Raw genomic sequence first — 72,089 nt, 5'->3', positions numbered from 1 at the left:
CATTGCACGGTTTCGTGCGAGACACCGGCTTATGAGCATCTACTCCTCCGCGTGCGTATGTTCCCCAAACTACCCAAACGCGCCAACGTGTTTTTTTTTTTTTTTTCGATTTCAATAAATGACAGCGGGCGCTTGGCGCATTCGTCATCGCACGTTCCCTGCGCGTTATGTTGGCGTGCTCCTACTTACATTACGATGCGCCGAAGACGCTTTGGGAACACGAGCTGCGAGGAGGTAGCGTTCATCGTCTGGAAGCGAAGGGCGTTTGCCTTTGCGCCTGCTTTTCTCCTTGCCACGCGAAAACCCAGCGCATGTGCACTTGGGACCAATCTCCGCATTAGGCTTCCGCCATTAAATTGCAAACGCTCCCCGTTGTCTGAGATGAACCCTCGCTTTAATCTTGGCTCTCTACCATTGATACAACACTGACATCACGGTGCCTTTTCCACGAGAGCGCTGCCATCTCGAATGTCGACACTTCTTGCATGCGTTAAAATTTTTTTTTTTTGTCCACGCAGCTGGAAGGAGTTTCCAAAAAAATGCGTTATTTTTCACACATTCTTGTTTCACCTCACCTATATTTTTCTCGCTTATTCCAGGTTAAAGTGTTTTATTCTTTTTCAGTCCCGCATACCAATACGGAACCCACGTGACTGAGAACGAACGGAAACGAAAAACGCCTATACTTCGTTCACCCTTAAAGGTGCATTAAAGACGTTTCTAGTCTGTTCTTGGTGCTAACTCATTGTACGGGATCTTAGCGTGCCAGAAATAAAAAATTATGCGCGTGCGACGTGGGCGTCGCACGAACTTCTATCACATTTTTAGTGCGGAAATAGACGTCACTCGAGCATAATTTTTTAATTTTAGGATGCTTGGAGCCCGTAAGATAAGTTATCACCAAGGGGGGGGGGGGGGGGGGGGGGGCAATAGTGTTAGCGCACAGGGCGCATTGGTCACTGGCTCAACTATTGGGCAGGAGATCGAACTCCCCACCCTCGGTGTTTACTCAACACAAGGCCTGCGCACATGCCAACAGGCCTTATGGGCATGTTCATGTCATCTTCTACAATAGAGCGCGGGGCAGTTTAATGTAAAAAATACTAACAATCGACGAAGCGACGTTAAGTGCCGACAAACAAGCAGAAAGGAGGGAACTCTCCCTCACTTCCTCCTTTCCATTCGAGAAAGGAGGATACCTTCCTTCTTCCTGTGGGGAGTAGCTCGGGGCCCCTCTGCTGTGGGGAGAGGAGGAGAGAAGAGAGCGAGAGGGAATGGAGAGAAGGAAACTGGGAACCGGTTTTCTGCCTGGCAGAAGACAATTCTGTAGGTCGGCCTTTAAGTGCCAGATCTATCCTCAGAGAATGCGAGCTTGACCCACTTCGGCTTTTGTGTGGAGCTGGGACCGTGCATGCTGCATTGTTCATGCAGGCCGGAGTGGAAACAAAAGAGCCCCTCCTACCCCTCACCGGAGAACACGAACTCCAGCCGAACGCTGACGCCGTGTTCGGTTATGTCGGCCGAGCGCTGAATCATTGTATTTGTTGTCCCCATACGTGTAGTTCTAAAGTTAACCGCTTGGGGCGTCACGGTCACTCCTCATCCCCAATACTCCGTGTGTGTGTGTGTAAGCGTTGTAAAAGTAGAAGGGGGAGGGAGGGGGGGCAATACGACTATACCGGGGGGGGGGGGGGGGGGGTTGTGGGGATATTTATACAGCGTGTATTTGGTCAGCCATTAAAGTTGCGACGAGTCACACGCTATAGATGAGCAATTTAGCCAGTGCAGTAATACCGCTAGCCTGGGGTCTTTAACGTGCACCACGTAGTAGTGATACACGACCACACGCCGGTACGATGCTCATCCAGATCGAAACGGGCAGGGGTGGGACTCAAACCCAGGATCCCTGGGCTCTGCAGCGCGAGCTTTCGCTCCACGCGCGTCGAGCTGGGTGTGCGCTTTAGCCCACTCGGCCACCTACGGAAACTCAGCTGAGTTTGAGACGTCGTACTGTCTATTTTCTGTCCCTTCTACGTTTTGATGTTTCTTCTCTACCCCAGTTTCAGGTTAATTCAACATGGTTAATATTCACCAGCTCGCCTGCACCCTTACGATTTTTTCTGTGAGAGGGGAGTTCCTCCTTTACGTACACTCTAAAACAAGGGTGTATTATTACACCCTTTGTCCCATATAATACACCCCAAAACTTCAGTTCGACGTACAGCGCACTGACGTCGATCTGACGGTATACTAACTTTCACGAGAGGCTTGATAGCCGTGTGGCACAACTTATTGAAATAGTTAATGTACGTTTTACTGACTACAAAAAAAAAATAATAATCGGGTTTTCTTGGTCCTACTGGAAAACCTCAGCGTTTCCTTTCTGTGCTCTTTGATACGTACTTCAACTATTTAATAAGTTATATCGGACCGCTATCAAGCCCATCGTAAAATTTGGGGCCGTCTGTTCGACTATAGTGCGCTGTACGTCGGACTAAAGTTTTGGGGTGCATTATAGGGGACAAAGGGGTGTAATGCTCGTGCCACACGCGGGCAACTCGAATGCTATTTACGACGAATGACATTCGTGTGATCAACGATCGGCTCGCGATCTGTCGCGCGTGGAACGCCCCACGCTCGGAGTGTCGCGCGCTGATTGGCCGATCGTTCAAATGCCATTCGTTGTAAATGCCATTCGAGTTGCCCGTGTGGCACAGGCATATTTAATACTGCTTTCCTCTTTTTTTTTTTTTTTCTTTTTAGGGTGTATTATTTCGTGGTGGCCGGACAGGGGCTGACAGGATGATGTCAGGTTCAAGTCTCGAACGAAGCGATTTGCAGCGCGCGTCCCTGGTTTTTAAAGTTTACTTCAGTGTTGCCCGACTGCACTGGGCTGTGGGTTTTGTCGTCAGTGGACTTAGCGGCAGCCTGCGTAGGCGCAATTCCGGACCCTGGTGGCAGCTAGATTGCCGTGTTTTATTTTTTCTTTTGCATCCTATGACGAATGCAATCTCTTGAGGTTTTTTAAGAAAACATTGTACTATTTTGGAGAACAAAGACAAACAAATGAAAGCTATTTTGGTGAGTCTATGCGCGACAGAGCAAATGCAACTGGAATGTTTGCTTCATTTTATGTTGATTCTTTTTACGGCACCATACACTCAGCCGTGTCAATCTACAGAAATCTTGACTGTCGAAAATATGTAACCACACAGGATAGCCGAACTGCATGGGTATTACTCGCTTACAACATAAAATTCAACGAGTCTCATCAATCGAACAAGATACTGTATACGTACCCGACGGTGCCGCGTTATCCGAACAGGATTTAAGAAAGGTCTCAAATAACACAGCATAGTCACTTCACGACGATCGGACGGAATCCGGCTTGTTTTGGGGCACGTTTTGGAGCTGCTTTTTTGCACAGCACCAAAGCAAATGAACGAACGCGCCTATTCCGTCCCCTAACCCCGGACCCGACCCCATCAGCTATTTTTCGCGAAGACCGGGAAAATAGCCGGGAAAGCTTTTCGGAGATTATCTCAACGGAAATAATCCTAGAAGAACGTCGAACGGCCCGCGTCGCGGGATGCTTGACGTTCGCTCTCTTCGTTTTCTGCGAAGGCCGAGCAGGCTACGAGCATGGTATCCCCTGGCGCTCACAGTGGAAGATAACACCAAGAGGTGTTAGTTTCCACTTACTCAGTTGCAAGTGTGTGAACGTTGTTTTAAGCGCCGTTCACACACTTGCGACCGAGTAAGACCGAGAGACACAACCGGTTTTTCAAGCTCAGTAGGACAGAGAGAGACAAGACCGGCAGGTTCAAGTCTCTCTCACTCTCTTTTCCGTGGTCACGGGCCGTTTTCTAAGGTTTCGACGCGACCACCAAATTTAATCAAAGTCGTTGGTCACTCCAGGCACACACTCAATATTAAAGGGATTGTCCGGTCAAATTTTGTATTCGAGAAAACAATTGAATATCATTGTTATTGCCTCGAGAAGCACCGTACGTGCAATATCCGAATTTTATATGCCCCTCTGCGTGAGTAATTGAATTTAGACTGCTCCAATCGCATTCTAGCGTAAACGCTGCTTTCGTAGGCAACATTGAAGCTCTGACGTCACAAAACACAAAGCGAGCATTTTTGTCTCGTTTGCCTGCGAGTGAACGCCAGAGCGTACTTCGTTTTTATTGTTGTGCGCGACTTGTTTCGTGGTTTGGTGAGATTTTTGTTGCGCGGTTGGGTGCCACAACCACCGGGCAGCACATGCGAGCCAAGACATGACGTTCCACATTTTTCCGCGAGACGTGCAGTGACGAGCAAAGTGGATCGCCGTCGTGCGTAGGGACTGGGTTCCCGTCCAGATCGAGATCCTGCTTATGCAGCAATCATCTCACAGAAGAAAGCTACGAGCTGAGCTCTCAGCGGACAGAAGGCTTGTAAGCTGAGGTGTGATGCTGTGCCAACGATATTAAACTACGTCCACCCACTCCTCGCCCAAATCGGATCAGTCAATTAACTCAATTTAGGTCTGTTCGATTCGCCTGAACTGGCTGAACTAGTTCGGCAGTGCAGGAACTGGTGCATTCGATTCAACCGGAAGTTGCACGACCACTGCGCTGGCGCGTTCGATTCATCCCAGTTCTGAACGAAGTTCAGACCCAGTTCCTCAAAATCTTGCACCGGCTCCGGACTCGGTTCAGCGTCCCTGCAGAAGCAGACGACAAGAGCAGACGGCGATAGCAGAACTCCTCGTCCGTCTCTGCTCGCGGTGCCATTTTTCGCAGCTATTGCTCAAATGTCTGCGATGTTTAACAATAACGCCGATACGGAGGTTGCATTTCCTCTCATTTATGATAATAACGTACCCGCGGTGGACGCGGAATTGAGATCATAACCGAGGGTAGGAATTTGCTTGATTATGATATTCTAAAAGCGTTTTAGGCACCTGCTCGCGTAGATTTGGCTCCCTGTGGTGAGTGTTGAAATATTGGCTCACGTAAATTGTTTCAGTTTGATGCTATGCGGGGATCCACAGTGTTGATATTCTTACAGACACGGGAAAGGTGTTGCCTTCTTGATGGTCTCCGCCTTCAGCTGCTCTTGGATGCATATTGACGACTCCGATACATTGCAGAGGTCTGGGATTTAGTGCGTTGGCACTTGCATGTCGCCGTAGCTGAGCATAATACTGCATGCCTTGTCCGCTGGTATCTGTGGACGCCCACTAACGGGCCTGGCAAAAACACCGAGAATCGGCATTTTTTTTGCCGATTCTCGCTTCAACTTGACGCCAAAGTTACGGTCGATAATTGTCTTGGCCAAGACGCTATCGTCAGGCCTTCGTCTTCGAGGTGACCGGTATACCGACCGCGCGCTGCCGCCAGTGACTCCCCCGACGCAAAATGATCCTGATGCCGCGAACCTATCGTCGAAATGCAAAGATTCCCTTTGAGGGGCATTTGCCGCTATCTTCTTGACTTCTAACCGACTATAGTTCAGAACTTCCTGGCCGAATCGAACAGACCTTGATTATGCAGCGAAACCGAAACCAACAGCTTGGCCATCTCGAAATGATACCAGAAGTTGTATTCAGCAAGCGTGCAGCCCGATATCTGTTTGACCCGCGTGTGAAAATGGAGCGTAGCTACGATTCACCGAACTCGTCCAAGTCAAGTGACGACATGCATTTGAACGGTTCGCCGTTTGCCTTCGATCCGCGGACGTCGCCTCTGAGGGAATGACCCGCAGCCTCATCACCGATCCAGTGGATCCGCCGAAATGTGTACCCAGATACCGCTTCGTGTACCTAAGTGCCGCTTCAGAGGCGAAAACTGCATCCTTTGCTTTGCAAGCGCCCCTAGTTCGATAGGCGTCCGTCGCTGTTGTGTTTGCGCGAAACGGCATACGTTTGCTCGAAGCTTATGGCTGTCTGCGAGTAATATCCTGCTAAAAGGCGTGCCTTTTTTTGCACGTGCTTGGGAACTGCATTAAAAGAACCATATTTGCGTAGGGTACTGCCTAGGAGACTATATAATTCGAAACAAAATACAAGACATCCATCGACCAACGCTTGTTATCCCGACCATCCGACAAACCTTTGCGTTTTGTGACGTCACGCAGCAGCTACGGATGTCAGCCATTGACACTGGCGAAATTCGGGGTGCAGTTTCGTACATAGGATCATGAAAGGTTTAATTAATAACGGGAGATCATATGCGGAGGGCAAGTTCGTCTGCTTCTTGCGCAGGGGGTAGCGGTGACGTCAGAACGCCGAGCCCTGATTGGCTGATCGCGCCCCCCTATCTGAGCGTCGTCTGCTCCTTTGCAACGTCGTCTGCTCGCAACGTCGTCTGCGTCTGTCTTACCTTTCCTGCGACTTTCGGAAGTCGCAGGAAACGATCTTCCGCCAAAAATATGCGTAAGCCATAACTTAAGAACAAATTTGTATTCACGAAACGAAATTTTCGCAAGTTTTGCGCAGGTTACGACGAAATCCTAGGACAGCTTTGAAGCTGTCGTACGCACTTCTTACAATCAGCATGGCCGACAGCGTCGCGGTCGCGACGACCCACGGACGTTTATTTTTCTATGTGCGCTTCTCACGCGTCCCGACTTCAAGCAGCAAGAAAAAAGTAAAAAGTACTTGAAACAGACCACGACGAACAAGAACGCGCTGGATCCACAAACACCCGGGAAAAGCTCCAACGGCCATGATTCCACCGAACGCGACCAAGCGAGCACGGCAGTTAGGCCTAGCAGGCACTCCCGGACTCGGCGACCGTCTGCCCACGACCGGCTGGCGTGCTGAATGGAATATGCCCGCGCGACCCTTGTGAACCCTTCCCGTATTATACTTTGATCGCTGACCTCACTTTTGGATTAAGAGGTCAATTTCTTCCTCTTGTTATCTCCTTGTTTCCCGAGGCAACGGCGACTCTCGCCGGTGAAAAAGCGGTGAATCTCCGACAGACGCAGGAAAGGTAAAGCAGCCATCGCTTTGACTAGCAGACGTAGAGCAGACGACGTCAACTGCGCCAACCCGCCGACGCTGTTAAAGAATGGGGGGTATCGCCGCACACGAAAGGAGGGACAAAGTATTTGGGAGGGAACTTGCACGCTCACCTCCCGGTTCTTAGTAAACAAACGTCGGCGCCTCGGGACACCTCGCCAGTGAGTCCTCTTTAATTCCCTCCTTGATGTGCGTCTGCTAGTTGTTAGACAAAAACAACGTACCGCTCGAGTTATTTCGTCTGCCCTCTGTGAAAGGCGAAGTCGAGCTCGCATGTAAAGACCTGCACTTCTGAAAGTCGCACGAAAGGTGAGACAGACGCAGACAATGTTGCGAGCAGACGACGTTGCAAAGGAGCAGACGACGCTGAGGTAGGGGGTCGCGATCAGCCAATCAGGGCTCGGCGTTCTGACGTCACCGCTACTTCCTTTCTCATGCGCAGAAGACGAAAATGAGCCCACTTGCGAGGCGTATACCAAAATAAAAATGACGTTTGTCTATATGAAGGCTCCCTCGACGTAACGAGCGCAAGAACTTAAGTACTTCCGGTTTCGACCGGACAATCCCTTTAAGAATAGAAAAAAATATGAAACCCATTTTTGGGGGCTTTTAAAGAGATGCAAATACGATGACTGAAAAAAAAGTTGCACAGAGAACCGGAAGCATTATGTGCGTTCACTGCATGGCGTCCTTTCGCATATCGTGGGCAAGGAGGATAGAAGGGTAGGAGAGGGCATGACGTCGGCCGCGTAGCCTCCACAAGCCATGTTCCCTTGACGCCTCGCCTCTTTCTCATTTTCCTCCTTACTCTCCTCACTTACCATGCCAACATGACCACATCACGTGACCGTAGCTAGCCTTCGTCTAGCTATGGGGTACTAGAATACACCACAGTCTAGCCTTCGATCTGATAAAACCTACCAGACGGAGCGCGCGCAAGCCTGCAAGGGGTCCTTCTACAATCAACCATCCATCTCACACGTGAGATGTCACGCGCACCAATCGCCAGAGAGATCTGCGGTCACGCTGGGCACAAAACCGTTTAAACTTGTTATGACCAGGCTTCACCAATATCGCAATGTGCCCCCTCCTAGTGCATGGCCGTCCCATAGGATCTCCACAAACGTTGATCTCCAAGTTCGCGCGCGAGACTACTGATCTCTATGACAATTGCTGAATCGCGCTTCCCCGCTTGTTCGCTACAGCGCGAGTGAAGCCACAGGACGGTCATCTTGCTCGTAGTCGATTTGCGGCTTTGCTAGCGTTGCAGAGGCTGGCGGCAGCGTGCTATAGACAAGTTTTCTACCCGTTCGTCGTCATTCGCCAAAGTTTTTTTTTTTTTTTTTTCTGAAACCTTGTGTAACCGTTAAGACTTGCCGTTGTGAACACGTGGAAAATTTTACGGAAGCGCAGTGCCGCAGGAAAAAGGCACAACTCGTCGAAAGAAAGTTTCGCCGGTGTCGCGGCGTGATCAAAGCTTCCTTGGCACGCCGAAGTACTGCGTCTCTGTAAACTTTTGTACTACTGATTTGATTGCCATAAGCGTCTATAAGAAAAAAAAAATGTGCCGCTGATGCCCCTCTTTTTTCCCTCTCCGTCGCCACTGGACACTGGATCAAGCTCGTTTCTGGACCGCGAGTGCCGCAAGTTACAGCAGAGTAAAAGTAAAACGCTGCTCCAGAGGTACATACGGCTTCACGCACATTGCACTCGCAGAACACATCCACACGGCGCCGAAACGAATCTTGATCGGTATCCAAGCGTGTGAAGGCAGAGGGACGTAGCGCTTCGGCGTGCCAAGGAAGCTTTGATCACGCCGCGAGACCTGCGAAACTTGCTTTCTACGAGTTGTGGCTTTTTCCTGGTGCACTGCGCTTTCGTAAATTGTTTTATGTGTTCTCAACGGCAAGTCTCAACCTTACATAGGGTCTTCAAAATCTTCATCAACGACGAATGACGACGAACGAGTAGAAAACGTGTCTTCGTTGGCGGCAGCGTGCTGATGAGCACGCTGCCGCCAGCCTTTGTAACGCTAGCAAAGCCACAAATAAACTGCGAGCAAGATGGCCGTCCGGTGGCTTCACTCGCGGGAGCGGAAAGCGAGGTCCAGCAATTGCCATTGAGATCAGTACGCGAGACAGTGTATAGACGATTGCAAGCAGGACACTTGGCGGCCGCCATGCCTCGCGCGGGCAAGTACGTGTAATTGCAAGCTTGCCAAAGGTGTGCTCACGTGCATTCTGCACATGCTTCCATGCATTGGGTGCCAGTCGGTCGCCATGGTTGCAATTGTCTATACTGTATAAACATTTGCAAAAGAGCTCGCTGGAGTCTAAATGCCGCCATTTTGCGACGAGAGCGACCCCTATCAGCCAGAAATTTCTGCCACACGCCTGAGCTCTGGAAACCAGGTCAGCGCGACTCCACACCTGCATTGTGCTTTCAGAATTCGCCGGCTTTTCTTGAAAGTTTTTACTTCATTTGTTTGTTCAGGATGCTTACCCTTTCTGTGTTATCTTCCACTTTGAGAACCACGCCATAATGCTGAAGTCGCATTACGGCCGAGAGGGGAGGAAGGGCCGAGAGTAACTTTGAGGTCGAATCAGGGCATAACGGCCGAGAACTGCATTAAGGCCGATAGTCTCTGAATGGGCTGGTCTGGCCGCCTCATCGGGGTTGCGTTGTGGTTGGCGACCGTAGTTGCCACCATATTGGATAGATGGCACCACGTATTTCTTTTATCTGTCAGTGCACATTGTATCTGTCGGTGGCAGAAAATTTGCGTTTTTGGTTTTATTGATTCATACTTTACGGTTAATTAAACGCGTAGTACTTTGACCGTTTCTACTAGCTTTTCTTTTTTTGCTACACTCCGTGTCAACATTATTTGGCAAAGGGAGAATATATGCCCCCGTGAGCCAGTTAGACAGACGGAACGAAGCACGGGACACTTCTCCAAGGGCAAGAATGCACTCCGACGGTGACTTGTCATGTTCTGACATTCTGACTGGCACTGCAGTAAGCTTTGCTGTTTGCCAAGGTATGCTGACTTTGCTCTCACGGCGGCCATCGTGTGTGGCATTTTTGTACGTTTTACTTTGAGCAACTCACAACTAAGTACACAACAGTTATTTTGCAAGCTCTTTCGTACAGCAGCGATGGGTAAATTATATTATGACAAAACCCAGTAGTCACAGCAAAGATACTACTTACATTCAAATGCCAAATACCTTCAGAAAAAAAAAAAATATATATATATATATATTATGGCAAAACAAACTTGGCGATTGCAGAGTTTGCTGCCTACTCGAGCAGCAATGGCTCTCTTCGGAGAGAGGCAAATCGTGTTGTGGAACCACAATGCTGACCAGGACATACGAACTACGAACCACGTAGAGGGTTGGCACCGCTCCCTGAGCGCGAGGTTTCAATGCCAGCCAAGAATGCCCCTAGGCAAACTCATGGTCAACTTCCAGAGGAACATCCACCATACGACACAAATTAAAAAAAAAAAAAAAAGTTATTTATTTATTATTGTCAACTTAAAGCGATTGTATAACGCACAATCGCGTAGCAGCACCATTTGATTTAAGACCAGTGCTATCCAGCGTTTATGTCATCCCGAGCAAGGCACTTCGTGAGTTCAGGGTCAACGCCAGGATGGAGCGCATGCTTTTATATTGACGAGCTGTATACTCAATTGCCAACAACGAGGTTCGCAGCTGTCCGCCCCAGCCCATTTATATCTGGATGAGCATCATACCGACGTGCGTTCGTGTAATCTTTACTCCGTGGTGCACATAAGGGGGAAAAAAAAAAAAAAAACAGGGTCGTACTGCGCTGGCTAAATTCCTCATTTAAAGCGTGAAATTGTGTTGTCACATCTCAAAGGGAGACCGATCTCATCTTGTATAAAAATTAACGTGAAATCTGCTTTACTTGTTTCTGAACTTTGCGATGTCCAACACAATATTACCGGAATGCGCACAAGAGGTCATTAGTGAAGTGGTTTATACCATGTAAAGTTTTTTTTTTTAATGCACGTTCTGGGCGGGTAATTTATTATAGTAATTATGGTATATATCCTCGACACATTTACCCCCTTCTAGGTCAGAATACGATCACTCCGCAAAGGATAAGTGCCAAACAGTAGCAGGCCAAGGTACGCGGCAAACAACAACGCGATCAGCACCCACAACTTGCAGAGGTCGGCATTTTAGGTCGCCCTCACTCACCCTCACCCTCACAGCCACATTCACCTAAGCCCCTCACTCACCCTCACAGCTAAACTCACCTTCAGCCCCTTACTCATCCTCACCCTCACAGTCACACTCACCTTCAGCCCTTCACTCACCCTCGCTGAACCTCACGGCCCTCACCGCCCTCATGGCCCTCACCGCCCTCACGCCCCTCACTCACTCATGGCCCTCACGCCACTCACCGCCCTCACGGCCCTCACGCCCACTCATAGCCCTCACGCCACTCACCGCCCTCACGGCCCTCACAGCCCTCACGCACCCATAGCCCTCACGCCACTCACCGCCCTCACGCCACTCACCGCCCTCACGCCACTCACCGCCCTCACGCTACTCACCGCCCTCACGCTACTCACCGCCCTCACGCTACTCACCGCCCTCACGCTACTCACCGCCCTCACGCCACTCACCGCCCTCACGCCACTCACCGCCCTCACCGCCCTTGCGGCCCTCACACCCCTCACGCCCCTCACGCACTCATGGCCCTCACGCCACTCAGGCCAGCTTCAGATTGGGCAATTTCGCCCAGAAACTTTACGTCGCACCACCAGCAACACGGGCCGCCCGCGATCACACGCAGGAACCAATTGCTGCAATTTGCCATCGTCATCATAAAATTTTATTTTTCTTGCACTATTTAGGCACAATTACGCGTTATAAACGTGTTTTTATGCATTTAAATCTCGTTAAGAATACTAATGCACCTTTCTGAAAGTTTATTTCCAAAAAAACGATCGATTTCAAACCAGAACCAAGTCTTTCGGTGCCATCATCACCGGCACGAGGTATCACGTGAAAATTTTGCGTCCCTGATTGGATGCAGCCGCTTCAAACGTATTCGAATTGCTCCGAGTTGCTTACTTATTTCGAGCCGGACCCGATCTCAGCAATTCGTGTCGATCTAGGGAAAGCTAGAGAACAACCCGCCATTAACACCAAAATTGATGAGAAAGATGCTCGATCTGAAGGGCGCCTCACGCACTCACCGCCCTCACCGCTTCACACCACTCACGCACTCATGGCCCTTACGCCACTCACCGCCCTCACGCCCCTCACGCACTCATGGCCCTCATACCCCTTACCGCCCTCACCGCCCTCACGGCCCTCACCGCCCTCACGGCCCTCACCACCCTCACAGCCCTCACCGCCCTCACGGCCCTCATGGCCCTCACCGCCCTCACGGCCCTCACCGCCCTCACAGCCCTCACGGCCCTCACCGCCCTCACTCACCCTCATGAATTTTCCTGGTTAAGAAACTCACTCACCCTCACCCCACCTGTGAAGATGAGGGTGAGTGAGGGCCCTCATGAGTGAGGTTTGCCGAGGTATGCCCAGCAGGAATGGGGGCGGCAGCCATGTCGAACCCACAGCACCAGTTCGCAGACAACATCAACGCCTTCCTCGGTGGACTGTCCTGGCTGCTGGGGCTAAACAGCTAGGCAAAAAAGAACTTAGCCGCCAGAGTCTTTTTTTTTTCTTCTCTTTTTTTTAACATGGCCCATGTGTTTTTAATATTTCCTAGCCTGCATGCATGTGTTTTCTTCAGCGTTTCGCTGTAAGAAGATTGAAAATAAAAATTCTAATATCAACCTCACTCATCGTTTTCGTAGCTGCCCGGTAGAATCAGAGACATAAATAATTTCGCTGAAGTTCTGAAAATTGAAAAGACGGGATAAATTTGGCACTGGGCTCTTAAAAAGCCGATTATTAGAATATAGGAATGTTATACCAAAAAGGCGCCCTAAATCCATAGCATTTATTTGGAAATACGTGTGCACGTGCCTGTGTGTGTACATAATCCAAATATGCAGATGATAGGAACAACTGATCAAATATAAAGTGATAAAGCGCAGAAAAGCAAATAAATAAGTGAAAAATTCGACTAGGCAAGACTGTCGTACCGAATGGTGCCGGCCGTGAAAAGTAAAACCAAGCCCGAAACAGCAGTATTTGCAGTCACCGACAGAACTCTTAAAAATGGCCATACGTCAACTTCCCCGCAAAATACTCGGAGCGCAAATCATTGCAATCTGCGAAGAGTCCTCGGCGAATGACGAGACTGAAAATATATTAAGCTTAAAAATGAAGTCTGAGTTGTGACACTGAAAATGACGTTTCATCCGCAGGGGTGGAACTCATGAAATGTATACTTGGAAGCAGCCACGGGAGCAGCTGAAACAGCTGTTTTGGAGCAGGTTGGGAGCAGCTAAAACTACATTCTGGAGCAGGCTAGGAGCAGCTCAGATCAGTTTTCATTGCACTTCAGCTTGTGTATTAGACAAGCACGGGAGCAATTTCGATTGTGCTTAGCAGCACAGATGAACATGACTGGTTGGGACCTAGGTAGATGGGATAGCAGTGTAATAGATGCGAAAAGATGAAACTTTGTGAGCCTTAATGAGAATAAAAAAGCAAGTACCATATTTTTCTGAAGATAGCGCTCTTGATATTTTCTGAGTCTTTCAGCTGCTCAAAACACAAACTAGCACTGGTTATCGCACAACCCACACGTGCTGGACATAGTAATTATATGTGCGAACCACGTGACGTGGGTAAGCAACGGACTTGCAGTTGCGCGGTAGAATAGGGCAACAAATTTCAAGTTTATCCTATTGTGCAACTCAATATCGAAGCAGCAGACTACGATTAACGGAGTTTTCGTACTGGAAGCGATAAGCAGGAGCAAGGCTAACAAACGCCGAGCAGATCTACCGCTCGCGTGAGAGCTGTTGGCCGGCAAGGTTTTGGATCAGACAAAGGTTCAAAGGGTTCAGAGGAGTTTATTGGCTTTACTTCCATACAGCCGAGAGCCTGAGGCAGCCAAAAGGCAGAAGCCCGTGCATCCAAGTGCTGGCTGCCTCCTCAGCTGTATGTTAACAACTATAGAATACATGTGAATGAAACTTATCGGTTTATTACACGTTTCAGTTCTATCAAATCCCGATTTACTTTGCGAGAATGCGGTTCCAACTTCTAACAATGAAGCACTAAAAGGAATATTTTGCTGATTTGTTTTCAACTGGCTGACATCCGGATCCTGGGCCCCAGAGCCTCAGGCAATCTGACGCTTAACGACTCGACGACACCTCGGCCGACTTGCTTAACCGCTTATGGTAGAAGAATAACAATCCAGTCGGCAGGTTGTGTAGCGCTTGGAATCCAACCCCCGAGTTTTTCGCGCGCTTCCGGCTTGGGGTACACGAGAAGAGTAAACAGAACAAAGGATTGCAAGGCCCACAAAGCTAAACGCGCTCATTGTTGCCAATCGAGTCGATAAAAACCAAAACCAAAACAAAATACAATTCATTTATATATTTATTTATTTATTTTTCGCGCACGTTTTGCGATTTGGCGCATAATGGCGCGAGGTGTTAGCTGTGGCGCGGTTTGCGCAGGATGGAGCAGACGAATGCGCCTGGCGCAAAATGGCGCAAATGGCGCAGCCATTCCACCCCTGATCCGTCATGCTCAGTGTACGTGGCGCTATCTATCTTATTTGGTGGCAACTAAAGTCAACTACAACGGGACCCGCGAGAAGGCGGCCGCACCAGTCCATTCCAAGACTATCGGCCTTAATGCGGCCCTTACGCCCTACTCGGCCTCAGAGCCACTCCCGGCCCTTCCGCCCCTCTCGGCCCTAATGCACTCTCTGCCGTAATGCAACTATCGGCTTTAGCGGGATGCTCCCGATAGCTGATGGGGGCAAGCGACACTCACGAGACTCCGATAACCCTCTGCCCTCATCCCTGTTACGTCACGCCGCGGTGGTGGCGCGTCGGACGCACTTCCGGTCCGGGGCTGTGGGCGGAAGTGCCTATGTGAGACGTGTATTCCTGCGTTGTTTTGAAAGGAACCAGACAAAACCCTGCCTTCTCGTCAAAATGCTGCGACTGGGACTGTACCGAAAGTGTCGAAAAAGATGTGAAGGTCAGTGTTCATGCGCTCGGTTCGTCCGAGAACGCGGGTATGTGCCATGAAAAGGGAAAACCAGATGCCGTCGGACCACGATTGCTTGGGCGGGAAGTATTTTGGGTTGAATTCACGGATACTTCTGGTCATCAAATTTATTTGTTTTGTTCCAAAATGAGCGCCGAAAAATCGCCAAGCTGTACGGACCACCTGCGGACTACGTTCAGTGCGTCTTCCAAGTACAAACGGCCCCCTGATCGTTCGAACTGTCGTCTGCTCTTTCAAACGTTTCTGCTTGTCGTCTGCTCTTTTAGAAGACACCGGCCCGTAGACCAAACGTAGACCTGGTACTTGCGATAAGAAGTAAGTGCAGGCCTCAAAAGACTTAAGTTTGAAGGTTGGTAAGCAGGCTGGGACGTAAACAGTAGATACAAGGAGATGTTGATCATTGTTATCAGTGGCCATCACCGACTTGTTATCCCTGATTCACTTGGTTACATTCTGCTTGCGATTTTCAGTATCGACGTCGAGATCTCAGCTACAGTTCACGCTTTTGCAGTCTGAGCGACGTCGCTACTGAAAATTGCGAGCGAAATCTCATCATGAAAATCAGGCTTTAGCGTACATTCTGCGGCGTCCACGCGGAATGAATCGCCGCATGTCAGATGATTCACGCACAGTTTTGCGAAGTTTTGCGGTGTAACGAGCCTCGGTAATTTCGCTGACGCCACTCAAGTATACACCAACTCATGTTTACAAACAAACCGGAGCGCCCCTAGCGGACGCCACCGGCGCCGCGCATGCGCGGTGGATGGTGGGCAAGAAGCCCGCCGTCGCCCATAAACAAACCATTGAATTGCGTTGTTGTCGGCGTCGGTGGGAGTCCCCGTGCTCATTTTGGCGTTGGAATTGTTGATGCTACGTCCTTTTAACAATGTCTGACTACTTGAGCGGCTTCAGCAAAACTAACGAGGCAAAACTTTGCTTGAATAATGTGACGTGCGCCGATTCATTTCACGTGGACGCCGCAGAATGGGCGCTAAAGCCTGACTCCCACGATGAGATTCTGCTCGCTGTTCTCAGACGCGACGTTGCTCGGACTGCAAAAGCGTGGACCGTAGCTAAGATGGTGGACGTCGATACTGAAAACCGCAAGTAGAATCGGGCATTACAAGTCGGTGATGCCACTAGTAACAATAAAGATAAACATCTTCTTGTATCTGTTTACACTTAGCCTACTTACCCCAACCAACCTTCAAAAGTGTTTGGAGGCCTGCACTTAGTTCTTACTGCAATTACCGGGTCAACATTTGGTTTCCGGGCCGCTGTCGTTTGAACGAGCTGACGACAAAAAGCAGCCAGCCAAGTTTGAAAGAGCAGACGACAGTTCGAACGCATGCGTAATGGGGTACGGGCAAGAAGCACTGCCGTCCCGCGTCAACAAACCACTCGAATGTCACGTTGTCGGCGTCTGTGTGAGTCTGCCTACTCTTTTTCGGGTTGGAATTGTCGATTCTACGTCCTCATCGCAATGTCTTACCACTCTAATCGCTTAAGCGAAATTATCAAGGCTCGTTACGCCGCTAAACTTTCCCTAAATAATTTGACGTGCGGCGATTCATTCGTATGAACGCCGCAGAATGGACGCCAAAACCATGATGAGATTCTTCCAGCTATTTTCGGTAGCGACGTCGCTCGTGTTACAAAATTGTAGAAGGTAGCGGCGATGATCGACGTCGATACTGAAAATTGGAAGCGGGAACAGACCAAGCGTAACAAGTCGGTGATGACCACCGGTACCAATGATCAACACCTTGTATCTACTTTTTACACCGAGCCTACTTAAGTCTTTTGAGGTCTGCAATTACTTCGTATTGCAATCACCGGGTCAAAGTTTGGTCTACGGGCCGCTTTTGTTTGAACGAGCAGACGACAAAAAGCAGACGTTTGAAAGAGCAGACGAAAGTTCGAACGATCAGGCGGCCGTGTGAATTTGAAGACGCACTGAACCCGTGGGTGGTTCGGACAACTTGGCGGTTTCCTCTCGTTTATGTTGGAACAAAGCAAATACATCTGGCGACCACAAAGTGTTGCCCGCGCACGCAATCGTAATTCGACAGCGTCTGGTTTGCCCTTTTCACGGCTACTATCCACGTTCTCGGACGAACGGAGGGGGCAAAAACACATGAAAACTGATCTTCAAACCTATCCAGACTCTCTTGGTACAACCCCCGTCGCAGCATTTTTACGAGAAAGCAGGTTTTTCGTCTCGTTTCTTCCAAGGGAACACAGGAATGCATGTCTGGCACGGCGACTTCTGCCCACCACCACAGACCGGAAGTGCGTCCGGCGCGCCACCACCGCGGCGTGACGTAGGAGAGTTGAGTCTGTGCACTCTCGTCCCCAGTCACCTAATAGACATATCCGGTATGGGCGACGAAAAAATAATCCAACGTTTCAACCTGCAAATAGTAAAAAAATAAAGGGGAGGCAAAACGAGAAAGTGTGACGGTTACGCTTATATCCTAAATGCCTTCTATTGGCGTGGCAAAGGCGAAAAAATGTTTTCGCCCATACTGGAAGTGACGTCAATTCAAGATGGCGGCGCACTTGCAGAAAAGGTCTATAGTCAGACATCGTTAGGAGGACGTAGAATCAACGATTCCAACGCGAGAAAGAGCGCGGGGACTCACATCGACGCCGACAACATCGCATTTCAATGGTTTGTTTATGGGCGACGGCGAGCTTCTTGCCCACACTACCATCGCGCATGCGCGGCGCCGGTGGCGTCCGCTAGGGGCGCTTCGGGCGCTCCGGTTTGTTTGTAAACACGAGTTGGTGTATAGCGCATATAGCGCATATCGGGACTGGGCAGTTCATTAAAGATTTTAATGCATTAGTAGCTCCATGGCAGGAAAAAGCTAACGCTGTCCGTATGCGCACAAAACAGTGGAAAGGGAAACGCACCGCGTAGAGAAGGACAAAGGCGCGTGAGAGGCGCCGTCACGGGGCGGAAACCGATGAACATAGGTGAACAGGGAAAGCAACGTGAGGCAGCGGATGCCGCTGCTAAGCATGCAGGGCGGCCGAACGACTGAGGAGCGGAAGCAGCGCCAAGCTCGGCTGGCCGAAATGCGGCGCAAGGAGCGGCGAGCCGACGCGGGTCTGTGCTCGACAGAGGCTGGCTGGTGCGAAGCTGGCTCGGCGAGCCCGCTTCGCCGGACAAAGTTAAAGGAAGACCCATTGGTGGATCATTAGGGAATGCGTTAACGCCCCATACGACCCCCTTTGGGAAACGCCAACACTGACCCCGTAACGAAGCCAGAAAGGGGCAGCCGAAAATAGAGAAAGCAAGAGAAAGCCAAAAGAGAAAAGTGAAGGGGTCAGCGTTACCGTTACCCTAAGGGAGACGTGGGTGGCGTTTCCCAAGGGTCATGCTAACGCATTCCCTAAGGACCCACCGGTGGATCTTTAATTTTCAAACAATGCTAAAATTGCGTTTTTTTGTTTTTTGTTTTGTTTAATTGGTGTCGTACGCTAAAGACAGGGAAAAAAGAAAAACAAACCTGCTTCCATATTTCTGACGTCTTTAATTTCTTTTAGGACACAGGCTTGGCACGAAAGGCCACTTAATTCAGCATGCTTGTAATTGTCATCGAAGGTGATTATAGTGGTTTAAATAATATATTAAAAATGACTTCACTTTAAAAGGCTTCCCGTGTTCATATTTCGGTGGGCGCAGCAACGTGAAGTTTGAAATGGAACTGCAATATGCAATTTGCGACGTAGTAAAAAAAAAAAAAAGTAGTTTTGACGTTTTTCATGTAATATGACTAGAGAAAATTCAACGGATTTATCAATATCATTAGTCTATTAAAGGGTGGCGATCAGTCGGGTTACTTTTTTAATCAACCCCCAGTTCCAATCAACATTCAAAGTTTTATGAAAGCTATGGATTCTGCGAAATAGTAAAAATATGCAGCACCAGCGGTTCTACAAACCACAACACTTACAAGTAATTCCTTCCAAAAGTAAACAGATTGCTCCATGATGCTTTTTAACCTGAGACTGGAGAAGAAGGTGTGAAAAAAAAATGATTGCTCCTTCTGACCCAGACTAGGGTTAAAAAGCAGCATGCTAAACTCACACCAGCTCGACTGCGCACCAAGTTCTTTTTTTGCAGTGGCCACAGTCAAAATATAATACCGTTCTTCTCTTACAAACCCCCAGGGTAGGTTAGGTTAGGTTACACAGTCACACAGTCCCCCAATATATATACACAGCCGCGTATATTGGGGGACGCATAAATGTTGTTATCGTTCGTCGGCAATCATGGACCGTGTGTTTATTTTACTCAGGTATGCCTCTCTTTCCAGGTCACCGTTACTTGGGCCCCGGAATCCATTGGGCAATGGCGAGCCCGTGGAAGAGGACGACTTGATTGCCCGGAACCACGACAAGCGGTACTCGGAGGCATCGTCTGACCAAGACATTTTTGCTGCTGACAGGGACGCTGTGTACGACTTTGTTGGTGACTGGGCTTTGCGAGGTTCTTTGCACTCGCTGGCGCTGCAGGACTTGGCGCCTTTGGAGGAAGATACTTGGCCACACCTTCTATGGACGGGGAAAGATGTCCGGACGGAAACGTGAGCACAATGAATGTGCCGGAGAGCGGATTTACGATTTACGGAACTCAAGCAGCCAAACGTGAACACAAGGAATGTGGCGGAGAGTTACCAGGATTCAAGCGGATTTGCGGAACTCAAGCAGCCAACTTCATCAATGACGCCTTGTTCCTGGGACAGCGACAACGTGGAGACAGCTCAACTGGCGAGGAACCGGAGCAGTCGCCAACCTTGCGCGACGGCCAGGGAGGAACCGGCGTTGGAAGGGATACTCAAAATGACGGAATCCTCGTACAGCGAATTTTGCGCGTCCCCCGAGACCAGGGAGTGGTTCGCCTGCATCGTGACACTCTGACAGTAAACTACTTACCACCTGGGGCCAAGCAATCGTAAACACGGAAATTACGAACGCACGCAATCGCAAGTACGACGACTACTTTACTTCGATGAGTCGTCTACCCGTCGAGTTTCCACTTGTACATGCCTCCTGCTATATTTGCCCAGCTGTCCAATAAAACCAAGGCAATCAAATGCCGTGGAAGACTGGCACCAGCGTGGTCCAACCCGACAATTCAAACATGATTTATGGCGTGAGCGCAGTTGGCCTGAACCTTTACCTGGATACGGGCATGTGCGTACCTGGCACGGCCCTCTTGGTCAATTCCATGGTTGCTTCCAACCCCCACAGAATTTAATACTACCAACCACAGGCAAATGATTGAAAAGTCTGGGGCGTTGTTTTCAATTCAGGCGGCACTATGACCAAGAGCGACTCGATCCCTTGCTCCATGGGTGTCCCACGGCACAACAACTGCTATGACTTTATTCACGGCAATCTGTACGCTCCTCGTACTACCAAGTACTTCAACACGTACCCGTGCAAGAGCCACGTGGGGACACCAATCATTAACCGGGTGATTCCACGTCAGTTCGTGCAATGATGGTCCGGTCATATTTTTGATATTTTCGTTAAAAATATATACGAAAGCCATGTTCTTGGGAGAAACATTCAGCTATATATGAACGCCGTAACATTTGATTTCGCTGAGGTATAAAATAGAAAAGCTCAAGGCGTGGAAACTGAGAAGCTTTCGCGATTCTACTTTGCACAGTTGTCATTTTCTCATCGAAGCCTTCACGTCACCATAACTTTTTAATACCTTTCACAGAAGGTATAAAACACATACACAAAAAATTTGGAATATCAATAAAATATTTCTATGCAAACAAAATGATCAAACATGGCATAAAAACGCGTTTTAGATATATATTCAAGTTGTTTTTTTTTTTTTTTTTTTGCAAATAAAGCATCTTTCATAATACTTCACAAAACACATCAAAATGCGCGTCTTTAAATATTATTTACGAATATATAAAGATAATATGCCCACCCTTAATTGTCTTCTTGTTATTCGCGCGGAAATACAGCTGATTTCTCAAAATGTGGCAAGATTGGGCGTCGATATTTTAAAAACTCTATTTTTTTTTTTAACTCCCCTTGGAACTTTGCAGTGACTTGAACTAACTTGTGATGGCAAAACATTGAGTAACGTATGAGCTCCAGGCGGGGAAGGCTACGACAAACTTTCACTAGGAGCGAGCCGACGTCTTCGTCATAGCGGCTTTGCCGCACAGCACCAAACATTTTGAGTGTTAGTTATGGCTAGGGATGCCGCGAACTTTCTACGACCGAAGGTTCGATGATCGATTCAAGCGGTTCGAAAGATTTCAAATTTTCGAACTTTCCATATCGAGAAATTCGATAGAAGTCGAATTTTCGAACTTAATAAACTAAGAAGTTCGACGCTTTTCGAAATTTCGAACTTATTACGCTGCAAAATTCGATGCTTGTCGAACTTTCGACCTTTATAGTGTAAAACAATTGAATGATTTTCGAACTTTCGAAGTTCTTGCACTAAAAAGGTCGAAGCTTTTCGAACTTTCGACCTTCCTACGCTAAGAAATTCAATAACTTTCAAACTTTCGAACTTCCTACGCTAAGAAATCGATAATGTTCGAACTTTCGAACTTATTAATTTACAGAATCGAAAATTGTCGAACTTTCGATTCCTGAAAAGTCTAAAGTTCGACAAACTTCGACCTTTTAGCGTAAAAGTTCGAAGTTCGTCGAACTTCGAAAGACCAGCGGGCGGTTTCATTTGGATTCAAAAAGTGAGATACATTCGTAATTGTTTTTCTCGCATTTTTACATGCGATGCCGCATTCCTTGCGAAAGACAATGCCGTTTATTTCAATCATCTGGTATGCTTGTTTTTAAAGAAATAGATTCCCGAAGGAGTGAGGAAGGACGACGGGTTTTTGATAATTGTCGTTTCTGCCATATTTGAAGCGCGCTATACCCGAAGTTATTTATGGTAGAGATGTCAAACTTTTTAAGAATGATCTATGTACAGCCTAGGTAAGTGCCGTCTTAAGATATGATTATTGTTGTTCAAGACCGAGTTTCGAATAAATATCCAAACATGTATCTATACGGGCAATTATGCCCTAAACTTGTTCTTTTCGTCTAAATTGTTTGAGGTATCACATTTAAATTAACATCGCAGACAGTACATATCATTACTATCTACAGAATACAAAATGTATTTATTATTTTTTTCACGCTGAGGAATAAATTAACTCATGGGGGAAGATTTCTAAAATTGTTCAAATTCAGCACGTCATAAAAAAAAAAATATATATATATATATATATATATATATATATATATATATATATATATATATATATTTTATTTCACGTTTCTGGGACGTGTTTCTTTTAGCCTGTACATATTTTGGAAGGAGAAACTTGTTTCGTTGTTCTGGGCCTCTGAATATGCAAGAATAAAACACTTCCGGCAAATTATCGATAGTTTTTTTTTTCTTTCTTTTTTTTTTTAGTTTGCCGAAGACTGTTCGTGGAATTGGAAGCGATTCTTGAAATGCGCCGCCGCTCCGTCTGATACAAAAATTATTTCAGAAAAGACTGGGTAATGTTCATCAACATACTCTTTTAAGGCCTATATGGCTAGAAGAGCGTGAGCTGTGTCATATGTCGTGTCATCGCTAACAACGGCAAAGCTTTGCGTGCCTTGCGTGGACTAACCGCACATGTGAAAAGACAAACGAGTTTTTTTTCAATGAAAACTCTGCACTTCGGTTGGGAAGATTACTGTCCAATTTTCCGCAAAATCGAAGTGGAACATCACTGCCTTGGTTGGAAAGGTGATTCTTGTGTCACGTATCAAGCTTCGTTGAAGGTCACAGATGTAAGACCGACACGCGGGCTTGACGTCACGGAGCTGCGGCGGCGCTGCGATCGCGCCGGAGCCGGGGGATGTGGGCAAAAGCGCGCACGTTTCGCATGGGAGTCATAGCATTTCAGCATGCCGCGAAGCTGTGTAGCCGTTAAATGCACCGAAATGTACAAGAAAAGCAGCGGAGTGAGTTTCCACAAGTTCCCGGCAGACTCTGAAAGGCATAGAAGGCGGTTAATATCCGTGGATCGAAAAGAATGCTCGCCTCGCGCAAACGACCGTTTGTGCGGCAAACACTTTCTTGTAGACACGTGCGGCTTCCATTTCAATCTCCGTCCCGAGGCTTGCTTATGTGCAGGGAAACCGTTGTCTGATCGAGACCACCCGGATTTTGTTCCCATAGTGTTCGCGCACAAAGCACCGGCCAAGCGCTCGTCGGAGGCTCGCTACGCCCGTGCTACCAAGCAGAAGGGGATCGGCGACAGAACGGCGGTGTTTGTGGGCGTTACCGAAAAAAAGTAACGAAATACGTTACTCGTTACTTGCAGATAAAAGGTACGCGTTACTGAGCTATGTTACCTAAAAATAAAAGGAACGCGTTACAGCTAGCGATAAAAAGTAACGCACTTTACTTGTGCGTTACTTTTTTACAATTATGATTTAACACATTTTACGGTTTTGACGATACAGGTCATATATCAAGAAACATTATGTTCTTGCAGAAACTGAACGTAATTACTTTATCTCTTTTTACGGTTTCACCTAAATACTTACGAGAAAAAACGCAAAGAAAATAAAACACGGAAAAAATTGAAGTGTAATTTCTTTAAGACTTGGGAAGTTGTAACGACTAACGTAACTACGTTACATGAAATAGTAACATAAGTACGTTACCCGTTACTGTGTCGAAAACGTAACGAGTAGGTTCCTACGTTACTGAAAAAAGTAACGCGTTACCAACAACGCCGTTACTTGCAACCTGTTACCGCCAAGACTGCAGAACGGACAAAGCGTTACTGCTTGTCATGCCTTGTGGTCATGAGGGTAGGAAAAATATCGTACCTTGACTCGAAGACGCTGTGTGTATTTAATCAATTAATGAATACACACACTTCCGCAGACCCACAGCCTGCTGATCCCGCCGGCAGTGCGGAAACCGACTCGAAGTAATCGTAGACCTCGAGAGACTTGTACGCCTGCACCGTGTCGGCCGTGAACTGGCTTGGCGAGAAAACTAAATAAACGACGACGTGAGCCGTCGACTTCCGTGGCAGCAACTTTACATCGGAAGTCCAGCAGGCCTTGTTTACGGCGTACGGATGCTCGCAGGCAACGCCGTCCACGCACAGTTTGTTTCGATACCGCTGCCGTTCAGGCTCGGGCCACGAGCTCAAATAGTCGGGCGTAGCATACGACATACGTTGTGAGGAAATACGACGCACAAATAAAGATACAAGCGTCTCTAGAGCGTCAACAACGAGGGCACGCCATAGAACGCAATGGCGAAAACACGGAGAGCCGGGCTGCTTTTGCCCACATAGCTACCGCGGATGCGCGGCTTTCCGGCCGTGTTGGTAAACAGAGCCGCTCCGCGTGTCGGTCTATACGTTTCGCTCCATGACTCCAGTTCCCGCAGGAAGGCGGAAGTGTCCATAACCTTTTTGACGAGTTCACCGGCGTCCCATAACGCGAAACAGATCTCTTCGTAGAGATGGAGCGACTGCAGCGAGATGGTCTGCATTCTTGGGCACTTTTCGGAACGGCGCAGGAAGCAATCGTCCTGTGGACAGGGGCAGATCCAAGAAGGGGGGGGGATGCCCCCCCCCCAAACAAAGTCGACCCCCCCTTCCCGAAATAATACAGAACACCGGCCTGTCAGGTGGTAGAAGGCTCGGTACTCAAGGACGAGGGTTCAAAATAGGGTAGGTCGCACCCTAGCAGGCACACTTGTACTCTGAACTTGGAAAACCACTCCGTCGCTTCAACTGAGACTGATGTCCGCGGCGTCGGTCTCAAAGCACGGCTTGGAGCCAATAAGTCGGCGCAGCGGCGCACATCTAGGGGCCGTCGGCGCAGTGTGGTTCTGCGGCGGCTAAAACAGAAGGCGCAACAGGAGTCCTGTTTATCTTACTTTATATCCCCCCCCCACACACACAGACACACACACACACAAAATATTCTTCCCCTCCCCCCCCCCCCTCCCCCCCAAAAAAAACAAAAAAACAAACGGAGTTCTGGATTCCCTCAGTGTCTGTGGAGCGCTGCAGAGGTTTACATGCGCTTGAGGTAGTGGTGCAAAACTATCGATAGTACTATCGATAGTCGCCAGAAATCTGACTATCGATAGTAAAAAAACTATCGATAGTCGACTATCGAAAAACTATCGATGGTACTATTGATAGTCGACTATCGAAAAACTATCGATAGTCGACTCCCTCAACAAAAATAGAACTACTATAGGCATATTCCTCGATATAAAAAAAGCTTTCGATTCTGTTAATCACGACATTCTTTTACAAAAACTTGAGCGTTACGGTTTTCGAGGGCCAGCTGGCAAATTTTTTCGTAGCTACTTAACAAACCGCACACAATTTGTACAAATTTCCCATAATCAATCTACAACCGCGATAGTGAAGACTGGTGTACCACAGGGGTCGGTGTTAGGACCGATACTTTTCTCTCTTTTCATCAATGATTACGCAGCTTGCCTCAGACATTCCGAAGCAGTTTTATACGCCGATGGTACAGCCTTACTAGTATCACATCATTCTCTTGAAGAGGCCGAATTACTAGCAAATAACAACTTGAAAAATACGATAACTTGGTTTAATTGCAACAAGCTGGTGCTAAATATTAAAAAAAACTAAGTTCATTGTTTTCGCGTCTGATCGGAAACAACAATCATTTACATGTAACCTGCATCTAGGAGGTTTACACATCGATCAAGTTAACACTTATAAATACCTAGGAATCACCCTAGATTCAACACTACACTGGGCTCCCCACATTGACGAGCTATGTAAAAAATTAACCTTCGGATGCTTTTCATTAGTGAAAGCACGGAAACATTTTAGCAAACAAACATTACGCATGATTTACTTCGGTGTGTTTCATACTCATTTAACCTACTGTGTTGAATCATGGGGTTTCACTTACGCGTCATATCTAGCGAGAGTTACCATTCTGCAAAGAAGGGCAATCAGGATAATAGCAGCAGCACCTATACATGCATCAGCTAAGCATCTTTTAAGTGAATTAAACATACTCCCCATCAACTTAGCTCGCGACCATAAGACTGCCACTTTAGTCCAAAGAATTTTAACCCAGAATACTGCATATCACTCTTCTATATTCAATTTTCCAAAACGTGAAACCCGACAACTACATTATAATAACCTTAATTTGCCGATAACTTACAATGCTTACGGGCGCCGCTTAATATCGTTCATTGGTGCGAAGATATGGAATAACATTTCATGTAATATAAAACTAGCAACAAGTTTTGTACTCTCATTAAAACGATTTATTTCATCTGAAGTGTACAACTCACCCTGTTAACTCCGTACTAGTAGTTATATTATTTGTGCAGCTATGTATAGATTGTGTGAATGCCTATAGGATTGTTTTAAATGTGAATGTTTTTTTTAATGGATCCATTACTAGCCATGTAGGCTATGGATCCAGATGACTAATCAGACATTTCTTTGTACATCTTTACGTGAATAAACATTGATGATTGATTGATGATCGTAAACCTATCCATAGGTTTGTCGACGGTTGACTATCGATAGTTTTGCGACACTAGCAGTTTGCGTCGCTCCCCCTTCTTTTTCTCGCTTTATCTTTTCAAATGGGACACCAGCTGGACCAAGCACGTACCTTCCCAACTTTGATTCAGCTTTCAGTGATGACGAAGACGGGAGTTTGGGCGAAGAGAGGAGAAAGGGAGGCGAGCAGCGATGCGGGACTGTGTTCGCTCCAGTGGAGCAAAACTATCGATAGTCGACTATCGATAGTCGACTATCGAAAGACTATCGATAGTACTATCGATAGCACTGTTGAAGTCGACTATCGAAAAACTATCGATAGTACTATCGACAGTCGACTATTGTAGTTCTTCCGACACTATCGATGGTTTTGAAAAAAAAAACTATCGATAGTCAATTTATCGATAGTTTTGCATCACTAGCTTGAGGTCGTCTTCAGTAAATGTCTTCTTTGAAGCATTTGTTTTTGCCGTTAAAAGCAACTGAAAACTGACGCAATATATGCATGCATGCGCACACCTCGTGCTCGGAACTCTTTTTTACCCATTTTGGTCGTAGGGAATAAAATTTGGAGATGCCTAATTCTCGATGGGGATGGTCCTTCCTTAACAGCTGGCAGCCGCTCTATTAAGCTTAAAGGACCGGTGCAACGATATTCAATTGGAATGTTTTTCACTCTACACGAGCTTACTGGCACACCTGGGACTCAAGGATACCCACACGCAACGCCACTGGCCAAGGAACTCCTTTGTTGCGGTGTAATTTCAAGGACAAAAGCGATCATTTTCATTCAATCTCTCCTTTGCAAAATTTGATGACGTAACGTGGGGATCGCAGTACACCCAAGTGACGATATTTGAATGCGGTTCATAGATTGGACCCGAGCATTGCGCGGGCACTCGACTTGGGCTCGTGATAATTGCTTGCTCGAGAAGCATTCGGGTAGTGACCCGTGTCCAATCGCTGCAACGACGACAACAGCCGAGCCATAACAATGTCTGCAACTCAGCGCGTGTCCTGCGCTTTGCCAACCCCAGCGCGTGGCTATGATCAACACTGGCGGCATATAATCGGCTCCAGATCACGTGGCCGCTTGTTCTGGCTGCGAGTTGAGGGGGTGAACGCTGCTCGTTTTTCTTAAATTTTTTTCTGGGACTTCTATTGCGTGGGGTGAAGAACGAACGCGTGTTTCATAGGTCCTTAACGTTAGGGATCCGTTTTAAGCGGTATTTGCGCAAAGTAAAAAAATTGTTGCATCGCTTCTTTAATAGAGCTTATCTCTATTAAGCTTTGGTCGAAGGACGACGACGAAGAGTTTGGAAACACGGCTCCATTTCTTCACTCCTTGAATCAAACAACAGGATCCAGAAAACTGCGCAGGTATCTGGCCGTTCGTCTCTATCTTACCCGATCAGAGCACTACAAATCTGCGACGACGCCTGAAAAAAAGGCCCTGAATTGGTCCCTTAGGGAACAAACACCATGATCCATGAGGCCGGCAGTGCAGCGCAGTCATCAGATGCATCCAGCATGTCTGATGACTCTAGCATCATTATGAGCGACCCTGACGACAACGCAGGCTTTACTCTGGTGAAATCGAAAAGGACCAGGAAGAGAAAGCATGTCTCGAAGGAATCTGCATCCAGTGACGACACCATCATCACAACGCCAAGCCCCGGCCTCACCGTCGTCGTCAAACCTGTAGATCCGAGCCAAATCATCACGAAGGTCAATCCTCTAAAGCTATCTAAGAAGTTAAACGACATTGCGCCTGACGGAGTGCATGATCCTCATCAGACCGAACTACCGACTTAATCTTCTGGCGATCGACACGAGAAACACCGAGTCCAAAAAGACTCTGCTCAAAATGACAACCCTCTGCGGAATGAAAATCACTGTATATGAGGCAAATCAAAGATCTTCAGCTATTGGAATCATCCGTGGAGTTTCTCAGGAGATCATAGAAGCGGACCTCCAGGAAGGGATACGCGCGACTGTCCCTGTCACCCAAGTGAGAAGGCTAGGGAAATCAGATATCGTCAAGCTCGCCTTTGCCACAGAAACTGCTCCAGAGTACGTCACTCTAGGCCACACCAGATTCATAATCCTACCATACACAGACAAACCTCGACAATGTCCAAAATGCAGTCGCTTTGGCCATGTTGCAAGTGTATGCAACAAGGTGGAGCGGTGTAGTCGCTGTGGCGGCAACCACCAACGCAGTGCCTGTGAAGCAAAAGAACCTCAGTGCATCAACTGCAAAAAAGAACCACGAATCGACATCACGCCAATGCACCTTCTACAAGACAGAAAATAAGATATCAGCCTACTGCAGCGAAAACAACGTCAACTACACAGCTGCCCGGTCTGTGGTGAAGCCATCTGGCCCCTGACATCAAGATCCTGAGCAGAGAAGTCATCACCGCCAAAGTAGCAAAATCGAGAAAACATCGCAAGTTGTAGTGGTACCCCCAGCGAGAGATGCAGACTTCCCACCTCTGCCAAGCCATTCAACTGACGGGACAAATCCTGCTCAAACGTCACCTGGATCTTCAAACGGCCAACACCAAGAAAGCGTCAGCCAACCGAAGAAGCTCCAGTGGGCTCCAAAGCAGCTCCGCAACGAGTGTAAGGCCCCACCGCTTTTAAGATCGAGTGAAACACCAAACTCGCAGAGCCTGGGAAATGCGCTACACACGATAGCAACGCTGATTCGTAATCTTCTTGTTTCCCTTGATTCTCCACTGGCACAAGCTACAATCACAATCATAGACATCGCTCTTCCTCTGATCAGCTCCTGGTGCAGGTAGAGAAGGTCCGTAACAACTCATTCATTTTTCAGTGGAATGCTCGAGGCCTCCGGAACCGTCTTTCAGACTTTCGTCAATTAACCTTCAAATATCAATTCCCCGTAATAGCAATATCGGAATCACGTGTTACTCGAACATTACGCTTGTTCGGTTATGAAGTATTCCTCTCAAGTCGTGAAAGAAGTCCCAGCAGGCTTTTACTGGCGATACGTAAAGACCTCACATATGTGGTACACGATGTAAATCCCCATCCCACCAATGAATACGTGGCAGCAACAATTAGCAAGGACACAACGGTTCTAACAGTAATAGCTGCATATATTGAACCAAGAGCCAGATTCGACAAAGACATTCTAGACGAGCTGATTAAGGCAACCCCGTCTCCACATATTTAGACTGGGGATTTTAACGCCCACCATCCTTTATGGGGAGGGGTAAAAACCACAGTACGAGGAAAAAATATTATAAACATTGCTCACCAACACAACCTAACTATATTGAATGACGGAAGTCCAACATTTATTAAAGGCGCAACATTTAGCAGCTGCTTAATTAGATATCACGCTGGCATCGTCTTCCATTTTGCCCCTACCTCGCTGGTTTGTAGACATCGAAACTCACGGCAGTGATCACTTTCCGACTTACACATTGATACCCGGACTAAATAACAGTCGCCGTAAAAAACTTGTTCAGCGAAAAAGTTGAAATAGCATGCCAGGAGATAACCACAATTGAAGAATTTTCTAATATTATTGAGAAAACAACATCGGATGCTACAAAATCTTTAAGGATTGCAGATCAGCCGAATAGCTGTAGATGAGGAGTACGAACGACTTCGAGCCATCCGTCGACGAGCCGAACGAAGGGCAAGAAAAACTAAAAATAGAGAAGATATAAGAAAGTCCAGACAAGCGCAAAGAAAGGTGCAACGCCATCTCGATAAGCTTTCAATGAAACGATGGAGATCGAACAGTGCTAGACTGGATCCCAGGAAGCCTGTAACGCAAATATGGCATATGACGCGAAGTTTAGGTTCCAGGCCGCAGCAAACTTACCCATTTCGTTCAATCGCACTACATCGGCAAGTTACACAAAAGGAAGTAGCAAAAGATTATTGCTTTCAGATTACTCGCGACTCCTCAATATCATACTTGGCTATCCCTATAGCTAGTCATAACACTGCATCAGTGCAAAACGATGTCATCGACGCTCCATTTACTTTATTAGAACTGAAAGAGGCACTCTCTTCAACAAAAAAGAACTCATCCGCTGGTCCAGATGGTGTCCGCTATTCTGCATTAGCACATCTTGGTAGCGCGGCTAGAACATTCTTACTCGATGTCCATCACGCTTCGTGGGAATCTGGTAGAATACCAAAAGAGTGGAAGACTTCACAAGTGATTCCCATACTTAAGCCAGCCAAGACCCCTTTGGAGATTAGCTCATATCGACCCATCGCTTTATCGAGCTGTGTCGGGAAAGTCATGGAAAAAATGATACTGTCACGACTTGAATGGGACCTCGAGAACAGAAAGATACTTCCTACATGCATGTCAGGATTCCGCCGAGGAAGGAACAGTGTTGACAATGTTTTAGACCTAGTATCCACCGTTGAACAAGCAAACGCGAGCGAATTGAAAACAACCGCCGTCTTTATTGATATAAAAGCTGCCTTTGATTCTGTGGATCATAACGCCATCCTGATATGAGAAGGATCGGCCTCAGTACAAGACTATGTACGTGGGTCTCCGGTTACCTGAAAGGTAGACACATCTTTATTTCCACTGAAGATGGAGACACCGATCTCTATAAAGTTACAAAAGGAGTACCCCAGGGAGGTGTCCTGAGTCCCACTCTTTTCAACATATCTCTAATTCATCATGTCAAACTGCTTCCGAAAAATGTGCATATATACATCTTTTTACGCCGATGATATTTGCTTCTGGGTCTCTAGCAGATCGTTATATATAAACAGAGCACGTATACAAAAAGCAATCAATATAACTGTAAAATACCTCCATTCACATGGAATGCAAATCTCCCCAGCCAGATCCGCTGCTATCGCCTTCACGAGAAAGGATACAAGGAGATATCCCATTCTAATAGAGGGGACACCAATTGAATACGTCAAAGAACATACATTTTTAGGAGTGACTCTACATCGATCTTTGTCATGGTCCCCACACATCAGGCGCATAAAGCAAAAGCTGAAGTCCTTCACACAAATTATTAAAATGATAAGTGGAACGAGATGGGGATGTTCAGTAAGAGCACTTTTGACCCTTTACAACGCTCTTTTTGTCGGACTATTACGCTACAGTATTTCAGTCATGCATGGTATCTCCAAGTCGTCAATGAAAGACCTGGAAAGTGTTCAAGCACAGGCTCTAAAAGTTTGCCTAGGACTACCAAAATGCACATCAAACATTGGAACTCTTGTTGAAGCTAGAGCAATTTCGCCCGGTATCCTCAGAACCCAAGAAACTATTCGAGTTCACCTACGACACCAAGCGCGCAGCCAAGCACATCATCTGGCGAATATTACGGAGGTTAAACCCTCTGCTCGCTTTTCGAAGGTCATCTCGCAACTCCATGGGTATATTTCAAATACTTTTGAATTAGCTAAAACTCCGCAGCAAGCACCGTGGACGTGCAGTTCTATCGACATTAAATTGAACATCCCCGGTGTTACGCAAAAAGCAGCAACCCCAACACCTGTTATGATGCAGCTAACACTTGAGTATATACATCATGCCTATCTCTCATCGCGACACATATATACGGACGGGTCAATTAACTTTATATCATCATCCATTGGAGCCTATATTCCGTCAACTAGCACGACAATCAAAACGAAACTGAGCCATATTACATCCTCGACAGCAGCTGAACTTGCGGCTATCCGGGCAGCTGCTGCCTACATCAGCACCCAAAACCCCCAAAACTGGACAATATTTGTAGACTCTTAAGTCCGCTCTGAGCGCAATCATGCATAAAAGAAAGAATAACGTAAATGCTCAACTGATTTATTACATAATGCAGAAGTTCCATGATGTGAGGTGTCAGGGACATGAAATTGTCTTACAGTGGGTACCGGGGCATAGTGGCATACCCGGAAACATTTGTACTGACAAAGCTGCTAGGGACGCCTACGAAGCTAATAATACCTGTGCAATTCCTCTGTCAAGGACAGATGCAAATGATATAGTCCGAAAAATTGGGAGAGAAATATCATCCAGACTATGGACAGATCCATGCTACTATTATGCGCACTTGAAACATATTGACCCGGAATTAAAGTTCCGAATGCCGGGAAATATAAAACGACGAACAGAAACTGTGCTGCATCGAATACGCTTGAATGTGGCTTTTACTAGAAAATATCTTCATATGATCGGCCAAGTAGATTCACCGCATTGTACAGCATGCTCAACACACGACATTAAACATGTACTCTGCCATTGTTCACTATATAGTTCCCAAAGGAAAATACTTAAACAATCCTTGAAGATACATGATCAGGACATTGGGCTCAGCCATATATTAGGACCCTGGACTTCAGTAGCGAAAGAATCCAAAGCAACCAACGCTTTACTCCGGTTCTTAAAGGACACCCGCCTGGACCAAGAGCTGTGAACTGATATCACTCTTTTTAATTTACGTGTGGCTATTTATTTTTCGCCAATCTTTGAGTGCGTACATATGTGTTTTAGTATGTGTGTGGGATGTGTGTGGGGGAGGGGGGATACGAGTGTATACGTGATCTCACTCTTTCTTTACTTCTCTATTCTGTCTGCTGTCTCTCTGCTCTCTTCCTTTTCACGCAAAGTAGCAAACCAGCACTCACAAGCAGGTTGACCTCTTTGCTTTCCTGTAAATAAACATACCTCTAAGCTTTGGTCGGTCTTGTCGTTGATCATGGCTTTGACGACGTCCTTTTTGTTGGGGCTTTGAACAGAGAATGCGAGGTCGTCGCGTGTGCAGTACTCAAGTGCAACCCTCACGTCTTCGGCATTCGCCTTTTCCCCCATGTAGGGATCAGGGATTGCCCATACACCACCTTTACGCTTCAGTTTTCTTGTTTGATCAATCATGTTGGGAGTCGCTTCCGGCACCAGACGCAATATTTCTTTTTTTGAGATGCTTGGTGGCACAAGCGTGTACGTACAATCGCTTGCGTTCATGGTGGGAACTGCATGCCTTCAGCGCTTCGCGGAACGCGTCGAACCACTCCGTGCATTGCTCAAAACTGTCTTCGCCGGTTTTCACGTCGTAAACGCTTGACAGCTTTCTTCTAATCGAAGAACTCACTTGAGCTTGTTTTTTCTTCAAATACGCCTCGCTCTTTTTTTTTTTTTTCTTTTTTTTAATGGTTTTACCGACGGATTAGCAGCACACAACTCTTGACTCACTTCAGCCAGAATTTCATCAGAGTCCCGGAAAGAAGAGTTTGATGTACTCAGGTTGTGAGAAGAAATCTCATTCTGGAGGTATTCGTAGCAATGCTGGCATAAAAGGTGTGAGAATTCCTGTGGTCTCCCTTCCCCGACAGCAGGGATGGGCAGTATTTCAAATACAAGTATTTGAAATACGCATTTTAAATACTTTGTGTATTTTGCATTTGTATTTAATTACAAATTGGGTAATGTATTTGACGTGTGTATTTAAATACTAAAACGTGGGTATTTCAAATACAATTTTGTGGGCGAAAATACACCCCTCAAATTTATTGTTACTGTCCAGAGCAGGAAGAAAACTACGTTCTGCACCGAATACAGTGTCTCTCAATCAAGCACAAGCGTTTAGTAACTTTGTGATTACGGTGCTACTCCAGGGCAAAAATAGTGACGAAATCGACGTTCACGGGCAGACCGGCTAAATAAGTGCCTGTGACAACTTGTGATGCTTTCCAGCCTGATTTCCATCCATATTTTTGCCTGGTACATTCTAAATGCGCGGGTCGTCCAGATTTTCATAACTGGTGCGAGTTGCAGCAATAAAAAAATTCTCTCGCTAGTGCTGCGCGTCTTGGTCGTCTCGGTTCTTTGTTGGTCTATACCAGGGGTGGCCAAGCTGCGGCTCGCGAGCCGCATGCGGCTCTTCGCGTAGTAAAGTGCAGCTCGCGGCTCCCGCCCCTACTCCCTACTCTCCCCTCCCATCCCCCCCCCCCCCCCCCCCCCACACACACACACACTCCCCTGCCTCCCTCCCGGTCACACGAGCACTTCCCCAAAAAGAGAAATGGAACGCGTTCGAAATCGACAGGCAGGTTCCTATTTGGTTGTCTTGTGCTACTGCTACCTTACGTACAGTTGGACTGCTTTTGACTCGGATTGAAAGTAGTTCAAGCTCTGTTTACTGCTCTGGACCAAAGTTTACCCCCCTTCCCTTCCCCTCCCTCCCCTCCCTCTCCCCCCCCCCCCCCCCCCCCCCTTTTTCCCTCTTGTGCCTCTTGGAAGTTTCGTGGTTTTGTTTGCAGCTCTTAGGCCTGGTCAGCCTGGCCTTCCCTGGTGTATGCCAAAATGTAATCGACAAAAAAAGGTACTTGAAGCTCTGTACTTTTTGCACCTATTACGTCCAAGCTGATTACATTTTTTTGTGATTATATTTCTATTACGTTACTAGAGCCTCGCACACTTTCTCCCGAGTGTACGATGAAAAATTAAATATGAGATACCCAGAAACCCGTTGCAGGTGCCCTGAAGTCGCTGACGCAAATTTTGAGGATGGAAAAGTATTTGGAGGAGATCAAATACATTTGGTTGTACTTGTATCTTGTACTTAAACGATTTTATGGAAATGTCATTAGATTTGTAATTAAATGCATTTTTGACGAAGTATTTTGTATTTGTATTTCGATAGATATTTGCATGTATTTTGCCCATCCCTGCCCGATGGATGCGATAACGGCCGAGGGTCGGAACACTCGGCCTCCTTCGCCATGAGCTCCGACCTGTCCGTGCAGCGTAGGAGAGCCGCCTGGCTTGGGGGGCTCTCCTCCTCACTCTCTCCCGGCGGGACCCTTTTCCGTCTCCCCGCTCGCATGCGGATCACTGCTGACAGGCGAGGAGGTTTCGCCTCTTGTTTTCCCACTTTCGGGAAAGGGACTCGTCCGGCGACCGCGAAAGAGATAGGACGTGTGTCGGCGATTTCTCTGATGGTTCCCCTGTCTTGGCTCTCCGGAACCCCGCGTCCGGCAGGTAAGGACCTTTTCTTACCTTGCCCTGGCGGGGGGCATTTTGGACGGGGACATGGTAGTTCATTTTAAGAGTGCTCTAATAAATGCTCTTGGTCTTTGTCCTTACTCTGGTACGTGTGTCTTCTCTTCCGCTAGATTCGAGAGGGTGAAGCAGGGTAGTCGATCATTGGCAGCGACGGAGGTAATTAATCGAACCGACCCGCGGTAATGTGGCCCTAAACGTCGTCTACATTGCCGCGGAGATGTGGTGGGGACCGCGCTACTAGGTTGGACGGCTCTTTTGAGATCGCCGCCGCTGTTGAGACAACCCTTTGGTTACTCTATCGGTATCTGTGTTGGTAGCAATATCCCACAAAAGTCAGATTCGTTCAGTGTCCGTGGAGTCAGTAGCTTCTCCAACCGCACTCCCTACCGGTACGAGGCGCTTATCGCGAAACTTCCTTCTCGTGTCTCCGTAGATAGTCCACACAGAACAATCGCACGGCGCTGAATTGCGTGTGTGTGTGTGTGTGTGTGTGTGTGTGTGTGTGTGTGTGTGTGTGTGTGTGTGTGTGTGTGTGTGTGTGTGTGTGTGTGTGTGTGTGTGTGTGTGTGTGTGTGTGTGTGTGTGTGTGTGTGTTTTGGGGAAGGGGTTATGGCAGTAAAATGGGAGAGGGAAGTTAGCGGTTCTGTCTCGGTCGGTTCCCCATAGCGTGGTATAACTCATCTAGGGAGCGCACATGAAGGCACCCTAAACTCATCTGTTTAGGTCCTTGGGAGGGGTGATCGTTCCCGTTGCTGTCATTAAACTCGGAGGGATTTAGTTTGTCTAGCCTGGTTCGGTCAAGTCTCTGCGGTCACATGTCTTTATCTTTTTTTTAGTTCTGTGTGGACATGCATTTATTGTCGTTCTTGTGAATAAGCTCAGCTGCGTTTGAGATTTCATTTCGCACTGTCCGTTATTTTAGAGCGCAGCTCTTAGGCGCCCATTTCCGGCTTAAGCGGCGTCGGGTTCGCCGTCGGCGTAACCGCGCGGTGCATTATGGGTAAATTTCCCCGCTAAATTTAGCGCAAAACTTTCCCCGCTAAATCTAGCAGAAAAATTTCCCCGCTAAATTTAGCGGAAAAATTTCACCGCTATATCTAGCGGAAGAATTTCTCTGGGGGTCACGTGGACCCCCCTCCCCCGAGGTCACGTGACCTCGGAGGGGGGGGGGGGTCACGTGACGCCGCCGCCCCCCCCCCCCCTCGAGAACACGTGACCCTCAGTACCCTTCCTTCCTTCCTCCTCCTTAAGAGCTGCGCTCTAATTCGTCGCTGTCATCGCGCGACGCAGCAGAGGCTGGTTGCACTATCTCTCCACGGGGCGCGGTGCCGCCGGGGCCGAGATGCGCTCCGATAGTAAACCGAAACTTCAAAACCCGGCGAATTTATGCCGTTTTTCAGAAAGCCGTAAAATTCTTCGCGTGCCTTCTATCATTCTGCAATTTGTTGATTTAGTGTTTTTCAATGGACCTTTTTCCAGTAAGCTTCTGCGCATGCGTACACTACCGCTGTCGCCATTTTCGCAGGACACCGGGACGCGGTGCCTTGCGAAAATGGCGATTGTAACATTGTCAGCATCTATCTTCTCGCGTATTTAGTCTATTTTGGCGCCTTGTTTTTTAGTATGGTCGTGTGGGGTATAAACAGCACTGAAAACCGATACAACGGCACGATGCCAATGTGTTTTGACGGGCGGAGGCATGTAGGGCTGCTCTTCTATTATAGTTCGTTTACAACTCCCCAGACGGCGCTCCTTACCCAAAAGAGGTCCATGATGCTGAGCAATTTTCTAATTGAAACCATGCCCTTAAACACAACATTAAAAGTTAATTACGCAAAAATAGTTAACAATCTAATTATCCTGGACTTTAATAATTTTCCTAAATAGGCCCCTCGCCCAGGACCAAAACGAAACAAGATTATTTTTTTTTTATGCGATGAGTAGTTTTCGCAGGAGCGATTTGGCCTGAGTTCTCTGAAACACCCTGTGTGTGTGTGTGTTTCGCTAAATACCGACGACAACATACACACATTTTTTTTTTTTGCTGATACATTTTTTTTTTTTTTTACTTTTGTATCGTTGGCTAGCCCTACTCATTAGCTCTCCAACAATGTACGGCAACCCCCCCCCCCCCCTAGGACCAAAATTGGCGCCAATAAAGTTTTTCCAAAACTAGTCAAAAACACCTCGGTTCACTTTTTCTTCAATACGTGGCGCCACATGAATCCTGATTTTACAAATATTTAAAGACCCACTTCTCAAAAACTATTTGTCCCTTTTTTTTTTTTTAATAGTTTCATTAGACTTGTGTCTAGCGCAGCTTTCCAAAGATACGTGTCTGGACCCCGAAGTCCAAAGTCGCAAATTTTTCGAGACAGACGGCGCCACATTCAACCTGATTCAAAACCTTTTAAAGCCAAGTACCTCAACTCCTATGCGTCCTAGGTTAACAAGACTGGTATCGTTGCACTCGCCTCGACATAACCCAAAAACTGAAAGAAAAAAAAAAAAAAAAACATTTGGCGCGCGCTTGAGCCAGTCAGATAGCGACCGCGGCTGGCTGGAAGACTTTCAACGCGGGGGAAAGCAAGCCGATTGGTGACTGTGATCCGTGTTTTCTGTGCGTGTACGACGCCGTGAAACTATTCTTCATTGTTTGAGCGAAACCCGCCACAGAAAGACGTACTTCGCAGTGTGTTCCGAATGCGCGAGAGCGATAACCCCCCAACATGTTTTGTGCATTGTGTGTGCAGGCCACCACTACGGAATACATTTCCCCCTCGTAAACACTATCGCACAAGCTGCCTGCAGTGCTATCACCATGCTAAGTTTTGTTTGCACAAAAACGCGCAAAATAAAAAGAAAGTAAATAAAACTCTTGTGAAGCTGTGCGCTCGAGTTCGTGCCCCTCAGATATGCTTCATACAACTGGAGTGTAAACTTATGCGGAGAGCAAGTCGTCTGCTTCTTTCGAAGGAGTTGCGGCGACGTCAGAACGACGCCGAGCTCCGATTGGCTCTGATTGAAGGATAGTGGGCCTTGAGCTGCCTTGAGGTCTACCCACTATTCTTCAATCACAACCAATCAGAGCTCGGCGCTCTGATGTCACCACAACCCCTGCAAAAAAAAAGCAGACGAACTTGCGCTCCACATATATAACCATCGCCGTTGTCCATCCACTGAAGACTGTTGTCTCCGAGCATATGGGAGACTCCAGCGAAATCGACGCCGCATAGTGACAATGCCGAGAAGCTCAAGAGAGGAGGTCGTTCCGACTCTGTCGTCTGCTATCGCTGCTTGGTTCTCGTAGGCAGCATAGCAACATTGTTTCTAGTAATGTTTATGCTTCCGCCGCGTCATTCATACGAACTGACCAGAAGGTTTCTACTGTCGAAAAATTGCTTTGCTTTTATATGTAACCGCGATTTTATGCTGCAGTGCAAGAAATTTATGGTGGTCCGCGTGCTGAACGACGAAAACGACCTCATTTTGTCTTGCCTTTTTCGTTGCGATTCAATCACGAAGGCAAGACAGCAACGATCGTACGAAGCAGACGAATAAAACATTTTCGCGTTCTCTCAACAAACGTGAGATTCCCCGAGAAGCCGACGACAAATGGCCGTGCGACTGCCTCGTTTTTATTGACGGCGGTAGCGACAATGTCAACCTGGGAGAGCACAGTACGTGTGCCTTTGATAGGCCGGCCAGCAGGAACTCGACATCATCGGTGTCCGCTGTGCTACCTAGGTTATGGTGTACTAGAATACCTACGTCGCGTTTGCTACGCTCGATGTCAGAGTGTCAGAAAAATTTAGGAGCCATAGCTAGATTTAACGAAATTATATCTTTATTTATATTTAGACATGTAGCTAGACCTGGCCGCCTTTGAAATTGGTTTCTAGGCAGTAATTTTTAAACTTGAGACTGGTGGGACATCCGAATGGGTACAGCCATTGGTACAGCACAATTTTGTCCAATATTTTCTAAACTTCTTTTTCACGGCCTTGAGTATGGTCAACAACATCAATGACTACAAGATGGCTGCTGAGGTTAGGCTCCGTTCCATTAGGGTCATAGCAGAGAGGGTAAAAAGAGAAAAAAAAATGCCCTCCCCTTCTCACCCGCATGTCGTCTGCTCCGCCGAGTGGGCAGTACCTACGCCGAGTGGGCAGTACCTAGCATCCGGCTGGCGTACAAACTCTGTTTAAATCGCGTCATTTTGGAAACTTCAAGCGCAGATGCGCAGATTTTGGTATGCCAGTTATCGTGTAATACTATGCTAGATAAAAAGACTAACAGGGTCCAATTACGCCGTTACCTGCGTGCAAATAAAAAAAAAGATAGGGAAAACTGTGTCAGATTGGTCGGTCTCTCCGGCGACAAGTAAATCCGGTTGCTGCACCTTTTTTACTATACAAAGTTTGCACTGGTGTAGGCCTTTAGCGACCATGAGTGGAAGTCTGAAATAATAAATAAAAACGTGCTCTCCTGCCGCAATACACGCGGTAGTTGAGGGTAGTACTGCCGGCTGACTCAACTGCTATTTAAGTAACGGAAAAAAAGATATGTCAGTTGATCATTTACCGAAGTAGAACAACAGAGAGCTCTAGGCTGATATTGGAGTAGCCACAACTATTCTAAGAACGCGAACAACTACACAACGGCAGCCACGAGCGAGAGTTCGAAGTTCCGTACAGCCCGCCGATACGGCCTAAAGATGGAGAATAGCAACCTCCCGTTTTGTCGTCTGCTATACTTTATTTCACCTTATGATGTACCGCAGGAAAAGCTACAAGCGCGAGCGCCTTGCTCGAAGGCAGTTTCGGCGGAAAAGGTATGAGCAGTTTCGGCGGCACAGGCTATGAGCTCGCGCTTCTAGCCTGTGTGCTCGCGCCGGCCGATACAGCCCAAAGATGGAGAATGGCAACCTCCCGTTTACCCCGCCGAACCGCCGAACCCGCTGAATTTCCTGGATGTATGGAGAGGGCGCTGCTGTCGAACAAAATGGTGCCGCCCAGAGAGCGCTAAATGAAGAACGAAGTGGAAGCTCCTCCCGCCCCTTTCCACTTTAGCAGAGCGATCGCCGTAGAGGAGGCGACCTCCTCTCCACCGCTCGCTCTGCTGGTGTGGAAAGGGGTGGAAGGAGCTTCCACTTTTTGACAACTGTAGTACAAACCACCTGAACAGACAGAGTCGTGTATGATACAAATATTGAATCAAATTACAAGTTATTTTTGTCGGGAGATCATCACCATCGCCACCGCCGCCGGGTGACCCTCGACTCTGTTCAATCAATCTTATCTCGACCACGACAATTTTAAGTGCTAACCAAAAGTTCAGAAAATTTGCGCAAGCTTACCGGAAGGATCCGGCAGTGCAGCGACGCCTGAAGCATTAGTTTTCATATTTGGAAAGAGAAATTACTTTTGGTGCAATGTAGGTGCCAATTCTTTATACAGGGTGTCTAGCAAATTATTTAGAAATTCCCCGACTCTTCCAGGTTTTCCCTGACAATTTCAGATGAAATTCCCTGACCACTGTAGAGGAGGTTAAATATATGACCATTATAAAACAGGGCATTGAGCACTGTGATCATTTCGCACAGGCTTAATCCAACTTGCATATACGGGTTCGTCCAGTCTGAATTAAACAAGCAAGTCAAAAGTCAAGCGCATGCTTGACTTTTGACATGCAAATGCTGGCTCTGTACAGCCACCGCCTTGAAGAGCTCTGGAGAAGCTGAGCTATACGCTCCATCTGCTGGGTAGTTGAGGGTTTGGAAAAGTTGGGAAGAGCTTTGTGCACCAAAAATATTGGAGACCATGGATACCGCAGCTACTTTAAAGCCTCAGTGTATGAGGTGTATCGCTTCCCGTTTGGCAAAACTAAAACAGTACACTAAGCCCTCCCCAATTTAAGTTCAATAGCAAAATTCAGAAAATGAAATGTGACATGAAGCTCGTATTTTCATTTTCCTGTAAAAAAACAATGCAAAGTATGGGGCATGTGAATGCATTGAGACGATTCAAGAGCCACTTTGTGTGTGCAGGCTTGGGCAGAGCTTTCTTTCACCCAGCCTTTGCCAAGACGTGACTTTTAGTAGTCAGTCATCAGTAAACAGCTGGAGAGCTTGTCGCAGAATCCCTGCCGATACAAAAGCCATGGCAAGACGACGTCCGAGGAAAACTTGAGAGGAAAAGGACAAAATATAAAACAAAAATAAATGAAAAAAAAAATAAATACCAAAACTTATAGATGACGAAAGGAACAATATTACTTGGAGTGACCATGTGAATGAGAAGACTAAAAAAAGCCTTCTTAAATTTTACCCAGTAACATGATCTGCACAGGGCAATGAACATGACGTTTCACCCCCCTCCCCCCGTCTCACAAAGGAAAAGGTAATTTTGAGTCAAATATTATTGACTCATACTTGACTCGCCTCCTCATTGTTGATGGAAGTGAGTGGGACGTGCAGTTTGTCTGAAAACAACCATATACTCCACACCTTTTGTGTTTTCAGAAGGGTAATCCCCAAATGTCAATCCTGCTCCCTTGAAGAAGTTACGGGTGTTGTGGTGAAAACCTGAGAGTACAATTCACCCGAACGAGCACACACAGCTTCGCTCTTCGTCCAGCAAACACTGCTCACAGCATGCCTGGATTGCCTAAATGCCCTAGCTACCCAAGCAAGGCCAATGATGATGATGACTGGGGACTGTGGCTCTTTAACTAGTGACACCGCAAGGTGGAAATAGCCGCTAGCTATTCTTTTCAATATCAGCCCCCCCCAGTGAATGCAAGGGATCAAGGAGCACAAAGCGTGTCGACAATCTCAGAGGAACGAGGCGTCCTCTCTTCGGGTAGCAACAACTCACCGTAGTGAGCACGAGAGGGGTGCCATATAACCACTGCATCGCTAAGCTTTTCTTAGCTTGCGTAGTAAAGATGAACGGAAAAAAAATATTGGCTGTGTTTCGCTCGAGTCCACTCGAAACAGGTCTGTTGCACACATTACACTGCACTGAATGAATTGGACATGAACTGGGGCTTGAACTGCCTTCGAACCCTTCGAACTAAAACTCCTGCGGTGTGAAGCTAACACGGTGAACAGAATGCTTGCGGCGCATAAAATACTGGCATAGCCGCAAATGACGTCACATGTAAGCTACGTATTAATGAGCTATCTACAGTGAAAAGCTCTTTCTGCTTACGACGTTGAACTGCTTGGCAGAGCACAGTTGCATCAGATATAAAAAGGAATGTGCAACTGAGAGCCACTGAGCCGAACAGCAGCACATTATGTTCTACTACTCGAAGCCTCCCCCATGTTGCGATGCATGCTGTGACACCATGTATTCACATGTGTTCGCACCTTCCCAACACAAGGCCATTCTCTGTTACTGCCTCAAAAACAGGGCGTTTATTTTTAGCTGCCCAAGCCCAGAAACAATGCGCCAATCGCAAATTATCACCAAGGTTGGGCACTTGTATAACTCCTCAACTTTTCAGCAGCAGCTTTTACGACTCTTACCAAACGCGGGTTCGCAGGAACTCACGTCACACTTCGTTCTAGTAAAAAAAGTGCGCAGTAGTGAGCGCAGCTAGTAAACGATATTCGTCGATGTAGTAGACGCTGGCACTAATGCTGGTATCAGTGTCAACGTGCAGCAAACACTTGTGGAGATTCTAACTTGCCAGCAGCGACCGAATTATGTTTGCATTGCACGTAAGCCCGGTATTGCCAGTCGCACATCGCCCCAAAAGTGTTCGACAGCTTGCTGGAAGTGTCGCTCCTGGCTTTTTTGCCGCCTCCCCTCTCGGTCCGCCGCGCACTGTTGACAGAAGCCGTGGGGATGCCAAGATGTCTACCGTTTGCTCGCGCGGAGGCCCCGGGAAGCCGAACTCTACGCCGACCGTCTAACGCCGCTGAGCAGCGTTTAGTTTTTCGGCCCGGCTGCACGCAAGCGTAGCTTCGTGGCCCCAACAACGCGTAGCACACACTCGAAGCGACTCAAATCGGGGGCACGCGCTGACCGCCCAAGGCGGCCGACATTGGCGCGAGCGGCCGAGCTACTCACAAATAATGTCTTTTTGGGAAATCGGGGATCCAGCTGCGTGAAGTGAGAGTGCGACTCTTGGAAAAGGTTTCGCCGCGCTCTTTCTGAGCCAGTGTTTCGAGTCTCGGGGCACGGCAAAGGTCCGCAAAGCTGCATCGGACTTTTCGCCGGCACGGACGGCGACGCGAGATAGCCGTTTGCGCATGCGTGGTTGCCCGTGTCAAGTCCCATGGAACGAACTGCTCACTTCCCGCGATGGCGAACGGTGCGGAGGATGAAGGCAAATTATTAAAAGGATCCAAGATATCTGTAATGGTCGAAGAAGCGCTCATCGACGTCATTATAGTTTCTTTTAGCTACGGCGGCAAAATCTTCCAAGGAGCACTCCTCGATGTCAGCAAAAAGTGAGTAAAGCGGCTGGCATAAAATGCACTCGGAGGGTCTTTCCTCGTCGGAGATGAGCCAGATAGGCCTAGTTTTTCGCTGCCTGTTGCCTGCGATTTCGTCGCGGTGGTCCAGCCTAGCAAGCTGAAAATAGCCGAAAGTACTTCTCGGCATCGTTCCGAACCTGCAGATACCAAATATGTGCATATTTGCCCGATAAATAAGAATTTAGACTTTTTGGGCTTGTGCATGCACAATGCAGGCAGCGTTCCCTGCACTGCAATGGGGTTTGGAAAATATATCTCCCTCGTTGACGGTGTGGAACTTTTCGTCACTAGCGTACTGAACGTTGTTTGTGCCGGTCCGAAACCCAGGGCCCTCAGAGGGCGATGCAAATACGAGCTTTCTTGGTTTTTCTTCTCGTCCTTGGTAATTTCACCTCTCATGGTATGTAGGCCAAAGTGTTTCTTGCAGGCCGCTTATTCCCCTTGCATTTTAGAATTGACATGATTAGGGATACATTTTGAATGAAAATAAAGAACGGGTCATGTTGTGGTTATAGTTTGAGGGTGTTAAGAGCGATTTTTTAATAATTGCTGCATCAAGGTAGTAAAAAAAATTGAAATGTAGGCAGTTCTATTTTATTTCTAAATTATTAAAAAAAGAAAAAGCCTAGCCTACGTGATACAGAATCCCAGGTGTGCAGATCCTGTACATGCAGGCGTATGCCCTGCATGCAGCACGACCACACAATTCAGTCTCTGCCCTTATAGTTGTTGATGCCATACCTCCTTACACAGTGTAATTCGGTGTTGACAACAGAATGTCTGTGATTTGCCCAGCAAAGGATGTCTTGCATGCACTATGCGAAGCTATCCAACGAATTCCTTGCACAAATGTACACGTCTTGACCAAAACCCTTTGGTCCATGCGGGTCCTTAAGGTACATACTCGAAGACTCTAATAAAAAAAGGCTGGTCCACTTCATGAGGGTTTTTGATTGTGAGTTACGTTATGCGCAAACCATGCACCCATTCATTTCGTGGGTGTGGTTCCACGACAAGCTACAACTCCTGTGATCCAATAAAAGCGTCTGAGCGAGGTACCGCACATTCCACAGAAGCCTATGTATGACTGCTCGAAGTGCATGGGCTGGAGGATTCTGCTCTCTGCTGCAAAATCAACCAACCCCTGCTAAAGTACTGTCTGTTTGTATAGCAACATTGCATGGTTTTAAGAAAGCATTTGTGTATCTGTGATACACAGAGGGGTAAACGGAACTGAAACCCATGTAAAAGGAAACATGTCTGTGTCCTTCAAAAGCAGTGAAGTGAGCTGTGTTTGGGAAAGCTCGTGCCACACAAACCAGCACAGCCATAAAGCTGGAAGAAGAGAGTATGTGTTTAGTAAGGTACGTTGTTGGGCTAGTTGGTTCATCTTAGTAAAACATATAAAATAGCGCAACAGAAAACAAGGACAAGAAGTAAACAGGACAGGCGCTAGCCCGTCCTGTTTACTTCTTGTCCTTGTTTTCTGTTGCGCTATTTTATATGTTTTACAGAGTATGTGTTTGCAATATGCCGAAAACTCAACTCGCTGAACAGCCAGTGAGACAAATGCAGGGGTGACATCATTTCAGTTTAGACTTGGAATTACGTAAAGTTTGCATTTGGTGAAGGGGATCATGCTGGTTATGTTACAAGAATAAACGAAAACCAACAAAAAAGGATGAAGACGGGAAGAGCCTTCTTTCTGGGAAAAGTAAGAGAAAGGTGGATTATGTGTGTTTGGTTGCTGTTTAAAGCAAAAACATGTCAGAACGACTTATTGCTGTGGTGGTGATGAGGCACCGTGGATAACACGACACATTGATTGCAGAACAGTGTTCGATTAAGCATCGATGCAGAGCTTTTCCCCGATTAGTGTTGCATCTTGGGTAACCCATCTGATGTCTCGGTGGAGTGCCGAGGCTTAGTGTTGTCTAATCTAGAATTAGGGTTCCGTGTTTTCAAAGTTTGGTTTTGAGAAAATTTGGAAGATGTTTTTGCAAACATTTTTATCTCGAATGTTCTAAGTTATGAGTTTTCGTGGCATTGAATTGGGGTTTTAGAGTTCAAGCTCGCATGCAAATCTGGGAGGTGTTTAATTGCTCATCAAGCATATTAGATGTAAAAAAAAAAAAATGTGCTTTTAGTACGTTGGTTCAAGGAGGTCTTCTTAGTTTGAAAACCGGTTGCCAAGAGTGAGTGCACTTGCAAGGCAAGCAAATTGGTGAAGTGGTGCGAGGTTGATTCATTGAGCGTCCAGCGTCCAGGACTCTGTGCACTTGGTCAAGCGACCTGTGTGACACACCAGTGTGGCCTTTGTCGATCTGTTAGACTGCACTGCCTTTTATGCCACCGCACACGTTCGCAGACTTCATTGGAATTCCGTGCAGATGTGCTCCAGTAGGAACGTTTGGAGGCAGAGCCTCGTAATTTTTCAGTTCCTGATGCCAGCAGGAACAAGATTACCAGTTTGTTAACACACCTGAGACTGGGTGAGAAAATCTTGAAACAACCAAAAGTAGAAGAGACGGGGAAGGGTCAGTCACACGACGTCTCAAACTCAGCTGATATGTTTATTCAGTAAACGTATTAGCTGAGTTTGAGACGTCGTCTGACTGACTTTTTCCCTGTCTCTTCTACTTTTGGTTGTTTCAAGGTTTTCTCACCTAGTCTCTGGTGTTTTAACAAAATGGTAAACTTACACCAGCTCGCCTGCACCCTCACTGTGTTTTAGGAACTAGATGTCAGGTACCCAGTAAACCAGTGGTCTCAAACTCATTTGAGTGTAGGGGCCAGATAGCCCACCCCCAAAAGGTTGAGAGACAATGTAGGGTGGGGGTTTTAAAAAAATTTCAGAGAGAAGGCACCTCACGCTCTATGCTTTTTGTGAACTTGTAGTTTTGCCAGCGACATCTTTAGCCTTGATTTGTTTGTAGGACTACTTTGGGCCTTCACTTGTTTGTAGGACTACTTTGGGCCTTCACTTGGTGTAGTAACAAGTACTAAATGGCACCGTCCCACTAACATGCTGGCATTTTTAACAGGACAAGAGAGCAAGTACACTGTCATTCCCTTTGCTCAGTTCACTCGGGAATTAATTAAGCTCAACGTGTTAAAAAAAACTTAATACGGCAGTTCTCGCTTTTCTGACAATTTTTATAACATTCTGAGAAATTACTTGTATTTTAATGGTGATATTTTTCGAAGGCAGGAATTCCAAGCTCATAGCTATCTTTGGCAGTTGCTCCTGCTGATCGAGAGTTTGCGGAGCCGAGATGTGTCCTTTAACTAAGAGCTCGTGCTTGCAGCCTAGTAGTGGAATTGTACAGGTGATTAACATGACAAGAAGCTGGGAAGCAAAAAATAAAGTGAAGCACGGGGCAAATGAACGCACTTAAGTATAAACTATGAATACGTTAAAAAATCAGCTATGTTTCGAGCGGAAAAAAATTGGTGAGATGCGATCACTACGGCAGATGCCATTTTAAGCGCTTGAGAAATGGGAACGGGGACTCGCAGCCGGTTGCCTGCGGGCAGCGTCCCAGCGAGTCACAGGCCACGTGTTTGAGACCCCTGCAGTAAATGCTCAGCATCCAGGTAGCAACGCAATTCCTCCACAGTAAAAATCTTGCATACCTTCTGTGCCAATCAGTGGAAACGACCCACTCCCATCTGCCACGTTGGACGATGGTGGCGCCTCCTCTGGGTAACGAAAATCGCAAATGTGCAGTGCCTAAACTCTGTTTCATAGCTAGTGTGCAGTGGTGTCAAAGCTTTTGGCGTGAGCACACGGTTTTATCTAGCAGCTCATTTGAACTGGTGACAGCGTTGCACACCAAGTATGAAACTGAGTATACTTCTAACCCAAATGCCATAGAACATGTGTTAGGCTTACAGTTAGGTGAGAATACACATCAGGCAAGTTTGCAGAAATATCGGCATTGTTTTGGAGCCAAGACGCAAAAATTTGGACTTTGTCGAATTTATCAAGACCACAGAAAACAGGTTCAGAGAACCATTTGCCGGAAAGGCCTTAAGAGGCACACGAAGAATGATACGAAAGTGGGTCTTAGCAGAACGAGCCCACGTTGCTTCTCTGTCCCTAGCCGAACGCTGTTCTCTCTTCTGGCGTCTGATAGGCACGGCTATGCCTCAGTATGTCGCCACTTCCGTTCAGTGATGCCCTCTTAAGTCGGCTTCTTTTTCTTGCGAGACATTGTGAAGGCGACCAGAGAACATTTAGCAAGTGTGCCTTCTATCATAAGACTGATGAAGGAATGGATGGTATTTGCAATACCCTTTGTATTGGGCGGTAGCTTGCGCCACCTGGTCCAAAAACATTTAATCTCACTCCTCTTTAAATCTTGCTATACATTCCGTCTCGTTAAATCATCTACCCCACCAATTTTCTGTATTATCATGGTTCTCTAGACCTTTTTCACCAGTCTTCTAACCCCCCTTTTTTTATGTAATTCTTTGTTAGTCTGTTCTTACATCCTTGCCAGCAAACTGCACTCGTTCCAAATTTATTACCCCTTCAAGGAAGGCAGGACGAAGCTCGGTGCACTTCAAACCCACATATTCTAGCGTGTCGCTTTCACTATGGCATATGGCACATATGTGTCTATCTCTTCAAATTTAATCCGATATGTCTTTGTCCTTTACAGTCCCATTCTCATAAACAGTGATGTGCTTCCCCGTGAATTATCAAGCGGCTATCCTTTTCTTATATCCCGTTTTTCTGACCTATACATTGCTAAAGATGATTTCTCTTGCACTCTTCCCTCTCAAATTTGCCTTTCTGCTTCTTACTGGTCAGTCTTAATATTCAGGCAAGTAGAAGAAAATAAAAGTGGTAAAAATATGTATTTTGCGACGTCTTTACTCTCTGATAGTGTGTTTCACCTTGGGTCAGAGCACAGACAAAGAGTAATCACATTTTTTTTTAAAAATGGTTGAGTCGCATGTAGTTGAACGTTTATCTAACCAAATCTTACAAAACTGTGCCGCTTCTATCTCCCCTTATCATTTTGTTCAGAAAGTAATTTAAAAAATTAGTTACCTCTTGACTGGAACCATGCAAATGTGGTCCCAGTGCACGAAAGCAGATAAACCAAAAACCTGTAACTATAGGCCCATATTTGTAATGAATGTTTCTTGTACATTAATTGGCCATCTACAAAGTAATGTGTTTCTATTCCCTTTCAGGGCAGGCTTTTCTTGTGATACTCAAGTAATAGAATTTACTCGTGACATTACTGTTTCAATCAATAGTTGTACTCAGATTGATCGGGTCTTTCTAGACTTTTGCAGTCTTTGACTCGGTCTCGCACACGTTTCTTCAGATACCTGCCATGCTTCTGGCATGGCTTGAGGCTAATCTTGTTGAAAGGTGCATGGTTCTAGATGGTGTGAACTTGTCAGATTTTAATGTGTTATCCACAAGAGTCTGTTTTGGGCCCTCTTCTTTTTCTTTTGGTGTCTTTAAACGACTTTGCTGTGCATGTTTCTAGCCGTGTTCGGTCAAATGGTGATGACTGTTGCATTTATCATATTTCTTGCGAAGTGGTTTCTTAGTTTTTGCAAGATGAACTCCGTTTTATTGTGGTGCCATATATGGAACATGACCTTAAACTTCATAAAATGTAATGACCACAGAATACTTCCTGAATGCTGCAAGCCTATCATTTGCAACGGAGTAAAAGTGTCTGGGGGTTCTGTTTCCTAGTTACCTGTCATGGAACGCCCATGTTGTCTATCGTCCAAGGCCGGTAGCACGTTAAACTTTCTCATCTGTAACTTTAGACAGGTACCTCTAAAATTCAGAGAAACTTGATACGTGCCAAATGTGTGTCCTATTTTAGAATATGCTTGTGCAGCATGGGATCTGCACACAAAGGTAACCATAGCAGCGATGAAAATGCTGCGTCATTTGTGTCAACAGGCGCCATCGTTGAAAGTCTGCTACTATTGCGCCAAAGCGCTGTTTTTGCCAAGAATTGTGGCACACCTGCGCCGAGAGGGGCTTGAACAAAGCAAAAAATACTCATTTTATTATTGGTCGATCCTAATATTAAAGGAAGTTGAAGGAAACAAAAATTGTACAAATATGTATTTAACATAGTGCCTACCACCATATAGTTTGTTTCATTTTAGGTCAGAGCACAGCCAAAGGCTTAAACACATATACTCACAAACAGACATACTAAAAGGGCGAGTCAAAGGGAATTCGCAGCGCTTGATTGCTTTAGCCAATTAAAGAGCATGTCCAGGTAGGTCACGAATGCCATGATGTCGCGCTTTTGATGCTGCTTGATTGGTCCCATTCACTCGCAGCGTCGCCTGCTCATTGACTTAAGATGAAACGAAGTGCAGACATTGCTCTTTAACTGTGCTGGCCTCGTCATCGTCAGAATTTCTAGACGACGTGGGCGATGTCAGGAGCTAAAAGTTGAGAGAGAAGTTTGCAAAATAGTGGGATGGCGGCTACTGTAATAATACAGAACCAGGTTTTTTTTTACTCCTGATGATTACACTTGATTATTGTCTGCCACATGCCTGCATGGCGTGGCTACAATGTACCGTGGCAATTGCGCCACTCTCGTCATCCTTCATGGCCTCGCACCAGGGCCAGAGCCATATATAGAGAGAGTTTGGCCATTCATTGGGGAAGTATAAGAGGCAAACGAGGAGGCACCATTGGGTGAAAGCAGGCTGGGCATGTTCCAGGGGGTCTTCACAAAATCAAATGTGGTCAACCAGAAGCCGCGAACACCGTGGCGGTAGTTACGAAAAACAAAATGAATGTGTGTCAGAGTAACTCAGTCGCTGAAAATGTGGTATACGTGATGTTTCGATCACGGTCATGGAAAATCGTGGTGGAAGATGTATAAAGATATAAAAGCATGAGCAAATAGCAGAGATCGACGTAATCCATACGCCAAACACCGAGGTTCGGGCATCTGCCGTCTGAGGAAAAGAAAGTTTGAGCGGCATATTCTTTTTGCATAATCATAATCAAAACATCACGTGCACCATATTTTCAACCATGAAGAGTTAGTACATTTAACTTTTCACACACTTGTTAAAAAAAGTGTCTCGCTACCACCTCTAGGGGATTATTTTCGGCTTCTGGGTAGCCAAGAGAGCATGTCCAGCCCTCAACAGGCGTCTGATTCGTGCCCTGGTTCTGCCTGCTCCTCCCATTGACCAGACTCTTTCGATATACAGCTCTGACCAGGGTGCAAGTGTCAAACTTCACCACTTTGCACTTGGGTGCTTCCCCCCCCCCCCCTTCCCTCTCCTCTCCTCTCTCTCTCTCTCTCGTCGAAACGTTGACCAACGTCAGGCCCCTTACTTTTTTTTTCTTCTTTTTTTTTTTTAATTCTTCATTCTACTTTTTATTTATCAGTTTACTTTTTGTACGCTTTTGTATTTACCTTTGACTTTTATTTTGTCATTTTTTCCGTGTAAATTAATTAAATTTTTTTCGGCACTTTACTCTTTTTTTGTGTGTGGCTTTTTTCGGCATTAAATTAGATTTTTATTTTTATCATCTACAGTTGCTGTGTCTGCGCACTCTACTTTCGCCTATGTGTGTGTGTGTGTGTGTGTGTGTTGTGTGTGTGTGTGTGTGTGTGTGGGGGGGGGGGGGGGGTTCATGAAGCAATAGTGTCTCCGGCAGGGATGTTCTTAAGAATTTCTTGTGTGTGTGCACGTGCGTGCGCGTGCGTGTGTGTGTTTAAAGAAAAACAGAAAAAAAAAACTGATGGAAACAACGGAAATTACAATTCAACGTTTCGGCCTGAGACATGTCTTCTTCAGTAAAATAAAAACAATGGGCTAGCAAAAAAGAGTAAAAGCCCGTTCACACACTTGCGACTTCTTAGGACCGAGTGCCTTGAAACCCCTTAGAACCTCTTGCAACAAGAGGACACACCGGCACCACCTAACGGCTGGTAGTGGAACACTTGATGGTCCCCCGTATATTTACTATTTCTTTTGCGTGTCATTCTTTCTTGGCTCTAAAAACTTTAGTCAATGTTATACCAACAATGTTATAAACATAAATAGTATGTATGTTTGACCTCGCAAATACCGCCAAACCTTCACTCTAGTGAAATGCAGTCCCAGGGTCACCGCATAAATGGCGCCAGCGTGTCCATGTGTTCTAGCCAATTATTCGAAATAAATCATTTTGCAGTGCAACATGGTAATGGGAAATCAAGCTCTAGATACAGGAGCTTCCAAATAAATATACAAGTATGCTTAATTTAGTTCTGTTATCTGTCGGTTTTGATTGAAAACATTACTCTGTGAGTATTACTCCGTCCTAGTATTAAAGTAGCAATTACTATAGTTTTGTTTGTGGTATTGCTGCAACAGTACTCGCATGCAAGGTCCCGCCTTACACCTTCGTGTCTCAAATGTCGAAGTTGAAGGGGACTAAGACAGCGGGAGTATTAAAGACAGGAAGGAGGATTGTTTAAACAAAAAGAAAAAGAACACGAGACTTGCTTGACGCTGGTTTGGCTATCCCCTAACAATAAACGAAAAGACCTCCCTACTTGCCCTCCTCATCACCCCTTGTAAAGTTGAGACAGCACCCAAGTCGAGAGCTACCGTGCAGCCAGGCAGGCGCTCAATAACCCGGTGGCCAAGCGCCTCTAAGTGGTGGGTCGGTCGATGAAGCTTCTTTGCCTTCTCGGTCGCGTCTGGTGGCACCTTCGAATTTCGCCGCCTGTTGCCGCCATAGAACAACGCATCGTAGACGACACATAGATGCTCTTGTCTTTTATGTTCGACTTTTCTTTCTTACGAGCGTTTTTTTCTTACAAGCAGCCGGGAGCATGCCTCAAACCGCCTTTGCCCCACTTTTGTCACAAAGAGAATTTTGCTGCTGACGCTTCTGAGTGAGCGGACCACTTTTCTTTTTTCATCAGTCCCTTAGTCTTGCTTCTGCTTACTTTTTGCTTCCGACACCTCAATAGACCCTTTCCGAAATTCAGCCTGGCCACTTTAATAGCTATCATCGTCTGAGTGTATATCATCTGTTCATGCTAATGGTGGCCTTTGATAGCTGGTGAAGCAAGAATTTGAGGACAAGCGCCTGAACATTCAATGCCACTGTGACAAGTGTTACAAGCTTCTATGCGCTATGCTTTTGAGGGTGTCATGTAAATCCTTGAAATGCTCGGCTTCGGCACGCCCAAGACAGCTCATGAAGGCCCCCTATGTACAGTTGCGTTTGACTGCATTGCGGCTGCAAGAAACCAGGACATCCCCGTTTCTTATGTCGCGTCCCAGGCTATTCCTTGAACTGGATTTTACGCTTCATACGAAGCACAGATGTGCCAGTGACTCACTTTCGTTTCTCAGCGCGACGCAGTCACACACTCAAACACAACTGTGCGTAGGGACCTTGACATTCAAATGTAAAGACCTTTATCAAGAGTTCTACTCAACTAAATGTCTTGAACAGAGCGGTAGTTTTTTTACATCGTCGGGGGGAAGTGGAAAAAAATAACTGTACAGTGAAGAACACCGTAACTTTCGTGCATCTGCCATCGACTAATAGATACTAGATTTTAACCGCCATTAAGATATTAAAATTTATAATTATGTTTGAGGCTCTAGATGTCACTGAATTTGTGAAAGGGTTTATTGTAAGGTGCTAGACTCGCTAAATAAGCTACGCTCTCGGAGTACCACATTCCTTTTCTTTGGCATTTTGCCCACAATACAGTCGCTCTATCCAGCAATATTCTAAATTCGCTGCTGCATCATTCAGTTACATGAGTCAGTATCATCATCATTGCGTTTTCTCAACGCCACCGTTTTGGGTCCAGCGGTCCTTTGCTTGTTGCTGTTCACTGTTTGCTGCGTGCGCACGCTGAAGTCTATCGCTCAGCACGCCCGTTTTCCGTGCTACTTCAAGATATGAACAACACGACCTTGATTCGCTGCCACAGCTGCGGCAGCTGGCGCAGGCGCAGGCGACGGCTACAGCTCGGCTTGGCTCGGCTAGAGTCACTCCTCCGTCTTCGCGTAGACCCAAGATGGCAGCGCCTGACGCGCTTCAGTCGCGTAGTTCTGGAGTTTCGGTACTCTGAAAGCGTAGCTTTATTTAGTGGCTCTATAAGGTGCCCGAGCTTCTTTTTCGCCTTTCTCGGTCCATTTTGTTGGGCAAGAGTGCCGCAATGATTGCCGTCGCCGAGGGAGTCTTTTCCTATGTATTTTCTGCCGTCTGCAAGCTTTTCTTTTTTATTTTTTTTTTATTTTTTTTTTTTTTGTGCCTGGAATTGAGTTTCTTAAAATGTCTCGTATAGTAATGTGTGCGAAGTGTTTGCAGTTCATTTATCTCGTTGCTCAGACTCATTGGTGACACTCGTCAATATGCGCAAGCACCTGCTACGGCGCGCATGAGGTGAATGAGGCATGTCCTTGAGGGCGAGTGTACTTGCTTTCCCAAGGAGCTTTTGGGGGGCGGGAGGCCTTTTTGAGAAAGCAAGGAGCCCTAGCAGCATAGCCATCTCCTGTAGTCGGCGCCTATGCTGGTAAGGACCCGTCACGCAGCCTTGACCACCGATCTCTATGACGATTTGCTGGATCGCTGGTCAACCTTCTGCAAATGCGACCACCGGTCGGCCATCTGACGTCACCCGCTCTAGCTCTGTCAAGCCTAGACACAGGGTGTCTAGCAAATTATTATTTTGAAATTCCCTGATTTTTCCAGGTTTTCCCTGACAATTTCAGGTGGAATTCTCTGACCACTGCAGAGGCAGTTAAATATATAAGACAGTTACAACACAAAGCATTGAGCGCTGTAAGGATCATTTTGCACGGGCTTAATCCAACTAGCATATTCCGAAATATTTGGGTTCGTCGAGTCCGGATTAAACGAGCATTTTCTTGCCGCCGACACCGTCAGTGAAGAGGCCACTTCGAGAAACATGATGAAAACACGACGCCCAACCACACACGTCAATAACCGAATGGCAGTATGGTCGCCAGACGCACACTTTCGGATACTTTCGGCTTGGCTTGGATTGGATTGGGGTCTGCGGCTTTTCCATTTGTTACTTAATCTAGTAGCTTTAACTGGATCTAGCCTAGTGTAGCACCCTCAGAGTCCAATCCAATCCAAGGATTGGACTAGATTTCTCGGCTGTTGCCTGTGCATCAGGTAGCACACTCTACATCGAGGGAGCAGAGCCTGCGCTCCGCTCCAAGCAGAATTTATTGCCTATTTTTCTGCCCCCAAGTCCTCAAGTCTTTAGCTCAAGGCACTCAGTGTCGTTTCCAGCTCATTTTTGCTGACTGGGCTCGCTTTTTGACAATATCCCTGATAATTCTCTGATTTTTCCCGGTAATAGCAATTTCCCGGTCACTAGACACCCTGTGACAGTTACCATGGTTACAGTCTCTAGGTCACGTGACAAGATGCAAAGGTCACGTGACCACAGCCTTGACAACGCTTCAGCAAGTGGCGTAAGATGGCCGACTGGCGGCTGCGGTCGCGCAATGGGCTCGAAGCAGAGATCAGCGATCCAACCAATAGACTACTTCCATAAAGCCCTGCATGCAACATGGCGTGCGTTGCACTCTGGGAACTAGTTGGCCATGGAGGCGAGTGGCATGGTTTCGATTTCGATCGACACGTCGACAAGAGATTATACACAGAGATTATTAACGGCCGTTATCTCATGTTTTCTGGCCCTGAGAGCGTCATTTTTGGTCTCTAAACTAACCTAAATGGCCAGACCTCGAAGCTTTAGCACAAGCCCGAGACGTATAGCTTGTCTTAACACATGCTTGTATTTTTGTACTTGAGCCTTTCTGTTAGCATTTCGAGGTATGTGGACGAGCCGGTGCTGGGAATCTCGACGCTGCAAAGCTCGGGGATCTTGCTTGTGTACAAATCAACAAGCTGTAGCAACCAATAAGTATGCATACATCTCGCTCGCGCCTTTACATTAGTATTGTTGGTCAGGAAGTTTGTTTCGTGCGTCCATAGACGAAAGATTACTTTTTGCAATTACTGCTTTTCTTAATACGCCTGAGCACGCGAGAAAACTCAGAGGCGCCATTGAAAAGCTCCATTTGAACGCACTTCTTATCTCTTATCTGTACTGACCCGCAGCACTGCACGAAGTGAAGTCACCACCCGCTTGCATTACACTACTATTCAGCATCGCGTATGCGGATAAAGTTATCCTGCAATCATATAGGCACATTCGCACATGCAAACTGTTTTAAGAAAGCAAAAGTCGAGCATTTGATTGAAGAATGCCGCACCGTTCGTCGGAAGTGCGCCGACGGGCATGAACCCCTATGCGGTGCACCAAATCAAAGCACATTTGGCGGTTGCTAATGGCCATTATATTTGTTATGTGTTTTCTTTCTTCCTGACTGAGTATGCCGAGATAATTTCAGACACACCGTTCAGACACTGATCTTGGGCGTCGGTAAAAGCTCGTCCAAAAAGGCTTAGTGAGGAGTAGGGGACGCTTGTTAATGCTCCCGTCAATGCTAGCCGATTTCAGCGTTTGCAAAAACTTAATCTTCTATCAGCATAAAATTTGAGTGGGAGATATATGATGACATGAGGAAGACATCATAGTAACTTTTCTGCAGTAGTGAGGTCAAATTTATTGAGTTTCCTTAAAAGTTTGTGCGTTAACGCTGGGCTCAGCTTTGATACTCCTGTGAGGACGCGGCTTGCTTTCCGCCCCATTAAGTAACAAGAAGCGGACGTTTGGCAAACAAAATACGTGTAAGGCTCAAGGTGACCAAATTTTAGTTGTAGTTCACTGGTACTAGACAGGATTACTGAAACTGAGCTCAAAGAAGCACTCGAGGGGTGAGGTGACTAAACCACATCTTACTACGTTTTCATATGCTCGCACAATATCCGGTGCTTCGGGAACCAAGGAAAGTTCCCCGGTCATCGTTCTGTATCGCTCGAGAATGAGTGCATCGTACATTCGTGAAAAGTCGGATAATTGAAAAAGCAAGCAGCGCGTTCGGTCGCGGCGAGATAGCATGAAATGAAGCTGCTCAATCGAAACCAAAACTGAGTGGCCAACTAGTTCCCAGAGTGCACTGCGTGGTATTTTGCTGCGAAGGGGCGCCTCGGTTTTGGAAGAAGTCTATTGTCATAGAGATCATTGACCCCCAACACATAGTTGCTGGGAAGAGTACCCGAAGAGCAGTTCATTTCCCTTTTGTGCGTTGGATGAACCATGACTCCCGAAGAGATGTTTTCTCCAAATTTTCTTCAAGACCAGCACGGTGCAGTTGTCGAAGTCTATTGTATGGTGTAAATGTCGGGATTCTGTTTATTAAATTTATGATTAGGGTTCTTAATTGCCATTTATGTTGCTTCTTGACCAGGCAGAGAGCTGCCAAACCTTTACTTTTGTACGAACATGTACGAAAACATGTGCATTTGTACACGTGTACGAAAGCATGCATATTCATACAGGTGTAGACAAAAACATGCGCACTTGTCACATTCAATTGCACAACACAACTTTTCTCAATTTTTCTGTGAATATTAAAAAAATTTCCTCAATAGAAATTTCAAATATTTTTAGTTCAGAACCCTCTATGCGTTTGAAATCCACAGGGTGACGAAGGACATGTTTCTTTTCATGGTGTCAACAATGAAACGGGGGAATGGGGTGGAGAGGAGGACGGACGGACAACTTGAGAGATTCCAGATGGTGATGTTGTCAAAGGTTGATTTGGCAGAGTTTAATTTTACAAACTATTCCCATCTAAGTACTTGTACAATGTTTGGGATTAGGACATCATTAATGCGCGGTGGAGCTTTTAAGTCCACACTGAATATCGCACTCTTTCTCGCAGCTCTCCGACTTTTGTACATGCTCGCCTTCTTTACCTCTGACCAAAAAAAGCCAATTACTTTTAACCTGACTGGTGCCACGTGATGAACTTCCGCCCCATAATCGGCTGGCAGACAACATAAACATTCGCCGATCTTCTAACGACCATTACATACCAAGGTGTCGGAACAGAGTATTTTTTGTTTGTTCTGATAGTGATAGTGTTATTTATTTGGGCTCCAGAGAGCCGCGGCGCCGCAGAGAGGCAAGTTGCTCATACCGTGAAGGCCCGCGGCGCCACATCCAGCAATGATAAAATGGTTTTGTACAGATAAAGTAAAAAAAAATGGCAATGGGGGTTTAAATGGAACGTGTGGATGAGGGTGAGCGGTTGATGTTGCGATTGAAGAGGGTCGAGATCGCTAGGCCGAGCAGCGATCTTGACGGTGGTCTTCGCGGAGCCGCCATTGGCTGCTAACTTCTAGCAGGCCGGTCTCTAGGATTCTGGTTTCAGTTTCATTCCACAGAAAAAAATCGCGTTCAGATTTTGCTTCGGAGTGAAAAAATGTGTAAACGTGCAAAGAAACCAAACTTAAAGAAGAAAATGAAACACTTATTTTTATCAAAAAGTTTGTTATTAAAAAGTCGTAGCAAGTGTTCTCTTATTGCAACAATAGAAAATAAAAGAATTGGGGTAAATGGCACCGCGAGGAAGAACGGCCTGAGGCACTAAGCATGATCTCGGAAGCAACACATTCTTAAGTTGATCATGCTGTTTAAAGCCTGAGACTATGGTGAAGGAAAAAATAGGAAATTTTAAAGTCAAAGAAAAGGGCACAGGAGAAGACATCTGTGCCTTTTTCTTCGACTTTAAAGCTTCCTATTTTTTCCCTCATCACAGCCTCGGGTTTTAAACAACATGATCAACTATCACCAGCTGGCCTGCACTCTCACTGTCTTTCCACATCCTCAAGTGTACTTGGTGAAATGCAACTCGACTTGAGAGCCGAGAATGCCCGCTCCACGCTGGCCTGTGTAGATGATATACCAAGGGTCACTTGCGCTAAAGTGTACAGTTCCGATTGGCGTTCCTTTCGATTTTCCCAAAATTTAAATAAATTACGGTAATGATTTTTCAAGGGTGTGGCTCCTTATCCAGCATTTTGAGCTATGTCCAGTGGGCCTAGGCCGAGCTCACTTGTCACATGAGCTTGTGCACCAGCCTCAGCTTCTTTTTCCTTAAGGAATACTTCGAGGGCATCTTCTGGTTTCTCTGGGTACCAGGGCCCGTTTGCTCGAAGCCGGTTAACTTTAACCGCGGCAAAAAGTAAACCGCCCTTCCCTACTAGGTACCTACAAGTACCTAGCCAAGTTCGACGAGGGCTAGATGAGCGATAGCTCAGTGTTTTATTATGGGTTGGTAGCTGGTGTCACGTATTGGTTGTAGCAAATATTGGTGGCTTTCGTGGAAAAGTTCCCGAAAAGGGGGTGACCCAGGTTTTCGCGATGCAGCGCGGCATACATTTGAGGTGAAGAAACACTTTTTGGTGCTCGTGGTACAGGTATTGGGTAAGGTAAAACTAAATTAACCCTTGTTTGGGTAATTTCTCAATTTTTGGCAGTCTGAATTGAAGACAACCCTCGTTGAAATTTCCTCCTAAGTTCAAAAGAGGATGATGAAGTTCAGTCCTAGAAATGACGAGGAAGAAGTGAGCAGTGAAAGGCGGGTGGTACACTGACAGCATAGTTGGCCAGCATGTAAGAACTGTATAAAACACCATCGTGAATTGGAAACCATGTAATTCGGCTCCGGTGAAAATAGACCGATTACGAAATTCCCTAAACATCGAAAAGAATGTTGGAAGTGTAATTCTACGCTCTGCGCGCGCTGGCTTTCCCCATATATAATCATAATAAGGCTTGGACGAACGCACGTGCAAGGCAAAATATGTTTTAGGCTTTTACTTTAGAACAGTTACTGCTGCAGATGCCAGCACATGCAGCATGTGTAACTACACTTGTAGCATGCACCTCGGTGCTTAGGAAATTTAGCAAAAGGTCTATTGGGACTCTGTCTGCTTCTGCGTGCTATCATACCTGGCCGATTGAGTCAAGGCAATCCACTATTTTATTTCAAAGACTTCGCCATGCCGACAATTATCACTTAGGAAGGGCCAGAATCGAGGGACTATCTAAAAAATGTGGCGAGGTCATTGCTTATGCTTTGCGATTTAAGTGAGGTAAGGCGAAGCGAAAGCCTCCTGCACCATTCATTCCTGACTAACACGCCCAAAATTGCAGCTATTATGACATATTAGTTCCAGAGCGAATGGCGCTCGCTCACAGGCGCACCGCCATGTTTCCCCACCGTCCCTACTCTGCTGGTTACGTGTCCTAAAATTCTCCCTCGTATGGAAATGCGGTTAACTTTTTACAGCGGTTGAAGTTAATTGGCTTCGAGCTAATGGGCCCGGAAGATACTGAAATACCTGAACTTTCCTCTTGAACCGAAAACTGCTAAAAAAATATTTTCAGCTTCACTTCAGAACAAACTATTAAATGATGTTTTGATTATGTTTTCATTCTGCCTAAAAATATTGTTCTTTTTAGTTTTTCGGTTGTTTTCATTGTGTTCCGACACCTTGCCACAAACATCGCTTACTGCCACTGCGGCGCAATGCCAGGACTACTCGGATAAAATATAATGCGAGCCCTGAGCAAACAAGACGACAATGGCACAAACAATGAAACAATGAAGAAAAAAAAAGACAGACTCAAGCCAGTAGCATAGCCTGAGAAATGCTTATGGGGCTTCAGATCCTTCCTTCCTTCCTTCTTCTCCCCCTCCCCCTCTCCCTCTTCCCCCCACCCCCCCACCCACTTACCTCAAGTCATGGACAGCCCACCCACTTCCACCCCCACGGAAAACTTCCTGGCTATGCTGCTGACTTGAGCAGACAATAAACAGCATTACACCGAAAAAAACAACAGAAAAAAGGTTAAACAAAAAGAAGAATTGCATCGCCAATTTTACGCTTCGCCACGCGGTTCTTGTGAATATGACGACTGTATGATTTACTGGCAGCTCTGCCCACATCCCTAAACTTAACCCCTTGCCCCCCTCCCCCCCCCCCCCCCCGCCCCCCCCGCACAAAAAAAACAAAAGTATATATATATTCTTTTCGCTTTGCTTAATTTTGCTTAAATTGGAAGGCAATGAAAGGTTCTACACGTAGTATTATTTTAAAAGCGATACAAAACATAGTCGATAAAAAAAAATCCGCAATTTTGGTCACAATTGTTTGCCGAGGCACGTCTGTGGATTTTTATAAGGATTGGAGCGACGAATAATAAATAGTAGTTATAATGTGGCCTTTCCTACTTGCATATGTATCACACTAAAAAAATATAGATGCTCTTTTGAATACTTTGAGATTGAGAGTGGTTCAAAAACGCCACACACGAAAATCGTCAAAACCCACCATCGGCATTTGCCCTTTTTCAGCATATTTAGAGGCTTAAGACTCGAAACCAAGGCAAATACTTCTAACGAAATGTATTCTGGCTAAAAGAAAGATGTGAAAAAAACGCAACGTAAGAAAAAAAAAAATAATAAAAATGTTTTTTTTTTTTATACAGCGTGCTGAAATTGAACAAAAAGTGAAAGCACTCTCTGTTTCATAATTTATTTCTTAGTACTCGTACATGATAAAAAAACACAAACTTCGCTTAATTTAGAAGGCAATGAAAGGTTCTACACGTGGTATTATTTTAAAAGTAATACTAAACATAGTAGACTCAAAAAAAAAAAAAAAAAAAAATCCGCAATTTAGGTCACAGTTGTTCGCGGAGGCATGTTTGGGGATTTTTACAAAGATTGAGACGACGAATGATAAATAGTAGTTATAATGCCGTTTTATCTACTTGCATATATATCACGCTAAAAAAATATAGACACTCTCTTCTGAATACTTCGAGATTGCGAGTGATTCAAACACGTTACATACGACAATCTTCAAAACCTCGTCGTTCTTTCCCACTTCTTTGAGATTTTTTTTTTTTTTTTTTCCCTCAAAAATTAAACATGTCAGGACATTAAAATAAAAAGGATTGTTCTTCTCGGAACATGCGCCACGAAATATAAAAATTTAAAGCAAATTAAAAAATATGACTGCCATTCGTTGCCTGAATCCAAATGAAACCGCCCATATATATATATATATAGCGTGTTTCAGAGAACGCAGGCCAAATCGCTCCTGCGAAATCTACTCATCGCAACGAAAAAAGGCTTGTGGCGTTTTGGTCCTGGGCCAGGGGCCCGTTTAGGAAAATTATCAAAGTCCGAGATAATTAAGTTGTTAATTATTTTTGCGTAATTAACTTTTTTAATATTGTGTTTAAGGGCATGGTTTCAATTAGAAAATTGCTCAGCATCGCTGAAAAGCACTAAATCAACAAATTGCACAATGATAGAAGGCGCGCGAACCATTTTACGGCTTTCTGAAAAACCGCACAAATTCGACGGGTTTTTAAGTTTCGGTTCGCTATCGGAGCGCATCTGGGCCCCCGGCGGCGCCGTGCCCCGTGGAGAGATAGTGCGACCAGCCTCTGCTGGCGTCGCGCGATGACAGCGCAGCAGAGGTTGGTTGCACTATCTCTCCATGGGGCGCGGTGCCGCCGGGGTCCAGGTGCGCTCCGATAGCAAACCGAAACTTAAAAACCCGTCGAAATTGTGCGGTTTTTCAGAAAGCCGTAAAATGGTTCGTGTGCCTTCTATCATTGCGCAATTTGTTGATTTAGTGTTTTTCGACGATGCTGAACAGTTTTCTAATTGAAACCATGCCCTTAAACACAATATTAAAAAAGTTAATTACGCAAAAATAATTAACAACTTAATTATCTCGGACTTTAATAATTTTCCTAAATGGGCCCCTGGCCATTTTGGTCCTGGGCCCCTGGCCCAGGACCAAAACGACACAAGCCTTTTTTCGTTGCGATGAGTAGTTTTTGCAGGAGCGATTTGGCCTGAGTTTTCTGAAACACCGTGTGTGTGTGTGTGTGTGTGTGTGTGTGTATATATATATATAATCCGTGAAACATGCACCCCAAAACCTTGAACACGACTGAAAGCAACGGGATAATGCAAATAGTCCGTCCCTCTGCTCTAAGACAAGATGACCTCGATTGTAAAATAACTATGCAAAGTTGCTCACAGAAGGAGCCTCGGGATAGACAATAAAATTCATCAAGGAAGGCAATTTTCGGACTTTCACTGGAGTGCAAACTTGTTCCTGCTAGTTCCCTATTGAAATGCATAAAACGAAAATTTTGTTGGAGACATGTCAAGAAAGAAATTACCTTCCGCAACGCAGTGCCAGAAAATGTATTAGTGCCTCTGCTTTCTTCAGAAGTGCTCATGAATGGTAGTTTGAAAAAGGAGACAGTTTGAAGGAATTCAACCTCCGATAGAAAATCTTTAGCCTCAAAACTGGGAAATGTGCAACCGTGCTGCAAATTGTTTTTTTAATTTAATAAAACCATCCCCAAGTCCATTTGTCCAGTGGCTGCTGAGGGGTCGGACCAAAAAGTTCCCATTGGAAATACATAGGGCCTGGGGAGCTGCAGTACCTTGTTATATGCCTCCTCATTAGAAGTGAATGATACATTTGCAGTGAGCATGGCTCGTGTTTGCCGAATCAGCTACGCTCACCGAGCTAGAATGTTTGGAATGTGTTGCACATGCTAAATCGCGCATAAATTAAAAGTTGTTAAAGGCCAACCTACAAAATCATTTTCCGCAGGGCAGGAAATTCCTCCTCGCCGCCCCCTTTCACATTTACCCCTCTCACAGGATAAGCCTGGAGCATATCCTGGCTTATCTAGCCCCAACTTGCAGGAACAAAAGGAGCCAGCCGTGAAGATAGCAGTGAGCGAGGGGGAATTGGGAAGGGTGGTGAGGAGGATTTTCGTACTTTGCGGAAAAACGTTTTGTAGGTTGGGCTTTAAGGGAAAATGAGCAGTTAAGGGTAAGTTTTCTAAACGCAGAAAGCAGCTGGAGGGTTAATAGAAACCATTTTCTAGATTCTAGAGTTACAGCTGTTTTCAGCATAATTATTGTTCCTACGTTACTCCAGTTCCGAGCTCGGAAAGCAGTGAAACGGTGTGGTGAATAAATGACTGCACAAAGGGGACAAAACATGCATTGCTGCTTTGGTAGCTACTCAGCCACTGGAAGTCTGCCCAGGGGCTGGCAATAGATTTTCTCACATTTGTTTTACTAAGGGTCCTGTTGCAATATCAGTGATTTGTTAAGTTCAGACTGCGCGTTCAGCTGCGCTTTGCAACGATTCGGCGCTCGTGAATTGGTGGTGCGGTTGTCACATAGACGTCCGGGGAATTGTTGTTCCAGAAACATCCCGTTCGGCATCAGCCCCTGGGGCCCAACGGGGGGCCAGGAGCCACGAGCCGAGGGCACGCTGGGCGAAGCGGCTCTCGAGAAGGGGGACAAGTTCCATGCACTGAAGCAGAGGCACACATACTTCCAGGAGAAGCCGAGCGACGAGATGTCTAGCCGCTCCTGGGCCAAGTCGCGCAAGACAACGGGGCGCAACAGCCGCGACCAGAGCGTCCGCATGCGCCGCCTACGTCCGCGCCAGGTGCTCTGCTCCCACTGCCGGGCCATCTGCAATGAGAACTCTGAGAATGTGCAGCTAGGCAGCCTGAAGAAGGAGGCGCTGCCAGTGGTGAGCCCCTGCCTGCCCATGCCCAAGTGCGAGCCGGAGGCGCGTCTCCCGCCCAAGAGTGGCGTCGCCCACGACGAGGACGTCATGATCATGCAAACGTCGCCCTCCCCGCGCACCGAGGAATCTCCGACGAGGACGGTGTACGCGAGCATGGCGGAGAGCCTGGAGCTGAAGAACGCCCAGCTGCCGGCCGGTGCCGAGGAGTTCCAGTCGAAGAGCGAATACCAGGCGGTTGCGCTGGTGCCGCCGGCCGTCAACCGCATGATTCTGCGCAAGCGCAAGTGGACCGACGCCGATGACATTGGTAGGAGTTCGGGCCTTGTGGAGCTGGCCCGGCCCCAGAGCAAGCTTGTTCGCGCCGCACTCACCAAGACGAGCCCCGTGATCAAGATCTCGTTTGCCAATCCGCAGGGCAAGGGCACCGTGGTCAAGATCCCGGCCAAGCTGACGGGGCCGAGCGACACAGACGGCGACAGCAGCATGGACTGCGTGGGACTGCGCGACACGAGCAGCACACGTGCAGCCAAGAAGGCGTTGAAGAAGGCACGGCGCGACCACCACAAGAGCCCGCTGCTGGCCTCCCCGAGCCTCGCCAAGCACAAGCACCACAAGCACAAGGTGAAGCGGAAGCGGCGCCACCGGGAGCCCGACGAGCCACGCAACGACGTGGAGAACAGTCCGAGCTACGGGCTGGACGAGGGCCCCGCCGAGGGCTTCCTGGGCGAGGGCCGCTCACACAAGCTGTCAATCAGCCTGCGCCGTCTGGGTGCCAAGGCCTACATGCGCTGCAGCCCCAAGTATGACGACCTGCTGGCGAGCAGCGGGTCGGGCAGCGAGTGTGGCGACGTGCCTGAGTTCCCCAAGCTGGACCCCCTGCGTGAGATGGACAAGGTGAAGCCGCTCATGATGCGCATCAGCACGCACAATGTCAAGCGGTGCACACTGGACGGCGGCCGCGAGATGGCAGTGGGCGACATCGTCTGGGGCAAGATCCACGGCTTCCCCTGGTGGCCCGGAAAGGTGCTCGCGCTGAGCGTGTCGCAGCGCGACAATGGAGCCACCATCAACCAGCAAGCGCACGTGGCCTGGTTCGGGTCATCCACCTCGTCATACATGCCCTGCCAGCAGCTGAGCCCCTTCCTGGACGACTTCAAGAGCCGTTACAACAAGAAGAAACGGGGCCCCTACAAGGAGGCCATTCGCCAGGCCACCCTCGAGGCGGCGGCCTGCCAGGAGCTGCCGCCGGAGCTGGCACTTCTCTGAGAGGCTGCAAAGCGAGTCTGCAACACTACAGGGTACGCTTCGGGGGTCGTCCCGGACACACTAATGTATAGAGATGCGTGTACATACCTCTATTTTTGTTTGCCGGAACCGTTTGCCGCACGACTGGGACAATGCGGCCGATGGCTTCCTATCGGGTTTAGTGGTTTCTAGTCACGGTGGTTTGGGAGTGCGGTTGAAGGGCCGTCTCATTCCTTTTGGCGGATGTGGCCTGTCCAGAGCCTCTGCTCTGAGCAATCCCACCTGGCATCTTGTTGGTTGCCAGCCTCGGCTGTGCTCGGTGTGTGCCTTTCAACCTTGGTTTATTTTGTGTCGGCGTCTACGGTCTCGTTTCGCTGCCTGTGTGCTTTTTGTGGTAACCACCCAGTGTGACTTCATTTGCTCCCGTGCTTATCCCTCCCCGTTGTTTTAGTATCGGTGGCATCCCGTCGCTGCGGGTGCCGCGGGGCTGGCCCGTGCGGTGTGGCAACCTCAAAACCTCTGTACGCGCTGTGAACGAGAGCTTGTTGCCGGTGGGTTTTGTCATACTCCAATGGCCCTTGTTGCTGGACTCTTTGGCTCATCTCCTTTTCCATGGTTCATACTTCCAGACTCGCACCGTGATAACATGAAACCCAGTGCTCAAGATAGTGTCATTGCTCCTCACCCCATCCACTTGTCATTACTAGAGGCTGGATGTTGAGGCACTATGGAGGTCAGTTTTAAAAGCTTCACGGTTGCGTTGGAAGTTATCTGATGGGTACGAGCAATCTGCATTTTAGAGCATTGTGGACAGTTGGTAGGTTTGGCAACACTAGAACCTCTAGTCAAAGAGGAGAAGAAGAAAATAGTGTTAGGAGAATAGTAGATGTTGCTGCCCTCAAACAACATTTCACCTTGTCCTCCTTTGTTGGACAGCAGGTTTCAAGTCCCACTGATTTTCCATAAGTCTCTATAAATGCCTATTGACCTTGTCCGTTGCAGAACTTTTAGGTGCATATTTTAGGCCTCAAAAAGAACTCTGTGGTGCCTTCAACATCCAGTTTTTAGTCATTACTTGCAGCAAGGTTGTGCATTAAATTTTTCTAGGAATCACGTTCAGCTGTCCCAAAGTATGCATTTTTTCTGCTATAGTACAACCAATGCAGTGGGTCTTGCTGCTATCCGTAGCATCCGTACAAAGAGCTTAAGAAAGAGCTCGGGTGAAATGTTAGCTTCACTTCTGAAGAAAGGTCTCTGTCAAAGGGGGTGGCGACTTGTGGATAATCTTTTCTCGCACAACGGTGAGACAATGTCTGGAGATACAACTAACGGAGGAAAAAACTTAGATTCTGCGACATTGGTTCACTTATTTAAATTACACTCTGTTAATTTTTTTAACAGTCTGGTGGACACGCTTGTCTAAAAATAAACTTTACACGAAAAAAAAAAATATTTAAGAGCAATATTAACGGCGAGATTTATTTGTAATTTTGTGCGAAAAGTCCATGACGTCGTGCAATGGTCATTTGCTCTTTCCACCTCAACGTGAAGGCGAAGCCAATCCACTTCTCCTCCACGTGCCTGAAATGCCAAGAGAGAAAACGAGTGGAAAGGAGGTGACTACCGACTAAATCGCATTTTGCAATGTCAATATTGCTCTAAAAAATTAATTTTTTTCGCGTAAAATTATTTTTTTGACACGCAAGTTCCAACCAAACCACTAAATTTTTTTTTTCTTTCAGTGGTTTTTTAACTGAGTGCGAGCGAAGCCAGAGCTACAAGTGAAAACCTTGTGCTTCGAGCTTAACTGCTGTATTTGCACACTTGTGCTGTGCAAGCATTCAAGGCAATGTGCTTGGGCTTGTAACTTCAGTTTCACTTACACTTAATGCCCAACAACCAGAAAGGAAGAAACCACTGTCCCGTTTTCACTCTGTTCGAAGAGGAGGAGTGGGAGCATGAAAGGAAACGGGACTGGTTTTTGTCGTACGGAAAACGATACGTCGGGTTTTAAAGGGTGACGTACACTTCGCGCTTTCCTTTTTACCTGCCTCCTCCTTTCCTATATCCTCCATTTTTTCCCCTGCCTCAACACGGCTCCCCTTGCAGTTTAGGAGAGGAGGACGATGAGGATTATCTTCCCTGCAGAAAACCGAGGCTGTACGTCAGCCTTTAAGGTGCCACAAAGTGTAAACAACTCCGTTACCAGAAATACTCCCTGCGGTAGTATGACAAAAGGACTATGTGCTATAGTATGTATTTGCGATTGAAGTGGAAACTGTTATTGGACGAGATGAGATTGACTAGAAGCTCACTGAGCGAGAGGTTTACTCTGCCGTTGTATTCAAGCCGCCCTCCAAATTTTTCAATGCCGATAGAGTTGTGACCGCTTTGCTAGAGGGTTCACCATCCAGGATCAGTGCAAGACCTTGATTGCGCCATGTAGCATGTGTTACTGTTGTGCATTGGGAATTGCAGTGTTAACATGTGAGACGGAGTTGGCATATTGTGCAGGTTTGTCAAAGCAGTGGTCTTTACGGGAAAGCAACAGCCGACTTGATTGCATTGTGTGATGCCCCTACTGTGATGACTGTTGACCTCAAAAGGAGATATCACTTGTAAACGTGATTCGGAGGCTGCTCACCGACCCTTGGATTCACTGACATGACATTCATATTCATACCAGCCTCTTCATCACAGCCTCTGAGGCATTTAGTCTGTGGGAACACAGCTAATCTCATTGTAAAAAGTGTACAGGAAGCGAGAAGGTTCTAAATAAAGCTGTATCCACATCAGGAACTCTGGTGTTCTTATGTCAGCATGATCTGCTTGCCACTCGGACAGCTGCAAAATTTATTGCTTCTATTGTTGATCATGCTTGTATACTTCTTACTGCAAAAGATTACAGCTATGTTTCAGAGCTGGGCACAATACTTAAAAAATGTATCTTTGATACCGATACCCCTTACTCTCAAAAATTGTATTTCCGATACAAGATACATAACCTTAAATTGATTTCGGATACGGATACTCGATACTGTATCGTCAATATTTCGGTACATCACTGAAATTGCCAATATTAATAAAGCTATTAATATGATTAGCTAAGTTATGAAATTTATCCGTGGTTTCTGGAATATTTAGCGTATTCAGTATAACAAACTATTTTCGAAAGAGCTTAAACGAATCCAGCCACACGGATCTCTTTAGGCTCCACTGTTGGCGCGGCGACTTTCGCATTGGACTGAAGCCTTCCTCAGCTCTCTCGGGTACGGGGGATCAAATGACATCGCAAAAATAGCTTTTTTTATCAAACAGAGAAACCGAAAGCTATCCTAAAAATAAAATCCATGCACTTTTGTTTCCTTTTGGACCCTTCAGCAATAAACACAAAAAAGAATAAGGTCTCCCCTCGGTCAGTTGCGATCAGCCGCGCCCAGCTGGCAAAAACAACAACAACAAAAAAAAAAAAAGAAGAAACGGAACACTTCTGAGAACATTGCAGTTTTGTGTTGTGAGGAATTACAGGCATTTGGGTGAAATTCGGTAAAATGCCCAAAAAACAGAGAGTCTTCTACACAGAGCGGGATTCTTCCAAAAAGCCCAACAAAACAAATCTGCATAGCTACGAGTTGGAGATAGTCCGCACTCCCCTTCGCTCTGTCTGCGTAAGGAGTGGAGCGAGCGGGCCCCAGGTGGAAAAGGGGGCCGGGGGGGGGGGGGGGGGGGGGGGGGGGGGGGGGGGGGAGGGAGGGGGGGGGGGGGTAGCTTTGGCATTTTGGGGGGGTTTCGACCCCCCCAAACCAACCCCCTGTCTACGCCACTGCTCACGCCAGTGCTCTGTTTTGTATATGTGCCTTCGGGTTTTTCCTCTCCTTCGCCCGTAGCATTTAACGGTCATGGGAAAGGAGAAGGGGGGAGTCAAAATCGGGGCCAGGCGTCCTCTTTTGGACAATGCAGTTCTGTGAAACTGTTCGCACCATGTCAACAACGATACTCCCCCGGGCCATAACTCACGCAGGAGAGAAGTGTCGGACCGTCCTCATTGGCACCACCATGTTTACACTTGTGACTACTCGAATATCTGTGACAGGGTGGCACACGTTGCTGTTGCTGGCTCTCTCTTCCTGGCCCAGTTGCTTGAAAGGGCCACATTCCGCACCCAATCCCAATTTTTCATATAACCGTGGGATGATATGGGGGGTCAGGAGTGAAAATGACGGAAGCTTTTTTAAACGGAAAGCTGACAGTGATCATGACAATCCATCTTTTGCAACGAAGGAGTATGTGACCTCAGAGCCGTGCCATGACCCGGAATCTATCGATGCACCAGCTGTCTCCGTCACTCCCGTTCATTTTCCGGATTTAAAGAGCCAGCTGAGCATTGGCTTTGCCTTCAACTCGACTCTCACAGGTATGTCAAACTTCTCTTTAACTGGAGTATTTATGCAAAGCTGAGCTTGATCAGATATATTACAACCAATATAAAGATAAGAACCAGCGGGCTAAAATTTTACTCAAGTTCTGAAATGAGACAGAGCACGAGCCCCATGGCAAGCTAAGGGAACCCACGTCGAGGAAATATGGAAAGTTACAATGGCAACTAACCCTCCGGTGGTAGCCCCGCTGTGCTAGCTTTCCAACACAGCTATCACAGCTTTCAGGTGTCTTCCACGGACCACAACCCGGGAAATGCTTCGAATTAATATTACGAGCAAAGACAATTTTGTGCACAAAATTAGAGTTGTAAATTTGAGCAGAGGCCAACTTGGGGTAGCTTTAAAAGACTTGTACAAACATCAAATATTGTTCAGTATGGAAAAAAAGGGTATTGTTCATTGCTGTGACTTGCAAGTCACATGCAAGACAGTGCGTGTAACTTGCGTGCACTGTCTTGCTATTTTATTACGTACGGTACATTTATGATGACAATACTTGTCTATAAAATCTTTGTGCTTTTTTATCTCGAGAGAATTATAAACTAAGTGGGCTGTTTTGTTGTTTTGCTGCGACATAGACCTTTTTTTTTTTCCTGTGCCTGTACATACCTATAAAAATGTTTTGCTTTTTTTTTTTACGTTGAAATTACTGATGCATTGTACTTTTTAAAAAAAATCTTTCTTCATAAAAAATATGTGTATCTTGCAAGCTGTATTTAGCCCTTTTGTATTTTACTGTGGGACCTCCCCCCCCTTCCCTTTTCCCCTTGAGTGCGCATGCCCAAAAAGAACTGTCAGTTTGCCTGCCTGCCCTGTCCTTCCCCCCCCCCCCCCCCCCTCCCCCCTTTCAAGACAAAATCCTGCCGACGCCCATGGATGTAGCAGACAATGTTGCTCATCCGGGCTGCTTAGGGGGCACTGAGGGGATCTACTAGTCAAAGTCCCTTCATGTTTTAAAAGTAGCGTAAGGAGCGCCGATGCACTAGGCACGCGCAACCATACCTCGGCAAACTCACTCACGAACTCATTCACTCACGCTCACTCACACTCACTGCCTGATTTTGAGTGAATTTGAGTGACTCTGTGATATGAATCTGAGTTCGTGATATGATATCGAATGACTCCGTGATATGAGTTTGAGCTCGTGAGATATCGAACGACTCCGTGATATGAGTGAGTTCGTGAGATGATATCGAATGACTCCGTGATACCAGTTTGAGCTCGTGAGATGATATTGAATGACTCCGTGATATGAGTTTGAGTTCGTGAAGTGACATATAATTACTCCGTGATATGACTGAGTCCGTGAGATGATTTGAGTGTCTCCGTGATCTGAGTTCGTGAGGTGATATCAAATGACTCCGTGATATTACTTGAGCCCGTGAGATGATATTGAGTGACTACGCGTTGAGATTGTGCGTTCAACTGCTCTTTTGAAGTAAAACAGAATGTGCTATAT

The 72,089-nt window shown here is 46.7% G+C and overlaps 1 protein-coding gene and 1 pseudogene across 2 annotated transcripts; both read left to right on the top strand.

Moving 5' to 3' along the window:
* Positions 1-32,746: 32,746 nt before the first annotated feature.
* LOC115309430 lies at positions 32,747-33,523 on the top strand (annotated as a pseudogene).
* A 9,695-nt stretch (positions 33,524-43,218) lies between these two features.
* On the top strand, positions 43,219-68,990 carry LOC8035942 (PWWP domain-containing protein 2B). 2 transcript variants are annotated; one of them, XM_040208690.1, is made up of 3 exons: positions 44,271-44,329; positions 45,791-45,792; positions 64,616-68,990. In XM_040208690.1, exon 3 carries the CDS (start codon positions 64,770-64,772, stop codon positions 66,210-66,212), a length of 1,443 nt encoding a protein of 480 aa, XP_040064624.1. In that variant the 5' UTR covers positions 44,271-44,329; positions 45,791-45,792; positions 64,616-64,769; the 3' UTR covers positions 66,213-68,990. The 2 variants fall into 2 exon arrangements, with proteins under 2 accessions (XP_029823544.1, XP_040064624.1); XM_029967684.4 differs by lacking the exon at positions 45,791-45,792 and having other exon boundaries at positions 43,219-44,329.
* The last annotated feature ends 3,099 nt before the right edge of the window (positions 68,991-72,089 follow it).

This window comes from Ixodes scapularis, unplaced genomic scaffold (genome assembly GCF_016920785.2).
Source record: "Ixodes scapularis isolate PalLabHiFi unplaced genomic scaffold, ASM1692078v2 PGA_scaffold9__187_contigs__length_104089568, whole genome shotgun sequence".
Taxonomy (NCBI): domain Eukaryota; kingdom Metazoa; phylum Arthropoda; class Arachnida; order Ixodida; family Ixodidae; genus Ixodes; species Ixodes scapularis.
Note: the sequence above shows the minus strand (reverse complement) of the source record. Positions and strands in the feature narration are given on the sequence as shown.

Coding starts and splice junctions, on each gene's coding strand:
- LOC8035942 (XM_029967684.4), top strand. CDS start 44,181: ATGGCGAACGGTGCGGAGGATGAAGGCAAATTATTAAAAGGATCCAAG. Junction 44,330..64,615: donor CTCCTCGATGTCAGCAAAAA/GTGAGTAAAGCG, acceptor TTGTTGTTCCAG/AAACATCCCGTTCGGCATCA.